This window comes from Amblyomma americanum, chromosome 5 (genome assembly GCF_052857255.1).
Source record: "Amblyomma americanum isolate KBUSLIRL-KWMA chromosome 5, ASM5285725v1, whole genome shotgun sequence".
In the NCBI taxonomy this organism is placed as follows: Eukaryota; Metazoa; Arthropoda; class Arachnida; order Ixodida; family Ixodidae; genus Amblyomma; species Amblyomma americanum.
In genome coordinates this window covers 153580013-153648577 of record NC_135501.1, presented here as the reverse complement: position 1 = coordinate 153648577, position 68565 = coordinate 153580013, and the positions used below count along the sequence as shown (strand labels likewise).

General features: G+C 44.9%; 2 protein-coding genes across 2 annotated transcripts; both read right to left on the bottom strand.

Annotated features, from left to right (window-relative positions):
• Nucleotides 1-16924: 16924 nt before the first annotated feature.
• Nucleotides 16925-27203, bottom strand: LOC144135176 (uncharacterized). Its single transcript, XM_077667915.1, has 5 exons — nucleotides 27138-27203; nucleotides 24798-24841; nucleotides 20099-20821; nucleotides 18075-18100; nucleotides 16925-17084 (listed from the first exon to the last, which is right to left on the bottom strand). The coding sequence occupies exons 1-4, from the start codon at nucleotides 27172-27174 to the stop codon at nucleotides 18086-18088; spliced, it is 819 nt and encodes a 272-aa protein (XP_077524041.1). The 5' UTR covers nucleotides 27175-27203; the 3' UTR covers nucleotides 16925-17084; nucleotides 18075-18085.
• Nucleotides 27204-36263: 9060 nt separating this feature from the next.
• Nucleotides 36264-45222, bottom strand: LOC144135175 (uncharacterized). The gene is made up of 5 exons (XM_077667914.1): nucleotides 45120-45222; nucleotides 43157-43264; nucleotides 40140-40247; nucleotides 38775-38843; nucleotides 36264-36567 (listed from the first exon to the last, which is right to left on the bottom strand). The coding sequence occupies exons 1-5, from the start codon at nucleotides 45204-45206 to the stop codon at nucleotides 36496-36498; spliced, it is 444 nt and encodes a 147-aa protein (XP_077524040.1). The 5' UTR covers nucleotides 45207-45222; the 3' UTR covers nucleotides 36264-36495.
• Between the last annotated feature and the right edge of the window lie 23343 nt (nucleotides 45223-68565).

Sequence of the window (68565 nt, the reverse complement as noted above, 5' to 3'; positions counted from 1 at the left end):
GGGAAATAACTTAGTCTTCTAGAGCCGGGCTCTCAAACTCATTTCGAGCTGCGCACCAAATTGACGAACTTTTTATCCCACACGGGCGACTAGCCGAGGGGCCGAGAGCTGGAAGAAAGGCTAAAAAAATGAAATCTAAAATGAAAGAAATGCAGAAAAATAACACTCAAACGTTCATGAACAACCCAAAGGGAACAAATAATTTTTTTCCGGAAAAGACCATTCGCCTATCAAAGCTTCAATACTTTTTTTCACTTTTTTGGGGTTTTCAGGCTTACTAGGCCTTTTCAACAAAAGCTATATAACTATTTACATACAGGGAGACAACCTGACATAGAAGCACAATTTATGGCTCTAGAATTCTCATCTGTAAAACACGAGAGCCGCCGCGGTGGCTCAGTGGTTTTGGTGTTCGGTTGCCGGCCCGAAAGACGCGGGTTCGATCTCGGCCGCTGCGGTCGAATTTCAATGGAGGCGAAATCCGAGAGGCCCGTGTACTGTGCGATGTCAGTGCACGTTGAAGAACCCCAGGAGGTCGAAATTTCCGTAGCCCTTCACTACGGCGTCTCTCATAGCCTGAGTTGCTTTGGGACGTTAAACCCCTATAAACCAAACCAAAACGCGTAGAACTAGTGAGGCTAGCCCAGAATAACGACTGAAACCCTTAGCTTTTACCATGGGACTGGATATGCTCGCTCTTATTAGGTTTTTCTCGGTATATACCGTGATTACTATTGTAAGGCGGGTTCGCTTACTGGAAATGGAAATTGAGGCCTTCCTTTAGAATCGAATATCGTAAGGAGACAAAGCCAACTTACAGCGTATTTACTTCATTATTGTAAAGGCCGACCACAACTTCCGAAACAAAAGTGAAAGTGGAATGCCCTAAAGGACTGTCAGTGGAAGCTCTGGGCAGCAAACATTCACTTCTGGTGACTGACGCAGCACGTCACATATAGCAGCAGCGCTGGAGCATTAAAACAGTTCGTAACCTCAGAGGGCGCGCTTGCGTACCAAGCAAAATTTCGATGCTTTTCTCCTAGGAAAGCATCATAGAACATGAGGAACGTTAAGGCCTTCATTAGTTTCAGATTTTATGTAGATGCACCTAACATCTAAACCACTGCAGATGTCGCTCGTTGAAAGCAATAATCGACTTCCGGAGCACAAAAAGCTTGGCGCTGCCATTGGACGTGTAAAAAGGCTCTCGCTGCTTTCAACGCGACCGGCGTGTGACGCACTTTTATGTCGACGACATCAAACTCGCGTGCAGCCGCGCAATTTTTCCTGGACGCCACCCACAACACGACGGATTGTTTGAATGTTGCCAAGAATGGTTGTCTAAATTCATGAGACCTGACTCCATCGCCACCCGATTAAACGGCTAGAAGTTTCGTTTCTACGACAAGGCTTCCAAGGGCTCAGCCGACGCGATGACAGTGCGTCTGGACTCCTTGCTCATCTTCGTATAAGCACGAAGGTCTCCGCGCTCAAGGGCAAAGTGAAACTTCCGGGTTGGAGCAGCAAAGTGAAACTTCCGGGTTGGAGCAGTGGTAGCTACTGCCCTACTGTGTTCAAGGTCGAAAGCGGCCGCACCTTGCTATGAAAACAAGCTGCAGCAGCCTTCTTTTAGAAGGCACTTTTAATCATAAATACCAGCCTATGTTTCAGTGCACTGAACCCTTTTTCATCGCGTAACTCACGTTATATGTGTACACTTATTTTCTTCTGTTTCCCTCTCGGTGCAGTCACTCTCGGGATCTCTTTTCGCTCTTTTACCCCTCACTGGCGTCCCCAAACTGAGCACTTGCGTTAAAATCGAGCTCGCGTTACATTCGGGTAAATACAGTATTCATATATGCTTAAAGAAGCGTAGTGAGAAAATCGCCTTTATAAAAATATCTTCTTTCAATCCTTTTCTTGAAGCTTTCAATGGACAAAGCGGAAAACCTGTGCACTATGACACTTTTACGCGAAGTACGCATGGTTTATGGGGTGGCATGTAAAAAATCACCTTCAATTTTTTTTGTTTCATTACGCATGAGTCCGGTGCTCTCTATCATATCTGCGACAATTCATTAGGCATTAATGGCCTTTGTGGTAGTTCGGTCAGCAGTGACAATCCGGAGTTCCTAAGCGCCCACAAGCATAAGCCAAAGTAACTGCGAGCTATGTCTTTTTACCATAGGCTGTAGACTGTGCTTAATATATAATTTGTAGCAGTCCGCATCTTATAATTGTGCGTATTTGTAATTTATTATTGTTATAGAAAAGAAATTACAAGTTACAATACTTTTTTCAGCATAAATAAACTGGCTGTGATTCTTAAGACTTGGGTTTCGATAACATGCAGTGTCACTACAGTTCAAAACCAAGCAGACCACCTCTATGCACGACACCAATAACGAAATCATCGACGTCTGTATTTCAGGTAACCAACTGAGTGACAACATGCTTGTAGTCGGTTTTGCAGGAAAATAATGCTCGAGGAGTGACTTAAGGGGAGTAGGGCCTGCTTTTCATATGGTCAACGATGTGCGCAAATACTAGACAAACCACGAAGAAGGGAGAAACACATCAAGAAAAAAGCAGAAGACTGCCTTCGCGATGCTTCCCTTTCCCGTTACACAGCCGAATTTATGTTCCTGTGCTCTCATCGATGTGAAGCTCTCTCAACTTGTCAATTTTTAGTAGCCGTGTGTGTGTGTGTGTGTGTGTGTGTGTGTGTGTGTGTGTGTGTGTGTGTGTGTGTGTGTGTGTGTGTGTGTGTGTGTGTGTGTGTGTGTGTGTGTGTGTGTGTGTGTGTGTGTGTGTGTGTGTGTGTGTGTGTGTGTGTGTGTGTGTGTGTGTGTGTGTGTGTGTGTGTGTGTGTGTGTGTGTGTGTGTGTGTGTGTGTGTGTGTGTGTGTGTGTGTGTGTGTGTGTGTGTGTGTGAGAATGGATGTGAAACTAGCTTTTTTAACTTCTTTCACATCCATGCTCCTTTCCCCTTAGTGGACGCCGACACAGAGATAGCGAAAGTGCCTCCTCTCCCTCTGCATTTAGGACCGTAAATGCGCACATCTGTGTATTCATTAGACTTAACCCTGATGAAGGACGGTCCACCGTCTGAAACCGTTGGTGAATAAACCTAGATAATCGAACCAGTTGTGGCCTATTCACTATATATATATATATATATATATATATATATATATATATATATATATATATATATATATATATATATATATATATATATATATATATATATATATATATGCCGCGATGGTCGAGGGTGGCGCTTTTGAACACTCTCAAGGTTCGCGTGCACCAAATAAACATAAATACCTACGAGAGCAGCAGCTTGGACAGCCGTCGCCGTAGCTCAGTTGGTAATAGCACCGGACGCGATATTCGGAGGTCGTGGGTTCGGTTCCCACCGGTGGCATGGTTGTTTTTTCTGCTGCTTTATAAGTAATTTTCTTTAAGTGTTTTATTAGTCTAAGTAATATTATCCCACTGATAAGCACAACACATTAAAAAAAAATAACATTCCTCTATGCATCTTGGTTTCGGTGACTGTTGGCTCCCTTCATAAGTTTGTCAAAAACGAGTTCCTCATTTCCGTTACCTTGTCTGCTTATTGCTTAACGAGGGTCTCGGTTCTGGCAGTCTTGATGCCATAGATAGCATAAGAGGGCTCTCGCACAGTTTCCGCCCTCGCCGTTAGAGGACGTTCCACGTTGCACTCGCGGTAATACAGGACGTGCTACGTCCGCCGCCATGGACGAGGGTGGCGCTGGTGAACACTCTCAAGGTTCGCGTACACCCAGCAAACATAAATACCCACGAGAGCAGCAGATTGAACAGCCGTCGCCGTAGCTCAGTTGGTAAAAGCACCGGACGCGATATTCGGAGGTCGTGGGTTCGGATCCCACCGGTGGCATGGTTGTTTTTTCTGCTGCTTTATAAGAAATCTTCTTTAAGCAATAGATTATTTTAAGTATTATTATCTGACTGTTTATTATCTGACTGATTGTTAATTGGAGAGACATGGGAGAGGCCTTTGCCCTGCAGTGGGTGTAGTAAGGCTGATGGTGATGATGAGGATGATGATCTGACTGATTATCAATACACATTAAAAAAATAAACATTCCCCTATGCACTTTCGTTTCGGTGACTGTTGGCTCCCTTCATAAGTTTGTCAAAAACGAGTTCCTCATTTCCCTTACCTTGTTTGCTATATATATATATATATATATATATATATATATATATATATATATATCGTTTGAAAACAGTATATATATATATATATATATATATATATATATATATATATATATATATATATATATATATATATATATATATATATATATATATATATATATATATATATATCGTTTGAAAACAGTAGCGCCTGTACATGCGTTTCTATCATCCGCATGGTTTTCGTCTAACGTTCACGCTCATCGTTCACCATAAGAAAATCATACACCAACTAGCCCTAACCGAAGTTTTATTGGAGGCCCTGCTTCACCGAGGGGGAAATCTGTCGTCGTACACAGCAATTCTAGACGAAAGCATTTTTGAGCGGAAAACCGTTTATGAGCGCAATTTTGTCATATACTGTAACATTTCACTATAACATTCAACATATCTGTAGATAACGCGACAGCAATTTTGTATTTTTTTTCTATTCACGTTATTGCAATGGTCTTGTGCGTTCCCTATTAGTTTTCTATGGCAGTCATAACTGAACGATGCCATCGCTATAAGCATTTTAAAATGAATATTAATTTTGGCATATATGAGAATAATGGACAGCTACCTTCAATATTTCTATAACAATGTCTTACAATACAATTTTTCAGTTTTCACATTTTTCGCGCGAGAAAGCTGGACTTGTATTTGTTTTGCAGCCCAATAGAGGGTTTGAAAAATATTTCACTCATAACGATTTCACAGCAGCCAAAGCTAACTATCTGATTACTCGAATTGTCTCGCAAAATGCACGCCTTAACTGTGATACAGGAAACGAATATAATCCTACTAATTTACAAAATAACGTGCGTAACACGCTCAAAACACAGTGTACTCTCATTTTTTCGAGGGCTGGTTATTTTTTGTGTTATACTTTATTGGGGAAAGGTATAACACATGGGGTTGGCTATTTTAGCCTCACTCCTCGCACTTTTGTAGATAAGAAATCAATCAATGTATCAATCAATCAATGTTTATTAGTGTGCTCAGAAACAACGTGCCGGTCTGAGCTTTTAATTACAATTGCTGGGCTTCGTTTATTTCGCGCCGCAGCAACGCTTAGAGGACAGAAAAGCATACATCGAGGTAAAAGCGGTTTCAGAAGTTTATTTCAGATTGAGAGCAGCGAAATACTTATAATGCACTCTGATTAGCACAGCTGAAGCGGGAACCCAAAAGACTACAAGCCAGCGGGACCGTAAATATGCGCTGGTGCGAGGATTTTAGCCATGTATGGTGTTTTCACTAGACCACAGTCATTGAAGCCAACGCCCTCAGTACACTTCGTGACTTAATATGGGCCCTGAAGTCTTTTTTAGACGAAGTTGTTCTGGATTACGATGTTTCCTAGGCCCAGCGAGCCACCTGGCAGAGTTCCATTGAAGGGTACCATGGCAGCTGACCCTGTCGGCCAACCCATCACCGGGACCGCCACTGCACCAGGATACATCAAGAAACCGCTGGCAGTTGCTGGTGCTTGGGAGGGTGATGCTGTTCCTCTGGTTACTGCTGGTCTTTTGGAGGGTGCTGCTGATCCGCTGACTGTTGCTGGTTTTTTGGAGGGTGGTGCTGAGTGGGCACTTGAAAAGAGTATGAAGAAGATGGCAGTAACTGCAAAAAAATTAACAATTTACTTAAGTAGTTAGAGATATTAACCATCGTCAAAGTTCGAGGCAGCTTGTTGTCTAAAAGAAAATAACTAATTATATAGAAACCACGATAGCTTTAGATTATTGATACCAGTAAGAATGAGATACCTTGGGAAAACTCTAGACGTGAGTCACGACGGCCTGGCAGAATATGCCACTGCATGAACTGAGCCTTCCGTTGCCGAAGATGACGCAAAGTCCCTTGACATGGTTTAATGATATAATGACAGGGAAAAATATAACGCGCAAAGGTTAATGCGAGCTGAGATGACGCCTGGAAAGAAAAGTTGTTTTGTTATCAGCTCAAACTCTTTTTTTTTTTTAATTCCACTCTTGACGCTCTCTGAACTGCCAGTAGCAAAGAGCTATAGGAGCGAAACAGGCACTGAAACGAAGGAAAAAAAAAGAGATACGCGAACACGTTCTGTTCGTGTATCTCTTTTTCTTGGTCCTTCGTTTTATTGCGATGTTTCCTTCCCATAAGATGCAATACCAACTCGCCCAGTATACTATGTTGCTACAAGCAATGAGTTATCATGATAAAATTTTTCATTACAGCGTAAATTATAACGAGAAGGCAAAAAAGCAATGCTTCCTAGACGCTTCAGAACGTCCGTCGTGCAAGCGATGTCGTTCACGCTCGATCGAGACTTGGTTTGAAATTTAAAACCATTCTGCTTCAAGAATCAATATTTTGTACAGCAAGCAAGGCCGTTGTATTTTTAATGCGTTATAAATTGCTTTCATTGACAGAATTTTTTTCCACAGACTGTATTAAAACTAAAATCATTGAATGGTCCCAGCCCTTACAGCTACTTTAGGCTTCCCAGTCTACCGAGATGACATTGCTAAAAGGTAAGGAAGCAGCCATTTTTGCAGCAATAATGAACTTTTCCTTGCACGGATATCTGACTTTTGGCGACATAATGCAGTCTTCATAACGCTAGATTTAAAAGACAAAGCACATGACAACAGCTCTTCTGTCTCGTTACAGCGCGAACAATGGTGAATCAGTAGCTTCGAAAGGTTACTTTACCATGGAGCGCAAGCAACAACGTGAAAGACGTGGTACCATGCTTTGCATTCTTGGTACTTCTCTTCCAACACCCTCCTTCTCGGCGTATTTCATGTCTCTACCCTGAACGTCAAAGTTACCGCTCTTCCCCTAACGTCACCTCCCTCGGCGCGGCTTCCCTTCCAGTGGAATACAACGCCGCTACTGTGTTTAATTGTTTTCGTGAAAACCGTACACGCGCCCAATGGTGGCCAATTTCAAGGCCTACTTGAGGATGATAACTAGATCCCTTTTGTGTTTTAAAAATTTTGTGCTGTAGAAGTTGGTTTTTGTGTTGTACAAAACTTTTCTCGGGATCTTTTTGGCTTTGCTGCTGATTGTCCATCAGCTAAAGGCGTACTTATTATTGAGGCGACTGGGTTTAAAAAATGTGCTGCCTCTCGATTCACATCTTGTCATGAAGGCGCGAACGGACTGCATACCTAGCGTTTTAAGTAAATGGCGGAGTGCCTTACCCAAGAAAATCCGTGCGTGAAAACTTACCTGACGTTAGCTCATTTACCTTTTCGAAATGCCAGTGGCGACGGCACCTGTATTTCAGTTTTTCACCTTCTATGCTTCATAAAAGAGTGGTTTTTAAAGGCAGCTAGCGCATTTGTAATCAAAACACCGTAATCTATGGATATAATTCAACGTCTATTCGTCGTCAGTGTCTATGTTAAGGGCGCAGGCATTAACTCTTGGTTGCGTGTTCCTGCTTTCTAATTATGCACAAAACATTAGTAGAACATAAACCGCCGCGCGCAACTATGCAACGCATGGTAAATATTTTAAATTGTAACTGAATTTTATTTCTCAAGCATTTTCTGTTTCGCTGTCAGCCGCAAAACCATGGCTACAACGCCAACTTTGGATAACGTGAAGCACAAAATCTGCAATAAAACCACTGCTTGCACTTAATTATTCGTTCCGATTCTTACGGCAGGCAAGAGCTGAAGAGAGTTAAACTACTAAGTAGCCGTTATATCGCAATTCCCAATGCCTTATGTAACCTGAAGCCCAAACTTGCGTTATAGCCGCCGTTCATCTCTCAAAACCGAAACAAAACATGACCAAAGAAATTCATTCACAATCTTTTTTCCAAGCGCAGTAGAATTGCTTCGTGCTCATCCACATATCCAAAGGCCTTGCGCATCGTTCAAGGAGGAAAGGTGCAACCAAAAATTTGTTGTATGTACTCCGGTGACTGTTGTGTACACATTATTTTGTGCCGGTGTGCACTACCATAAGATAATGAAAGATTGTATTACGAAGGGCTTGAACGTCTCATCGACAAGAATAATTTAAGCGCTGAAATTTTTTCCCTGCTCTCAGAAAAATTTAAAATCACAGAGGCATTTAAAATTTTTTCCTATCATCAAGACGCAGAGAATGATATTCAACATTTTCTGCCGCATTTCTATTCATTCAACTGTGTGATCAAACCAAGGATCAAAGCTGTACTATCGTTATTTTAGCTTCTGTTTCTATCTTTGATGTTAGTGCCTCGGCTGCTTCGAGGCTTGCCCGTTTGATTGTACCATCGGGCAGTTTACAAAGACATTTCCATTATTCGCTCGTAACCTTGTGCAGTATTGGAACAATATTCCTGTTTCAAGCACCCGCTTAAATTTCTGCGCCTCACGTTTACTCATGCCGGCTAGTTAAAATTAACACCATCGCATCATTTTATACCCTAAACTGTGTCACTTCATCGCAATACCACACGTGGGGACTGCGGCCCTGTCCTGTTTTTTTGCAATTTCAAGTCTACTTTTCTTATGCATATCTCTTTACAAATTATAAGTTCTTAATTATTGTTAGGCACTTTTCTTGCTATCTTTCAGACCCCTTGATATGTTTCACATCGCCAGTGAGAATTCTTCTGAGATGAAGGCGGACACTACCAATTCCTTTGAAGCGATTTATCGAACTGATCTCCGTGCGATAGGTACTCTAAGTAACAACAAAATATAAATCACAATTAAAATTATCACAAGAAATACTCACTGAATGTCAGCACACGCATGGCTCTCATGCTTAGAAACTTTTACTCGCTCTTCTTGTAATTGAATTTTTCAGTTCACACCCGCTCTGCTCCCTAAGCCTTCGCTTATAATGACGTGTACGCTGAAGTTTCCTTTTTTTGTCGGCATGGAAATTCCCAGCACAAAAATAAAGCTATTTTCCGGTACCTTTGTTTTGTCTCACCCGCAAAGGGGACGCTCAAGTTTGTTTTGTTCAACTGTTCGGCACTCGTCGCTATAAATAGCCGAAAAAAAAAACTAACGGCACTTTTATCGAGAATAAAACATCTCCCTAGCAGCATAGCTTTTATTCCTTTTAAATGGGTTAACATAACTGCTTCACAGCAATACTAAGCGAGAATACAAAATCCTAGAGGTAATATCTTTGAATATCACGAGGACAAAAGAGAGCGGGTGTCGGTAGGGCCCAAGCTGCAAAAAATAGTCTTCAGCTTTTCAATGCAAAGAAAAGCACTTCACCAAAATGTCCAGCTTGGTTCAATTGAATGTCCAGCCGTTTTCGCAAATCGAAAACAGGGAGCAAGTGTTCACTCTATTGCTCTGGGTCGTTTTTCATTCTTTCTTTTTATTCTGCAAGTGATTTATTTAGGCCTTTTTCCTCAATCGGCTTACAACATCCTATATTTGAAAACCTATAATCTCAGCTCTTCTGACTCACACAAACAGGTGTGCTGGTAGCTTATTCTTTTGGTCTGATCAGCTTGAAAAAAACTGGTGTGGTCTATTTGTTTTTTTGTTTTTTGTCTAATGCCTGTAGACGTAGCGTGAGGCTCGAGTGAGAAATGGAGACCCGACTCAGGAACTATTTAGGGCAGGATCAATGCATGAAATCGGTGTGAGGGGGAGCTGTGAGCAGTATAAACCTTAGAGAATGAGCACGGACACTCAATGCCTCAACAATGTAGTATCTATGCTTGCAATTAAAACACGTATGGTGAGCCGCCGTGGTGGCTGAGTGGTTATGGCGCTCGGCTGCTGGCCCGAAAGACGCGGGTTCGATCCCGGCCGCGGCGGTCGAATTTCGATGGAGGGGAAATTCTAGAGGCCCGTGTACTGTGCGATGTCAGTGCACGTTAAAGAACCCCAGGTGGTCTAAATTCCCGGAGCCCTTCACTACGGCGTCTATCATAGTTTGAGTCACTTTGGGACGTTAGACCCCCATAAACCATAAACCGAACCAAAAGACGTATGGTTGGTTGGGCGTTAGGGGCATCAGCGATGTACTACCAATGCTTGCAATTAAAACACGTATGTTTGTTTGGGTGTTACGCTGGCTTATTCTATAGCTCCTGCTCAACATAGAGTAACGTCTTTCAAACACACGGCATTCACTTTGAAACACAAAAGATACATTGCTGAGAAATGCTTTCATGGCATCATTTTACCACTGAGATGGCATGAATAGCATTCGTTCCAACGCTAATGGCATGGCTTTAGGCATATCGAGGATCTAAAAGACAAAGGCAATCAAGCAGGATATAAAACAGAAATGCAAAGCCCATGAGTAGTGCACCAAAGCCTGCTTTCCGTTCTCTATGACGTAACCGCTTTACATGAAGAGTTACGGACAGAAATATTGTGAAACACAGCTGAAATTTACATTAAAGAAAGTGAAATGGAATTCGCCACCTATCATGTGTGCTCGCATTGAACGTGCAGTATAGCGCAGCTATGCGTCATGCTTGCAGTTTCACAAACATTTCTTCATCTCCCGAAATCCAGCTTTTTCGGCAGGCACTTTCAGTCACACAACGTTTGTATCTTCAGCGAGGTAACTATCGCGACTAGAAATAATAAACCAATTATGCTGTGAAATAATGGCACAGAAGACAAACATTTACCAGGCCCCTTCATTAGAGCAGTCCTAATTAACTAGCTAGGGCACGAGTGCTTTGGCCAGGCGTGACTGTGTTGAATTCTATTATGGGCAGTTAATGCCTATACCAGCCGAGAGTAAATTTGCCTCAAGGAGCATTGAAACGTATCTCATGAGTAATGTCGCTCTCTCCTCTCTCAGTGTAGCGCTATCTTCTGGATATTTATACGGTGCTCTAAATTGGAGCACAGAACCCGATGTACTGCGTGCAAAGCCCTTAGTTGTTTATAAGTAGCGATGCTCTTCCTTGCTCAGTTCTCATCTGCTGGTAGTACGAGGCGCACAAGGTGTCCTTGTATTCTTACGGGCCCGTCATCCGATCACAGGAACAAGTGGCCGTGCGTGTCTTGGGCCCAGTTCGACCCCTCGGTTGATAAACAAATTTTTGAAAAATTGAATTATGGCACCTAGAATACAGAAAGTAGCTGTTGTGAGGAGGTTTGGCTTCTGAAACAGGCTTCATTAATGGTTCCAATACGATCAGTCGGCAGCTCCAACAGAAACTGGTGCCAGCGGATTTAACCAGGTTTCCTTTGAGACACGTTTCAAGCCATCTCAGGTAATGAAATATTACCTAGACCTGGAGGATCTACTGGCCCCTGGTATCCTTATGAGCAAGAAAATTTCCTGTTGATAGCAAACTAGAAGATACTACCCTGAATGATCATTACATTATTTTAAAGCACACGCTGCACTTTCATCAGTGTCAGAAAAGCCGCACAGATATGCCCCAAAAAAGCACTTTGATAAGGATGTCTTCTTTTAACTCACGCAGAAAAATGCTCCTCAGTCGGAATCGAGAATTATATGCTTCTAATATACTAATGAACACGAGGATAAATGCTCTCGAGTAAAACTCATGGACGATATCGCTTACAATTAAGAATTTAGCATGCAAAAGTAACTCCATGCTCAAAAACGACATTTCTCTCCACTTAAGTAGACACGTTTAAAGGGGACCAAAGGTAAGCGGAGCAAAATATCATGCTTAAATAAAATGTTCTTTTGAAACAACAGCTCTACAGAAATGAAAGCGACAGTCACACATGCCGCAGGTTGGCTCTTGCGGTTTTATTTCAGTCCAGCCATCGGTTTGCTGCGGAACGCGCAGCTGTAAGAAAACAGCCTCTCAGAATCTGCGCTTCTTGGACCTGAGTGAGCTATTCCGGCTTCGAAATAAAGCTGAGAAAAGCGGTTTTAAGACACGTTCATTGTCTGACTTAAGGAAGGGAAAGACAACTAGAAACAGGACAGGAGTGAATGAAGAGCAGGCATATGTGGTAACAGTGAAAGCTAAGTTAACTGCAGTCCTACAACGAAAGAAAAAGAACCAGCACATGTGAAGTGTGCGACTCCTACAAAAATTAAAATTTATTCCGCCAAGTTTGACGCACACGTTTGTTTTTGAAGCCCACAAACTGCAGCAGTAACAATGTATGAAGAAAAAGAAATGCACACTTATTTGCAGCGTTAGAGACGAAGATCCAAACGACTGGAAGGTTTGTTCAGTTCTGGCACGCAGAAGCAAGGAAGCAAGCGAAACTGACGAAGGAACGCAGATCAAGGCGGCCGCGTTTTCTTGGAGAGCGGCAATTCGAGCAGCGGCCGTTCACCTAGCCACTATCAGCGTTCACGCATCATTTATTCAAAACGCGATTGTCAGCGCACTGATACCCTGTAACAAGAGCGCGGTCACGTGTTGTTTTTTTTCAGAACTTCTGAGCTGTCTTCAAATACCGGGAAGAGTGCTAGGTTCCTTGCCGTATTGTGCAAAGCAAGCACGGCGAAAGCTCTCAAAGCAGAACAACTAATCGGAAAATATTCGAAAAGGATGATTTAACTGTGGTTCTTTCTACGACCGACCTTTGCCAATACATTCACAATATTGGGTCGATAACCTGTGCTGATTGGATAGCTGGCACTGTTTAAGTAGCCGCACTCTAAAAACGCTTTAAAAATTATTCGAAATTTGTTTCCGAGCTTCCACGCATAAGAACTTCATTACAGTTAAAGTATGCCGCTAAATTTATATAGATAACTTTAGGGAATTAGTCCTTCGACACCAATCCAATGCTGTGAGAATCGTTGTGCTTAGTTTTGTCCGAGCCTTGTGCGTGTTCATTAAAAACTCTTGTTCCCTAACATGCTTTATCAAGCACGTGTCATCATCATACGGGTTCACTGCAAACCCCTTCCCTAAAGTCTTCTGCCCAAATATTGTTTCCATGGCTCATGTTGGCAATAAAGTTTCAGAAAATGAAAAGCCGATGTCCTGGGCAGACCCACCGCGGTGGCTCAGTGATTAGGGCGCTCGGCTACTGATACAGAGTTCCCGAGTTCGAACCCGACCGCGGCGGCTGCGTTTTTATGGAGGCAAAACGTTAAGGCGCTCTTCTGCTGTGCGATATACGTGCACGTTAAAGATCCCCAGGTGGTCTATATTATTCGGGAGCCCTCCACTACGGCACCTCTTTCTTCCATTCTTCTTTCGCTCCCTCCTGTATCCCCTCCCTTACGGCGCGGTTCAGGTGTCCGTCGATTTATGAGGCCGATACTGCGCAGTTTCCTTTCCGCAAAAACCAATTATTATTATTATTATTATTATTATTATTATTATTATTATTATTATTATTATTATTATTATTATTATTATTATTATTATTATTATTATTATTATTATTATTATTATTATTATTATTATTATTATTATTCTGGGCGGGAGCGCGCACAGCCTTTGTGCTATTCCTGGCGTGATTTCTAGTGCATTATATCTATTGCTCTAGCGTTATGCTGTCTACATGCTAATCACTGTGCCTTGGTTTAGCCTGCACTTCTCCTCTCAACCTCTCGGCCGCGGCAGCTCTCCTTTCGCCAGGCTGCGGCGCTCTCCGATTGGCGGCTTTCCGCTGCTCTGATTGTCATGGCTAGATTCAACCTGCTTGCGCTTGCGACCGATCTCTTCCACCGCATCCACCCCTCGCTTCGGTAATAACGCGGCTGCCCCCCGCATGCATCTTCCTACTGTGCCCTCTCTGTACAGCGAGGCTTTTGTTAAGAGACACGTAGCGGCTGTACCAAATGTGATTAGCACAATGGTGGCCCCAACAATGTGTTATGGACAACATAGAGGCGCAGTTATAGCCGTGCTTGCGGGCGGGGTTGGTAGGGTAGTAGCCCGTTACATCCGCCTTTCTTACAAAAAAACAAACAGAACACACCAGTTAATAAACAAAGGGTATGCAAGCTGGCCCCACGAGATTATATCTATCTTCTGAAATCATTGTGTGTAGGCCAGGAGCACCGATGGCCCTCGAAGTATGACGGATTGACGCACCGACACTTGAATGTTTGGTAGGGTCAGGCGGTTCGGCTGATAGTTTCTTCGGCGGGGCATGCCAGGGAACATGCAGAGGCTGCTCGTCTGCGCCGCGAGGTGATTCTCCGATTCCGTCAGTGTACCAACCCTATACGTACGGATGGTATGATTGAACCACCTAGTTGTCTTGCGGAAGTGTTTCCTATGGCACCAAAAACCTCCGCCATCTTTTGTGCGAAAAGTGCACCACCTTGACGCTGCGACGTCTTGGATTACGCCTTGAATGTCCACCCTTGATTATAGAGGATGCCAACGATCTGTCTTCATTCCTAACTGGAGCCAGGCTCCTTAATGAAGACCAGGCTTAAAAATGTTTGCAGAACGATCAAGACACGTCCAGGTCAGCGATACAGGACACATCGAGAAATCTGGCCACTTTGTGCATTATACATCCCACAGTTGGGAAGGCTGAGACCGAACTCATCTTTTTCAGTGTCTACCCTGCGCTGCGGCAGCTTTACCACTTGTACGCCATTTTAGGCAGGCCCGCTGGGTCTGGAAAATCTGACATTCAAAATTGTCGGCAAGTTCGTTAGCAGGAGGCTATTTTCTCTGAGTATTCTTCCTGCCTGTTTTAAATGTGTACTGGTTGTGGCTTCGTAGTCATCAAAAAGAAGTCCGACTACTCATATCGTATAGTGAGGCGGTGCTGAATGTGGTGCGGTGCACAAAGTGGCCAGGAACTGCAAAAAGTACATATATATATATATATATATATATATATATATATATATATATATATATATATATATATATATATATATATATTCTAAGAAACCAAAGCCATGGCAAATGTTCGTCTCTCATCCGAGTCACACATCAAGTAAGGTTCTTTTAATAACAGCGGTACCATTAGGGGAAACGATGCGAACTAATACAAAGTGCTCAAATGCATTTTTTACCATTTGCACATGAAGGAGGAGTCCATCAGAGTGGATAAAGTTAGAACGAACGGCGATGTACTGGAGGCACATTTCACTCCCGTGACGATATGCTGTGTATCGACACATACTCGTTGGCGGGGTCTTACAAAATAACGATATTTGACAGCATCATTTATTGTACTATACATATAAATATACGACAAAGAAAACGTAAAAATATTAAAATATATTATATTTAGTAATGTGAATTGAATAAAATCTTCTATGTATACGATAATGATGTTAATGGTAAAAAAAAATAGGTTAACATCGATTTTCTTTTATTTTTAAACATAAATGAAGAAGACCCATCCATGGAGAATAAAGCACACCACGCGTCGGGGCCGCTTGACTTTTTTTTCTTTTTTTTAACAAATATAGCGCGTGATTCTACCTGCTTGTAGCTACTGCTCCTTTTCTAAGATAGCCTTCTCTTCCTCCGGGCGACTCTCCTTCCAATGCGTTGCAGCGCTGTGACTAGATGCGTCTTGGTTCGGGAAAATTGCAAATGCCCATAGCCGCACTTGGAGAACCGGCACAAACTCTTGAGCGTCGGTACTTAGATATTAGCAACGCAAAACTCGCGCTCGTACACTTTGCCAATGCTGTAAATAAATTATAACTGAATTTCTTCTCATGCTCTTTCGCCACAGGTTTTAACAGCCAAATAGCATCTATGATGTCAATTATGGCTTTGCTTATAATACCACGTGTGTTGAAGTTTGTTTTTTAACGCGTACTAATTCTTAACGTGCCTTTCAAAATTGAAGACTGGTTGAAAATAGGGCCAGAATAATAGAGGCTTTTCTCTCTTAATTTTCGTTCTCGATCAGCGGCGTTTGGAATATCTGATTTCATTTCGTTGTTTTGTTATCCATGCTACTGTTTTATAAATATTCAAGGGCGTGGAAAATTCACGGCAGTAAAATGCGCATTTCTCTTATATGCGTCGACAGAGCACAAGAAAACTGGAAACATTAGCCACGAATCTACGAATTCAGGCAGTCGTATTTTTCACCTCTACAGGGACCAAACAGATCAGGTGTTGATAATCGTCATGCTGCAAGATATAGGCCAGCACTCTTTCATACGCGAAAAACCACACCATTCAGAGGCCAATCGAAATGAATTGCATGCGTCGCCAAGTTTTTGCGCCCCAGCCGCGGCACATGTGCTCGTGATACTTTTCTGCCTACTTGTTTTGTCAATATTTTCCTCTTGTATTTGTCTCTTTATTTAAATTTTTGAACCATTTTGATTTCGGCCTACTTTATTTACAAATTTTTTCCAGCTGTTCTGACTCATACCAACTGGTGTGTCAGTGCATGGCTCATAAAATGTGATGGGTGAGAGAAAATGCGTGTGTATATTTCTCGGAAACCTTGAGAATTGGGGAACAATTTATGTAAAAAATTCTCCAGACATTCAACGCTGTGGTAGTGCCTCCAACGTGTTTTCATTGCCGAGGCCGAAGTGAGGGGTGTCGGGCGAACTGGTGACACCCAAGATTGAAATTGGAGAAGGGTCTTGTTCAGATCAGGCACTGAACCTTGTCACATCTGTGGCACGGATAGATCCGTCCTGAGCGTGGTGCCAGGGGCGGTAGAAAGTGACTGTTCACTCGGGGTCATAATTTCCTAAGCTCTTCACCAGTCAAAAGCTGTGCTGTTTTATTCTTTCATTATCCTGTTAGTGACCCAATTTTTCCGGCTTTTAGCCTCTGGAGCCAGGGTGGCGCTCAAACTTACAACTTGAAGATACAGAAAACGGGCGTATTTATTGCAGCACAAGTACCCAAATCCACTAATACTTTGCGTACAGTTGCTTGTCCGGCATGGCGTGATAAAGCCAGGATTCTGCCTCCGACATCGACGCTGTCACACTGCCTCCTTCAACACGCCGCCCCTTACTCTGAAACATGAAGACAAGCAAGAAATGGAAGCATATTTAGCACAAATTTTTCACAAGTGTGCACGCAATAGCCCTTAAGCTGAAGCAACTGCATTGGCTTTTCCTATGTTATAATCCGCCTTATAGGGCAGCAAGACTAGCTGGAGCGCATGTGAATGATTGTCCTGTCATTTTAGGCGAAATCCAACTCGTAGCACCTCTTTCACAAGCCGTCTTCCTCTGCTGGCTTTTTTGTTCCACATGATGTTGCGGTGCTGTCCGCTTTCGAGTGTCTTTGTATGGTTTCACCTCTCAAACTTCTCTCCGTTACTTTCACTGGCCAGTGTCTCTCGTTCACACCGTATTTATTCTTCAAACCTCTCGTATACAATAACTCCTTCCCACTGGCAGCTTCTCCTTCTGTGTCGGCCGGCCTCTATACTCGCCGCGCTTTCTATATGCACAGCTATCACATTGATGCAGTGACTTCAATTTGTGTGGCTTTATGGGGTGGCTTTACCTAGTGTCACTTCGCTTTGAGTAACTGTGTACTGGATGTTTACAAAAATACTCCTGCGCGTGGCTGATTGCGACTTCTAATGCCAGTGCTCTAGAGAGCCCTACCGCCTATACTCACTGACTGTCCTCTTCTGATCACACATTTAACTGGGCGCTTTATGTCCAGCGTTCCACCCTCGCTGTTTCTCATTTCATATTGCTGCTTGGTAACCAAATAAGCGCAGATGTCTGGAAACCTCACACGCGGGAAGTAATTCAAGTCTAATTTAAAAAGGGGCAGTCTGGCGGTAGCGCATACTGCAGCACAGGTAACTAAACTCGCACGAAAAGAGTCGCCGTTAATATTTTTACAACTTTGTAATTTGATAATTTCACACAATAGGCGTACTAAGTGCTACAGCTTTGCGCACCTCGTTCATTTAGTTTCGTTCAAGAACACTATTTTTCTGGCTCAAATTCCGCTGTGCGCACATTATGAAGAGAGATACTCACCGAGGCAAGGCTTAGATCTCTTCAGGCTGAAAGAAGGTGGCATTGAATTTTTATGAGAAGGCAAGGTTGAGAAATGCACTGATGCTCTGTAAATACACCTTCTTGAATAATATGCTTCCAGCGGACTGTAAAGCTGTGCCTCTGCTTCAAAGTGAAGAAACTTATATTACTTCTAAATTAGCCACATTGGCGGCCACTCGCCTACAGTAAATAGGCTGTTGCCCAAAAATCCGCGTCATTACAAAACTCTCGATTGGTCTAAACGTCGTGACGTCATCAAACGCGGGAAAATACGAAATGGTAACCAGTAATAACCAGTGTTACTACACACAACTGCACTTACTTCGAAAGAATATAACAGACTTGACAGAGATTTCGAATAGGACTGGAATGTAATTGCAATACTTTGGCATTGTTCACACGTAAAAAATATCGATTTCCGACACAGTGAATTCAAAATGTCCGAATATTTATCTCACGTTTAATTCACAGATAAGCATCTACTTTAATTTCCGTCATTCCTTAAATCATTTCATTGCTTTAATAAATTCCCTATATAATCCTATTATGTACACAGATGTGTTTCACAACTGTTTTTTCACTTGTTGTGAAGAGGTTTGCCTTATGCCCTCTTATTAGAGTATTGGACAGCACGCTGAAGCTGTTTGGCACCCTGAAACCAGGTATAAAATCTCCTCATATACCGCACCGACACTATCCTTTCTTCCAATATTCTAAAACTGTCTGACTGGATTTAAATTCTTGAGCTGTGTACGAAAAACCTGGGACGAGAGGAGCAAAGAGCGCCACGAAGAGCGCAGTTATTTTCTCCGCGCTTACTTATCGCAAAAAGGTATTAATACATTGGCAAGAAAGCATAAAATTGTAGTTTTCTATTTAAGGATTAACACCTAGGTTACGCTTCATATCTAATTTTTCATGTTTACGGGATATTTACTGTGAGAAAGGAAAATGTACCCTCAGGGGCCACTCTGCCAGGTCCATTTAAGACTAACGGCACGGAACTTTTGCAGTGGATTGATTGTGAACTGCGAATCCACAAAGTGGGTACATAGGAGATGTCAAAATTTGACAAATATAATTATTGCAAGAACAAAAAACTGATAATGGTTTGGAAACAATCTTTATTGTAAGCCCGGTTTTCACCTAGCCAGTTGACACGTATCAAAATGCTCAATAAAACATTTTACTGGGCGAGTTGGTTCATTTTGCTCGAGGGGGTGCTTGTAGCGCGACAAAAAACACAAGGGACAGAGACGAACGGGACAAGCGCCTCCCCTCGATCAAAATGCTCTTTAGAGTTCATCTACGTAACTTTTAGAACACTTTGATTCACTTTAAAACATTACGTGATACTTAAATTTTGACATGAGTAATGCGTTCCACCTGAAATCACTAACAAGCACCACTACAAACCGAACTTATTGCGGAAACGTCTTAGTCATATCCTGAATAATAAATGCAATCAAGCTGCGATCACCAATTAAGTTTCTAAATATTGCAAGCTAAACTGCTATCTCGTTTTATCGTATAGCTGAAAGAAGGAGCTCCACAATATTTTACGTTAGCAGGTAAAACTCTTTATGTGAACGCCTGATTTTATTTCCTGTTTTTCTCAATCTAGTCCAGTCGAGACAGAAAAACTTACGACCATCGCCCCGTCTCTGGTGAGAATAGCCTTCATGCGTACCTTTGGGTCATTTTCAAATTGTTGGTGGGAACTTTTTCAAGTGGTAATAATTACGATTTCTAAACGGGCGAGTTGGTAATGCATTCCTGGGGGTAACAGCGCAAAAGAAGGGGACAGAATTGAGGGGAAAAAAGGCCACGGGAACACAGGGAAATAAATTAGTCGGCACCCTTTCACTTGTAGATAACTTGAATGGGCTCTCTTTGTCTCAGTTATTCACCGGGAAAGCCGACAAGCCGAAACGTTTGATATGATCCCTATGTTCTCTTGGTTCTGTTCATTGTGCACACGTCCCTCATTACCGGTCACTCACCGTTGCCAGCTGGAGATCGATGACCGGCAAGGGGAAAGAGACCTTTCTTGGGGACTCAGCTGGTATGAGTGGAGCGTACAGTGGCTGGCTTGGAGTTGTCCACGTCGGCGCCAAACGTTTAGGCGGGGAACCAGGTGGTGGGTAGCGAGGAGGGGCCAAGCCCTCCGGTGGTAGCAGCGGAGCATAAAGGGGCTGGCTTGGCTTAACAGATGGCGGGAAGCGAGGAGGGGCTAAGCCCTCTATTGGTATTAGCGGTGCGTATCGCTGTGTCCGTATCGGCCCAAGCCGCTTTCTGTTTGGATTGTAAGGTGGTGGACGGCCAGGCGGTTGGCGAGGAGGGTTCAAGCCCTCCGGTTGTACTAGCGGAGCGTATAACGGCTGGCTTGGCTTCTTGCCAGGGGGCGGAACGGGAAGAGGGGCCAGTGCTTCTGGTAGTAGCAGCGGTGCGTATAGTAGCTGTTTTGGCTGTGTCCGTATCGGCGCAAGCCACTTTTTGTTTGGATTGTAAGGTGGTGGACGGCCAGGTGGTTGGCGAGGAGGGGTCAAGCCCTCCGGTGGTACTAGCGGGGCGTATAGCGGCTGCCTTGGCTTAATAGGTGGTGGAAAGTCAGGAGGGGCCGCGCCTTCAGGTGGTAGGAGCGGAGCGTATAGTGGGCCTATCCATGAAGGCCCCAAATGTTGTGGCGGGGAACCAGGTGGTGGATAGCGAGGAGGGGCCAACCCCTGATGTTGGTCAGTGGCCGGGAAAAGAGAATATGGAGTCGGTGTGAGACACTAATGTTAAATGAGCGAAAAAGGCGAAGCAAAGATTGATGGTCACATTGACGGCACAGCTAAAATTGAACTGCATAGCTGCAGAACTGCCAAGCTTTCCAATTGCAGCGGTAATAGATGGTGTGCAACGAATACTGCCAGTATCCAATTCACCGCGCCACTTTTCCTTACAACATGCACCAACCAGCTCAAATCTGCATTTTACTTATCCAGTTTCGCTGCGATCCGAAACTAATTTTATATCGCTCAAGCATCGACACACATTCGCTCATAATGAACACCGTGAATATATCTAAAGCTATAAAAAGACACTGTGGGCAAAAAGAACTTAGTTTGCACTTTTTGAGAACGACGTTCTAGTCACAAATATATCTCCTTCCTCAAAACGTGAGCTTTCACAAGCTAGAAACGATTAAAAATCTAGAAGGCATACTTAGGCTCCGCCTTGAGGGAATGACACGATAGCATTAATGAGTTAATGCCCATATATGCGGACTTAGATCACTGGGAGTCCTCATACCACTCCTGCCACAGTGGTGGACCGATTAAGAGATGTGCCACTGTCCTGCTGTGACAGTTGCTGCCACCGGTAGTTCTTGTGAAACGCACATTGCTCTTCGTGAGCAAATTATCGCGACCAATCATTAACTTACCGGCCACGTTCGACGGTGGTCAGTTTGCTCACAATCCGGTGGGCAGGTTGTGATGCCGTCACATGGTCACGTGTAGAGGTTGTTCTCTTGGGATTTTGCGCTCACGCCCTCGAATACGGCGACAACCACGCCGGGTTTTTATGCTCAACAGGGCCTTAACGCTACAGTGTTAAAACTAGGTACAACTGACGCCACCACCGGTACATTTCCTATGTGTAATGCGCGTGTCTACAACTTTTATACGCGGATCGCAGAGGCCATGTTACACCACGCTTCACTTCAAAACGTTAACCACCCCTCAATTTTCGGCAAATACTTTATGAGCAAGAGTCGAGTGGAAATAAGATTTCGAAGCACAATTTTTTCGCATCAATGCGTCGGTCTGTCTCTGCGAGAAAAACTAAAAAAAATTGATCTTTACTGATGATATAGCAAACAAACAGTGACGCACCATGAAGGGCGCGCCAGTTGTGGCCCTGGGAAATGAAGGTGAAAAACACGAAGCGCGGCCAAGCTGCTTGTGGCCGCTGCCGTGTTCAGACTGCGTTTATTTTTTTTGAAGCGAAAAGCTTCACTACGCTAGTCAACAGCGCGCTTCGCGCGACCCGGCGTATGTCGGAGCACGAGGGACGTGACACACGGCGCAGGTGGCCGCCGCCAACTCTTTCTCTCTCTCTCGCTCCCTATTGGCTACTGCGCATACGCCAATAGTAGCACTGAGCCACAGGTATTCCCCACTCTATTTCTTCTTTCCCTCCCTCCTTTATCTCTTCCTTTACGGTGCGGCTCGGGTGTCGACCGAGATATGTGAGGCGGTCACTGTGCCATTTCCTTTCCGCAAAAACCAAACAAAAGAAGTGAGCTGGCGGCGTTCATGAAGTTCTTTGGCTTTGACAACTTTGCAAGGGACGTTCATTTTCACGCAAAAAAAGGCGCAAACTAGCTCCGTGGCTCAGTGGAGACCTCAATCTCGCTTCCATATACGCGGCTTAGTGTTCAACTGCAAAAGCCTGCTTTGATTGCGTTTCGCACACTGGATAGGAAGCGCGCCCTCCCTACCACCCTGGGAGGTGGCATGCAGCGTTAATGCATACTGGCCACATCTCGCTCTCTCACCACCGCCACATGTACCAAAACACGAATGAGGCCTCCGCATATCCAGGGAGCCAGTTATACGCCTTTCCTTTCCTCAAAGCCATCGCCGTCTAGAACGTTGTCAACGCCAACGCCAAGGAACACAGTGAACGCCGACAGCTTTCGCTTTGTATATCCTGGATTAGCTGAGCTAATCTACATTTGTCTTTTTTAAGTGCAAAAGCAGTACTTAACGAAAGCTAACCTGCTCAGCGAGTTTCTCTGAAGCTTAACCTTGAAGAGCCTTGCAAAATCTAGCCCATGAAAACATAAAATCTTGCCGCAACTGGGTTTTGAACCTGCGGAGGCGCGAACAAATCAGCTTGGCGGGCCACTGCACAATCGAGGGCACTGTATGCTATCACCACAGCCCATCACACTTCGTCATAAACTGCAGCACATTCTCTCGCTGTGCAAAGCACATCGTCGTCTTCATCAACTTTCCTCTGTGGCACTAACATATCAGCTTAGCTTAACCTCGATCACAGCTTAACCTGAGTATAATATCGCCGCCAGCCGTGCCGATGACCCGGCAAAGCAAAACCGTGAGTCAGCAACTCTAAACACATGCCATCGCACTCGTACTCTGTTAGCTGGGTTAAAAAACCTATCACGTTTAACGCGATAGCTTTGAAGACCCCGTCCAACCGGAAATCCGATGTCGGAGTTGTCGGTTTCGACGTTGTGAGCGAAAAATCACGAGCATGGATTTGACAGGTTTGCCCCAGAGAGTTGCCTGGGAGGCAGGTAGGAAACCTTGGTCACGTGATCTTGAGGCGTCATCGCAGTTTGCCCAGCAGATAGTGGGCAAACTGACCACCGTGGCAGGTTAAATTAATGATTGCTTGCTCGAGAAGAGCAATCTAGGCCGCACAAAGCCCACCTCTGGGAGCACCTCTCACTTGTATGTCAGTGCCGCATCGCTTAACGGCTGCACCACTGCGCCAGCAGAGGCATGAGATCTCCTAGGTATCTATGAATGTAAAGTAAAGAATGACTTGCTGCATATATGGGAATTGACCCACTACGCTAACGCGTCATGCTCTAAGGCTGAGCTTTATTTCCGGAGCAGTTTTTCTAGTGTGTGTGTGTGGGGGGGGGGGGGGGGGGGGGGGCTGATTTTAATGTCTGTCCTTTTGTGTGCTATAGTTGGATACAACTTAAGTCTGCAGTGAAGCTCCGCCCACATTCAGGACCGGCGCACAGAATTCCTCCACGACAAAAATGTAGGCCGTTGTTAAAACTTCTCTTGTCACCTAAACAAGAAGCTAACCATGTGAAAAAAAGTTATAAGCTCTAGAATTTTGATAGCTGGCTTGTTTAATAAAGTCAAATATTGAAAAGTTGATTTCGTTCACTTTTGTGACTGGCTAGTGGAGTAATACAGTATGCCGCGGACCGTGGCCCAGTGTTAACAACTGCTGTTTTTTGCAAGTTGTATCCTACTATAATTGCTTTTGTCCTGTTGTTTTTGCTGAATATAAGTTGCTTCAGACCGTACTAACAACACAAGTGATTTTTTGCTTGAAATTCATCCGCATTCAGAAGTGTTTTTTAATCAGTTATTCAATCAATGTATATATTTATGTGTATTGGTATTGCGCATGTTTTACGCCGTTCCTGCATTTCACGTCCATCAAAATTTGGCCGCCGCTGCCGCGAATTCTGCCTGAGATGTTTTTACCAAGAGCACAACACCAAAGCCAATGAGCCACCACGACAGTTATCCGCAAAAGTGCCGTAGTGCGATCAGATACTTGAAAAACTGCTTCATTGCGAATAGATAGGCGAACCGTGCGCTAGAGCAGTTTTGTCTTCGTATATACAAGACAGAGCGCACGTGACTCTTAGTGCTGGTTAGTAAAAATACTTTAGTGCAAGTCCTGTACATGAAGGTGAATAAGTTACTCCTTATTAAGGCCACCAATTAACATTAAATGACATATGAAGCTTTGTCATCACTTCAGCAGAATGCGCTGACGCGATTAACACTGCACCAACAGGTGTACCTTTCCAAACTACCTAAATCTCTCTGGTGTTCCATTGAAGTGTGATCTCAAGGGTACGCGTGTCTCGAATTCGCGGCAGTGTCTCTCTTAGCAAGTTTACACGTTCTTAAATAGAACAAGAAGGCTTACCCTTTGTCCAAGCGTTTCACCCAGTAGAACCGTCAGGATGATGGCTGTAAACGTGTATAAAGTTTAATTGCAAAGTTTCCTCTTATTGCGGATAAATATTGTGTGAATATATATGATAAGCTGATCACCAATTACTCGTTGATGACATGTCGTGCTCTTAAATTGTTTTCTAACTGCCCGTCAATGTGAATATGGGTGTTTTTCAGATATTGTACAAAGCGCAGTTTGACGCCCAGGAAATCTGCCGTAACGGTTCTAGCTAGCGCGGCTGCCACAACACTCTCGCTGAACAGTAAAAATTCGAGCGGAAATTTTGATTCTTGGGTACGTATGATTGATTTTCTGCGACTGTCTGAAATAGTTTATGTGGGTGCAGGATGCATTGTATAGGTTAGATATTGCAGCAAAAGGGAACAGTCCCCCATGATAATAACCATGTTCCTGCAGTATCTCTCGGAACTCTATATTTTTCTCTAAATTAGCACTTTAAGATATTCCGACTAGGTTTCGCGGTATTTACTACTGGAGGTCAACTGATGACTGCAGTTGCCAGTTCCCAGGAAAGCTTGGCATGGCCAAAATTTCGGTTCACCTACAGACGGTACGCGAATGATTTCTGATGCAGTTGCTACGAGGAGTTCGATTCATGTCGATAATGTGGTAATGCTACAGGATGTATGCACCAGTGCCGTACCTCCAGTCTGCTTCTCAGTGCTGTATAGGGTATGCATGCCGATGTTAAAAATATCCTCGTCACAGTGTCGGTAATAGCGTTTTGCAAGTCATAAGTAGCGTCGGAAAATTTGTAAATCCGATGCAGATTTCCGTAGAGTGCTTTTTTCGCCCACAATTATCAATACCGATGTGAAATGTACACAGATCTTTCGTGGCCATTAATGTGTTACTGCCGAAAATGTACCGCAGAGTGCTTTCTTCGCCCACAATGGTCAATACCGATGTGAAATGTACTCTAATCTCCCGTGGCAGTTAATGTGTTACTACCGAAAATGTATCGTATTCTATCTCTGGCATGCGGTCTTCTTCTTCTTCTTCTTCTCCTCAAGTCTGTTATATCACTAACAATGTTACATCGTTTTCTTCTTGTTCTGGGAGCTGTGACTGCAAATATGATTAGAACGTAGGCAGTTATCTATTCCCTGCTGCTTTATCATTTATGATTTTAGAGTTTTATAAAGAATTCGTATTTTCATTACCCCTTTTTACCGTTTTAAGAACGCATTTTTTTTTGGAAATGAATGCTTCCTGACGCTTGCAAGCGAACCGCGTTAAAATATAAAACGCAAATTGCTGCCTCACCCTGAACCATGCAAAATCCAAGTTCTAACGTTTCAAAGTTATCAGCTGGCAAGAAAGAAAATAATTTCACTTCACAGAACAACGTTTTTCACTCCCCTTCCGCAATTTTTCACCCACGTCTGCCACAGCTTCCGGAATATTTCTGCTTCTCTGATCAGTAAGTTAAGTGACGACAAAGCAGTAGAAACCTATATGCACGGGTTTCACTTTTATTTCAGTTCTCGGTACTGTACAACAACTATCGAGAAGGCACATTGAGATTTCACAGCAACTGTTTGGTACACCTGTTGTTATCAGAACATATTAGTGAAACGGTAACTTACGTAGGGGCTGCGTGAGCCTCCTCACGCCATCGAAAGAACTGTAAGCTTAACATTGTTCTTACACGTGAATCGCGTCAAAAAATTTTAGTGCAGACATTACTTTAAACTTAACAAAGTTAAATTATCGCTGGTAATTCTCAGGTTTGTTTTATTAGCGCCAGTGCCTGTAATGGAATCACGACAGCGTATACAGTGTGATGCAAAGCTATTTTGATCACTGTAAGACACGTCCACCGTTTGTCAACACAAACAGACGTTGTTTCATGGAGCATATCGCATCAGAAGCTACCAGCTGAAAATACAGCGGCTCCTAGAGGTTTCTCATTCTGCCATCCACACCCAACGCTTAGCTAATTCGTCTCCTGCTTAGGCACCACTGTTCAATGTTGCCTTGTAAGATAACTTATTGGTCTTAATGAAAGTGATAGATAGATAAAGAGGAGGAGGGAAAGGCAGGGATGTTAACCAGAAAGGGGTTCCGGTTGGCTACCCACCGGAATGAAAGTGTAACTTCTAGCTTAAAGGCAGCAATCCTGGTTTTTAGTCTCTGCTATGACCCTGGTGTTCGGAATCGATTTTCCAGAAAATTAGAAAGTTTTTCACTGAGCAATCATGTTCTGCTCCGTGCCCCAAAGGGAGGTGTCTGCGTATGTAAACATCATTTAAAGGTTATTGCAAGTAGAATCATTATTCGACTCACCAGATACCACCAGCCCGACCGCACTAAGGGTCCCCATGTTGTCCGTACTTGGCAAGCTTCACTATTGCGCTCAGTTATTAAATATTTTCCATGGTACTAAAGAACAAAAAAAACTACCACCCATACATCTGAAAGACCCCTCTGCGAGTCTTACGGAGAAATGCTATATCTCTCGTGCGGTCATTGTTATGTTGCGCATCTGTATTCTTCAGTCAAGAGAGGCAATCCACGCAAGCTAAAGACAATAGCTTGCCCTTCATACGGAAATACGTTCAACGACCGGATCGAATAGGGCCGCCTTAACACCAGTATGAAGGTATTCACTTCAGTTTTTTGGTGCCGACAGTATGGACAAGGACTTCTATGTCATCCAGGCACATTCATCGAGGTTTTTTTCTTAAAAGCGAAAGTACAAAAATTTGAAAACGCGTCTCAAGACAGTTGTTCGACAGCAAAAAATATGGCAGCTTAGCATATGCTGTAGTGACACCACTCTGGAATTTTCTTCTTTCGGAAGAGTCAGACTCCTACTGAGGCCCTTTTTTCGACTCTAGATCTATCAGGTGTCGCAGAGACAAAACGTTCCGAAAACACGGATGAGTTATGAGAGAATGCCTAAAACCATCTAGGTGTCGTCTCTCATCGATGTGGGGGCTAAAAAAAGCGTTGTGACAATTATCGGAGGAAATAAATATGCCTTTCGTTCGTTAAAACCGGCGTCTTCGATTGAATAGAAGAAAACGACCGTTTCCTATATTTAATATTTGAGGTTTTTCTTAGTGAGATGCGACTGTATTGCTTCTGAAAATGCAGTTCTGCTGACCTAAAGACTCAGATGTCAGAGATGCATGATTCCAACAATAGTCCTCTCTCTCAGATGAAAGTGAAAAACTGTTCTCTCAGTTTCTATATACATTGCATTTTCTGTCTCTTCGAATGCTGAACAGCTGCATAGTGTCATGTCATGCTAAAACCACTAGAGAGTCCAAACCTCTTTGGACCGGTTGAAGAAATGTGAGCGTAAACTCTCGTACTGCCCTTCACGTCCCTGCACAGGCAAGCAGAAAGCAAAGATTACATGTGGAATTATTTTTTATCTATGCAAATCAACATCAAATAATTGGAACAGCAGGACCAACATCACTATACTGAAAGTTATGATAGCATGGCATCTTCCATCTTCTTTTATATCAGTTTGTATGAAAACCAATGTATGAAAACACATCTAAGGTATTCTAAACTCTGAAGGAACATAAAACGTTCTCGTAGCTTTAAAGTTCCCTAATTCGATAACCACTGAGTAACACACTTAAGCCACTATGCTCAAATTCTCAGCTGCATGCTTGAGACAGCGCTTACGCCGACTGACCTTTCATTTTCGACTATGCTGGACAATCTAGTGGAGCCTTCACATCTTCTCAGTGGCAACTAATATAATGAAAAACTTCGAACAAATCACTAGCTGCAATTGCTGAAGAAATGCATTCAAAATGCTCTCGCTTACGAGTGGTGGCGAATTAGCGCTCATTCCTATTGCCTTTCTTACATGGGCTCGCATTGAAACCCATATAATATTTCGAGCCATCTTTTTTGCAAGTTTTTCATTGCCACGGATTGCTTATATGTCGGCACGTGTTGATTGTTTACCCTTTTAAAGACAAGGATGCCTCCTGTTTTTCACCTACCTTCGATCCGGATTTTTTCATCTAGAGCTCTCAAATTCGGGCACAAATGTAACGCCAACCAAAACTGACAGGCCAATTCCAAGATGCATTCCTTCGTTCAAAAATGCACGCTTCTCTCGTGTGCCCTTAAATTCAGTTGCGACTTCAGAGGAATCTTGAGCAGATGACAGCACTCAACATCCCATCCCATCTCAACATGCCATCGTTTATTGGAAAATTTGCGTTCAGTTTTTCACCTTTCTGCTTGCATGCTTACCTGAAAATTAAGCCGCACACATCAACTAGTCCGAATTAGTTGATAAGATTGAGCTTTTGTGTGGCCCCATGCGTGCCGGTGTTTCTCATGGACGCGGCGTTCCGTGACCTCGTGCAGTGTTTTCCCAGCAAGGATCTCTTTGACAAAGCGTCGTCTGTCTTCTGGGAGCAAAAGTCGGTGTCGTTAAAGACACCTGGAATATATCTTCACCTTGTTTGAATGATCCTGCTGAAAATATTCACGGATCATGTAGTACAAGCTTAGGAGAATTTTTCTAGCGCCAAAAAATGCCAGACGACTAACATAGCAGGGCACCGTTAATGAGATGGGCACGAGGTGAACGCTAAACCACTAAAATAATTTTTGTTAGGAAATAGAAGCCCTGTTTCTCCTCGAGAACCCCTCTGGGGAAACCTTAAACCACAAGCCAACCCTAAATGTTATGCTTTCCACCACTAGACAAGAATAGTATGCACCATTCGACTATATATACAATTCGGGCAAGAGGCAAAGAAGTTAGCCTTCAATAAGTGCTGAATTTTAGTGCGGAAGAACCCATACCCTCAGCAAAACGGACATGCATCTAGTCGCCGTACGTACGATCTTGGGTCATTGCCAAGCAACCAGAGCTTACCCGGGTAAGCTCGGGTAGTAATTCGGGTAAGCTCGAGTAACTCAAGACGAGCGTTGGGCCAGCTGCGTGGGCGATTGCTCAGGAAAGGAAACGTGGAACGTAAAGTCCGAACCGGTGGCTGTGATAGAAACAGCCACCTGCATCTTAACTTCTGTGCCATTGCGCTGTTAGTATTGTGAGGACTCGTCGCCGTCTATAAATGTTAAGTAGAGAATGACCAATCCTGCATATTGAAGGAAGTATATGGACATTAATCCGCTAAAGGTGTCACTTCACACCCTTAATTAGGGCGTAGCTGAAGTACCTCCTCCAATTGAAGCATGGACGCCTGCTTTCGCACGTCTACTCAGTTTAACTGCGTTAAACCTCTACCACTTTTCGAGTTAATTACTTCTTTAACCAATATTCCGGTTAGTCCATGTAACGTTACATCAATTTCCTAACCATCGTTAGGGATAAATGAATTGAAAAATACAACAAAAAGTTTGGTCGTTAAGAAAGATTTTTTTTGTTGTGTTTTGTACCTGGCCTTATGGCAAAAACGGATGTTTTACAGTGCACGTCGTCGTAAGAGCGTCAGTTCTCTCTCAATACCAGGCGAATTCGGAATAGTCCGGAAAAATTGGCAAGAACGACAAGACGACGCAATAGCGGTTCGTATTTTTCAAAGCGCCGCTTCTCTCGCATTTTGACGCCATAGCGTGAAACGGCCCGTTACCCACAAAATCCCCCATTTGTGTTGTCGGCGTTTTGAGCAACAAATTAGATGGCGTAGGGCGGCTCCAGTGACCACCCGCCGGAGATGCATCTTAGATGGGCCATATAAGCCACGTCATCACAGTGTGTCCACTGCGACAGGTGTCTGTTAAATTAATGAATGATCTCGAGAGGTTGCTCATGAAGAGCAACTTGCATCTAACGATCCCCACCGGTGGCAGCGTCTGCCATCGCTGGGCAGTGGTGCATCTCTTAGCCGCTGCACCACTGCAGAAGGAGTGGTGTGAGGACTTCCAGGGACCTATGAATGTAATGTTGGGAATGACAAATTCCATGAACCCTATCAGGTCTTAACCTTAAGGCGCAGTTTAAGTGTCCCCTCGACTTCTTTTTTTTTCAATAGGAAAGCATGTCACTTCTGAATGAGCGTTCTTGAAGAGAACGTACTAAGAAAGCCCAAAACTAATTTAAGGAATGCCGAAAATAAAATTGTATTTCTGCGAGTGAAATGCTACGAATAACTTAGGGGTTACTTTTGCCAGTCAAGAAAATGGCGTCATGCTGAAAGTCGTTCGGGTTCGTGCCTTGCAGGTAGGTGTTTCCTCCCTTAATACTGTCTAATATTTAAGAGTAAAAGTGAGCTCGACGGTAGGCATTCTAACCTACAATCATAGACTAACGCCATTCCTTCGATAGCCACCGCGGTGGCTTAGTGGTTATGGCGCTCGGCTGCCGGCCTGAAAGATGCGGGTTCGATCCCGGCCGCGGCGGTCGAATTTCGATAGAGGCGAAGTTCTAGAGGCCCGTGTGCGGTGTGATGTCAGTGAACGTTAAAGAACCTCAGGTGGTCGAAATTTCCGGAGCCCTTCACTACGGTGTCCCGTATAGCCTGTGTCGCTTTGGGACGTTAAACCCCCATAAACCATTCCTTCAATAGAGTCTGAAGCTTTCGATTTTTAAGTTTTGAAAATTTGGCAGTCTTTTTTCAGGATTTTATTCAAAACACAATTTTTGGTGTTTTATACGTGATCGGTATTTTCTGCGCATCACCTGCAGTTTTATTGCGGATCAGTTGCGGATATAACGAGGCACTCCTGTGCACTCAAAACTCATTATTTATGTTGGCTTTTTTTCAAGCCTGAGCATTCTAACTACCTGTAGGGAATGCAGGACCGGTCACTAATTACCAGAAGGGCGCCTACAGAGGGTCTAAATTGCGGAAAGTGATGCTATCGCAACTGAAAATAAGTAACGCAAGTTGAAGTATTGAACCGTTAAACAAAAACACCAGTAAATGTTCATTTGTAAAAGATGTGTTGCCGTATGTTGTTCTTCGGATGCTGCTCTAGACTCAGCAAGAGGTCGGGGCATCACGTGGTCTGCCCATTCACGAGGGCCATTGAACTGCCGCTTAACCGTCGCAACAGTAAGAACATGACTCTTCTTCGTCCGGCTTATGCATGTTTTTTGTCCGTGCAGTGAAAAAGCTGCCTGACCGATTAATGCGTCAAAGCGAGTGACGGCAGTCAATGGCGCCACGCTAGCACACATTTGCCGACGAGGTGAAGCATCGCAGCCTGCATAGCGCTGTGAAGTAGAGGAGCAATCCCTCAAAACGCACACCAGCGCCACTTAATCCATAAGTGCTCGGTTTCATCACGACCCTGCATTTCGAACTTACGTCTTTCTTTTGACTGAGTGTAACACTTGCAAGAAAGTCACCTAGATATTGCGTTCATCTTGAGTGTACTGACCATTTTAAGTTAAAATTGAATTTCCAAAATTGAATCCGGACTACTTTTTCTAGATATTTTCGCTGTAAACCGAAAACTCCAACCACTACTTTCGTAAGAGCCGGAACAAAAATAGCGGAAAAGGTCAAATACGCAAGTTTTCTCTTTTGTTGCTACCCAGCGGCGCAGCTTACTTGATGCAGAGCAGGCGGGAGCAGTATAAAATGCGCCACTATAAGCAATGACATATGTTTTCTCAGTTGGCAAATCTCGCATAATGTGATGAAAAAGGGAAATATATCTTTACTTCCGTCGACTGTGCTAAGAAGCCTCCCGCCCCTTCCCCTTAAAAAATTAATAGTGATTCCGCTGTATTCGGTAGGAAACCTGATTTTTTGTCAGAGATGACTGCGTTTATGCTCACTCTACTTGTGTTATTTTTTATAATTCTAATGCAAATGGCTTAGTTTGCATCAAGCAGACAAAGAGATGCAGTACTTTACTTTTCCTTTAGCGCTCACTGACCCATGCAAACCTTGCCTAAACGATAGACAGATTATCCTGTAACAAAAAAAAAGCGAGCTCGAAACATGAAGCATAATGCCAACAGCAAGCATCTGCGAAGTAAGACATAGTTCGAAGGAGTAAGATGGAGAGCTGGGCTAGTTGATAACTATTGATTTCATGTTGAAGAACGCCAAAGGAAGAAAAGCAGAGGGAACAGCTCGGCAATAAGTACCTTCTTCTGTTCCTGTCTTTAGTCCATTTGCGCGGTTGCACCCAAACTAACATTGTTCGAACATTACTTTACTGAAAGCTTCTTCAGCATGTTGTCATAAGAGATAAATTTATTTGTGCTGCGAAGCAGCAGTTATATTTCTACTCCACGAATCGTTATATACACAGAAGCCAGAATTTTTTCAGTTACATTGTTTCCAGAGTAAGCCGCGTTGTTTTCTCTGTTGGTGAGCTCTCTCGATTCTAAAGCCCCCTCTCTTACATCCTTCTCTTATTTTCACTTTCTTTTCTGAGAAGGCCGTTTCCGTTCATGATCACGGGCTTCGTTACGTTTTCCTCTGAGAAGTCACACACATAACGAAAAAGGTTCACATCCTACAACAGAAAACGAAGCCGAAAAAAGAAATATAAGATACAGCGACTGGGGATATGAGCTGACCCCACAATGTCCTTCATACGACGCTTTCTTGAAATGTGGTCGCTACTCGCAATGCTCCATGTAGCAAACATCGCGAGCCGTTCGTAGAGCGATTGCTAGCTTAAGTGAGAAAAACCAAGGAACTATTCACATGAAGAACGCATCACATGTCGCAATTAAACAACTCTGAACTACATCATGTAATGAAGGGTATCGTTTGTTTGCTTTTGGTTGTTATTGTTGCAGCGCTCTAGTATATATTCGCGCGAAAGCAAGAGCGGCTTGCAGGAACTGTCAAGCAGGCAGCGCACGTGAGTCACGTTCTGCAACTTTCTTCGCTGCCAACTGGCAACGCCAGGCGTGTAGCGCGTCGCCATCTGTTCGAGCCTGAGAGCTGCCGCCTGCGCCATCTGAGCCCCAGCTGGCGCGGCGTTCGCAGCGTTTTTGAAATAGCCCTGTCACGCACAGTTTGTCACTAAGAGAGGCATCAACAGCACTGAAGCAGCCAGTCTTCCTATTCGGGATGACGTTTATGAATTCTTTGTAATGCCGCCACAGCCTGTGAAGACGTGTTTCTAGTGTACAACGTTCCACATGCAGAAAATATAAAACTATATTAAATTGCCAGAATGCGCAAGCTGTATACATACGTAGAGCGCTGGCTTCTTAGAGCAAGGTGCTCAAACCGCAGCGCACAAAAAAATTATTTCTTACGTTCGTAGCACGTAACACATGGCTTCTTACAGCTAGGTGCTCAAACCACGGCGCACAAAAAAAATCATTTCTTACGTTTGTAGCAGCACCACCGCGGTGACTCAGTGGTTAGGGCACTCGGCTACTGATCCGGAGTTCGCGGGTTCGAACCCGACCGCGGTGATTGCGGTTTCATGGAGGCAAACCGCAAAGGCGCCCGTGTGCTGGTGATGTCAGAGCAAGTTAAAGATACCCAGGTGGTCGAAATTATTACGAACCCCTCCACTACGGCACTTCTTTTTTCCTTTCTTCTCTCAGTCCCTCCTTTATCCCTTCCCTTACGGCGCGGTTCAGGTGTCCAACGATATATGAGACAGATACTGCACCATTTCCTTTCTCCAAAATTCAATTATAATTATATATACGTTTGTAGCAATATAACGCTGTGGAAATGAAGCGTGTTTGAATGTTTATTTGGCAGGAAGGTAGACTTCCACGGGAGTGCCAGAGCTAATATTCAGTTAGAACGAAGCCCCTTAGACCTTGACGTAACGAAGCTCCTATTTGCAGTACAGCTTGGGTTCATGCCGCTGGCCGATTATCTCAGTTTAGAGGAAAAATTGGCGTAGTTATCACTTTCGAAGCCATGTGCCACCAGTGGCGTTTTTCTATAATTGTCATCAACATATGCCTCGGAATGAAGGTTTCGCATGAGGAGTAGCATACAGGGCTGTGGCAATGCACACAGCGCTGTGTTAGAGACCAATTTTCCGGCAGAAGTATGGAAAATTGGATAGCAGCAGTTGCACAGAGGATTCACTAAAAAATTCAAGAACAAGTACTCACAGGCCTCTTACGCAGTTTTGCATTAACTTCCGCAAAATTCTAAGAAGTTACCCTTCCCGAGGGAAAGCGTGGACCCACATGCAGCCGGCAGTGCAGTACAAGCCACGCCTGAAAGAAGCTTACGCCAAGGTATATTTGCTTCAGGAAATTGCGGAATATAAGCGGCATTTTCTTTCCTTCGCTCTGCACAGCATTAGAGAAGCGTTCTCGTCGTCTTGGGCGAGCGGTCGTGGTTGTCTCTCGACAATCATGTTTCCCATGAGCTGCTAGAAGCAAAAGTTCTCTTTCGATTCAAGTCACTTACCCTATTTTGCGCACCATTATCATTGCTTTATATGTAGTTCACTACTGAGCCTGAGTATCTCGGTTTAAAACCCACCACGGCGGCCGAGTTTCGACGGACATGAAACGCAAATGGCGCCCGTATACTGTGCGATGTCAGTGCACGTTAAAGATCTCCCGTTGGCCGAAATTAATCAGGCACCTCTTTCTCTCCTTATTCTTTCACTCCCCCCCCCCTTTTTTTTTTGTTCTCTCAAGGCGTGGTTGAGGCGTCCACCAAAAGGTGAGACAGTTACCACGGCATTCACTTATCTCAAAAACCATTAATTTTTTACTTGCAGTTTACAAACCAATTGTTGAATAATGTTACATGAGGTTTAGCCTTACACTGTAGACGTTGCAGTTGTTGGTGACCACTTGTGGGTCTTGTAACGTTACAGTGCCGCGAAATCTTGCATCCTATAGACAATTTACACAAATATTTAAACTACCTATCATTCGAATCTACCGATCATTCGAGTCTAATTCCAGTCTAATAACTTCAGTGCCGTTACAGTAATAATGAGTAGACGTTATGCAAATATTCAAGGCTCGTAAAGGTCTGCACTCATGATTCAGAATGAGTGCCCATTTTACTTCAACAGATTTTCGTATTCAACGCAGTCAACTACAAAAGAGAAACAAAAGAGTGCCATATTTTATAATACTGGCTTCGGAAAATAGAGGAGCGGTCGCGCCCTCATAGAAATAATTGCGCTTTGCTATTTCCGTGCGGACGTAGGGTAGCTTCTTTCACTGTGTTAGTCCTACTGTCTTTTTATCGCTTCTGCTGACACAACAGTTTACAGAAAAAAACATTGATACCCTGTAGACATTTTGCCCTGTACGAACAATCGAAGGTACTTTTTCTCTGTCCCCTTCCCCATTAAGAGGAGATAACGTCACGTCTGAAGCAGTATAACCGGTTTTTTGATGACCGCTGTCAGTGCCACCTCGAGCTGAATATTAATGGCAGTTAGTCACACTGACAAGATTTCGCCTCAGTGTATGGCCTAGTCATGGACGCAAAATACATGACCAAACGGTTCTCGGTTCTTGGTTTTCTAAAATTGTGATTTCCGCAGAGCGTTTTGTGCTATTTTATTTCACAGAAATCCGCTTAGCTTTGCCGCTTCGCCGGCTCGCATACTAGCAATGAATGAACGCGACACATCTAGGAGCAAATTATTAAAATATGTGTAAATTGGCATTGAAGAATGAGCGCAGCGAGAGTCGAAGTATTGCAACCACAGGATCGGGTAAGCGAGGCTTTGTTTCCGTAACAGTGAGGCGCTGGTTAGCTTCGCTCGACTGCGTTCAGCCAAGCAGCAGTGGCGATTGCTGCTGCTGTCCCCACCTGAAGCCAACGGGGCACCCCTTGATCACGATCTGTCCAAAGAGAACAAACAGTAAGTCGTGCAATAAGACGTGTAGCTGTTCACTTGGTAGGCAAAGGAAAATGGATGCTCTGGTTCAAAATTTGGAATAAAGTAAGGCACAACAGTGCCTAACAGGGCATAGAGGGGGTGAACTGGAGCTAAAACAAAAGGCCAGCTTGGGATAAAATAAATGCCGCAAGCAAACAACGAATTCCTTTGAACATTGTATTCATCTGTGTAGCCTATGAACAGCAAACGGTATTTCAGCGTCCTTGGCCGTGAAGTGCTCTGCACGCGTTTATAAACATGTCGGTGCGAGCACATGACAAACCAGGACGTCTGGTCATTAAGCTTCAAAGCTGCTCTTATTAATTTGATTCTTAACAATCAACTTTTGATAATTGTTTCTCGGGCATAACGCAAACCAAAGATGTTATTTGGAAACGCCCAAAGAAAGCGGTTGGTTTCTAAATACACGGACCATATTTGATATAAAGTTTTATAATCTTTACAACTTGTAAAGCGCTTTGCAAATGTTTAAAAATGGCAATCACCTATTATTTCCAAAACTTCAGATGTCTTCACAACATTAAAAAATACTTGTGATTACTACTGCCTAAAGATCTGCGTAAAAATATAGTAGTACGTGCTACCAAGCCCAATATTTTGTCAATTTGCAATGTGTTCGCTAGTTGGCTTAACAAGCACCCCACTCGAACCATTAAGGATGCTAAATCCACATGAAGAAAATAAATCGCTGCTATACGCAGCACGCCGTCAGAAACAGCTGCATCTTCGCTTTGTTCGCCACCGTGCACAAAGCTCTTTGCCGTTTCAAGCAGTGACAGAGCTCGTAGTCTTTTTTTTCCGAATTCATCCATCTTTGCCATGAACCATCTTGTTCGGTTGCGATGAAGATATCTTGAGTTCATTTGTACCAAAAAAGATTGCGAACGATCAGACAGCTGACGCCACGATTCTCTGAAAGCAGTTGAAGTTGCCCTCGTTGATTACTTTAATGCTTTTGCACTGATTATTGCTTTCACTACAAACCGTGGCTTCTCACACGAGACAAAAATTTTCTAGATGGGGAAGGTGAACATAAGAGGGTCGAAAGTGTCATTAACTGACATTAACTAGTAACTCGCAGTAACTGGAAAATGGCGGTAGTGAAAGAGGTGGGGTGCGGATTGGAGGTGGCGCATCAGGAGGCCAGCTGGTTTTCCAGTTCTTCTTTGAATGCGATTTCATCAACGTTTTTTCAACCCTCTACTGCGTTGAGTTCCAGTCTGTAGAGGCCTTTTCAGGAGTGCAGGTAGATGGGTTGATAGAGAGAGGCATTTCTTTAGAGTAAGTTTCTTGGTGGGCAATGCTTCTGGATAGTGAAGGTGGGCGAGGGTGAGGTGGGATTGTGTATTGAGGGTGGCGGCGAGTGAGGTCTTTCAGTAGGAAACCTGGCTTCGCCATTGCGCCTTTTAAATACGACTTCATCCTCGGTTCTTGGGCTGCTGTTTGAGCTTCTTGTAGGTGTAGGCCTTGCAGAGGCTGTATGTAGGTAGCTGGTAGTGGGTGACACTACTGATAGGTAGAGCTGGGCAGATGGGTGGTGGATGGTGCTTCTGCAGGGTGCCGGAGGGCAGGGGTGGATGGGACGGTGGATCAAGAGTGGAGGTCAGTGGAACGCCTCTTATCTAACCGGGTGCGACAGGTATCTGGCTGGTGGTTGGTATTTCTGAAGAGTGAAGGTGGAGGGTGGAGGCACCTCACTTGAGCCGGAAGCTTCACTTCAAAAAACATCAGATTTCCGTGCAAGAGGAGGGTGGAGTGGAAGTGGTAAGTAGCACTGCTTTTTGAGCGAAATAGAAATATTTCAGCACATTGGGTGCACATGGCAATGCGCTAAGTGCTGCGTAGTTTCTTGAAGTGTTCCTTGATCATAAATTCATCAGCCGCAGTTCCTGGAGCCCGGGTACCGGTATGTTCAGCTTTGCTGGTCGTGGTATCTTTAACTTCAACCACGCACACGCACAGACATATTTAGGTTTTAGGTCATATTAGAATTCGAGATCATTCAGTGAAGATTAGGAGAAATACAAATATGGGCAAGATTGGAAATTTGAACCTGGAGAGTAATTCACACATCCATCACGTAATGGTAACTTGGCAACACTCAAATGGTTCTCGTTTGAATAATGTGGATCAAAAAATTATTCTTACCATTATTGGTCTTGGTTTACCAAGTCTCCACTTTCTCCCAGCCTTTATTCCAGGAATGCCTCCATTATGCTGAAGTCGTGAAATATTAGAGAATGACTCGGTCAAAAAAATAATTTTTAGAAACTGAATACAAGTTTTAAAGTCACAGTACATCAGCAACAGCTATCTTCCTCATATTTATATCACGAAAAACTGAATGAAAAAAAACAGAAATTTGACAACTTTTCTCCTAAGGTCACTCCACCATTTTTATTCTTGATTTAAAAAAACTCTCAACACTCGGGATAGTGTCCTTACAGAGAGGATGGCAAAGAAATAAACCTTAAAAGAAAACTTAACTAATCAGAAACGCTGAATATATCAGCATAAAACGGTACATTCACACAGATGATCATCCGTAGTTCGTTCTAATTCAAGCAGACCGCCATTTTCCACAACACACATTGGCCCTATATCCCACATTCCTGTTTGCTAGCCGAAAGTAAAAAAGGAAGGGTTATTATCTTTGGCGATTTCTTTGCGCCTCCGACAGACAGAACGCTATACATAACATCTGCATCTCACCGGCCAGGGGCAGGGGTTTCGCGCTAATATTATTTGTCCTGAGTTCATATTGACACCGTTCATCCATGAAGTTGGAAGCCAAGCCAGGAATATCAGTACATGAAGCGCTATAAAAATTCTAGAAAATAGAATAACCAAGAAATACAACTGCATTAAGAATGAATTAAAGTTAATCAATTAGCCTCAGTTATAGGTTATTAAAGACGTTCAGTAACGTTAGTTCGGTTAAGTAGCCGTAGTTGTTGTTTACCACACTATTGCCAATGGTTATTCTGCCACTTTTCATCCTCCTGGCTGTATAACCCACGTGAAAAAAACTGTTCTAGTAGGCTACAAATAGCTTGTTCTAAAATATTGATAAATCTCGGTTTCACGCTTTCATAACTGCTTCTTTACTGGCACTTATATAGCATTCATAAGTACTCACATATTCCTGAAAAACTATCTCACTAGGCCGCATTCGATGCTTTTTTAGCTTTTCTGCGTTTGGACAATACGAAAACAAGCAGAGATGTTTTATTATTGTCTTTTAATCTTCTTGCTTTAAACAGTGAATATTTCTAAGCTGAAGGGGCTAATAGGCATCTTTGTACAAAGAAACGTTCGTGCAAAAAGCCGCTTGTTTTGTCTACACAAAATAGTCACTGCTGGTTACTACACGAAATGACACTAAGGTCGAATTTTTTTACTTATCGACATTGGATTCAACCTGCGACACGTCCCCTTTGAAACCAACCATGTAGCTACCGTTCAAAACGAAACACGAGCTAGCAATCAAGTGCATCTACAGAAGTCTCTTACCATCGGTGTCTGCTGCTGGCCGAAACCCCAGCCTCCTATTCCCTTTACGGCAGCCATGTCATTTTCCATTCCAGTATTGTAGCCGGAATTATAGGCGTTGCCACCATTCTAGTAGAACAGAATCCGGAAATTTATTCGCACTTTCGCACACTCAAATGACGAAAAACAATGCATTGTCCTATCTTATCTATTACCTGTACTAAAGCTATAACTTTTATTCACAAGAGGCAATGACAATCATGGTTTTTCACAGGTACAGATATCTTGTGGCATTATCCCTGGCAGCTATACATCAGTACGGCTCATGATATTTTTACTCTAATATCATGATCAATACTCAAGAATAACCTTGCTAACAGTAGCTGTAACCAAGAAGCAAGTCATCCGAGATGTTTCTTTCTGATGAGTGGGAGCAAAAAACTTTCCAACCATTGCCCAATATTCCTAGCAACCTGTCCGGGGAAGATACAGCAGAAGTATCTTACGTGAAAAAGCGAAGGCTTTCTTTAAACGGATTCTTTGTCCTACATTATGTTGCATGGTTTCCTCATGAACTCTGCGAAGCTCTGCTATCATTGTTCTTGTAAGAGCTTCATAATATATTTCTCAGCATTCCTATAGTTTCCAGAGTTTTTGTTTAGTTCATTTAAGTAATCAAAAAGTATGCCACAAGTAACGGGGAATGGAATTCAGTCAGAGTATTTTCGTTTTCTTTTTTTTTGTAACAAGTCGGTTGCAGCTTATGAACACTCACTATTCGTTCTCTGTTCGTATGTCCAGGAGTGCCACACAGCTTTTTTTCTTGGGGTCCTGTTTCTGCTCATTAACATTCAGGGCTTGCCCGCTGGTATTTCGTGTAACGCCGGCTTATTAAATGACTTTTTAGTTTACAGTAATACGAAATACTCGTAAGCTCATATCTTATTCTGACGCACCGTCAACGCTATAGCTGAGCGTAGAGATGCCCACCCCAAAACAATCCTTGGTGGGTGGGGCAAGTCATGAGTCCGCTTCTCCACGTCCCCTTCAAGCGGCCCCAAGCTCTACGGAGACTTTTCTCCTCCAAGAAAAGAAAACCTCCGGCGCGCCATTTTAGCGCTTCTCCCACCGGTCATTCAAGAAGTCCTGCCTCGAAGGTTACGCCTCCGTGTCGCCCTCAACCCAACGGTAACCCGGTCGTATCCAGTTTTGTATTATGCCCCTTTAAGTGAGCCCTGCCTCTTCTGTCCCGCTCCTGTCTACAGGACGGACACTAAATACTTGCTTTTGGCCGGCCGCTCTTTGCGTGCTATCCGGCAGAAACACCTGCTGTGGTGCGGACCACACCCAGGTCGTTCAACAGGTGCACAAGAATGGATTTTTGGCCAGCGTCACCGGACGTTACTCCACTTCCTTCGAGAGTATAGTTTATATCTACATTAGTAAATAACTTTATGCTAGCAGGTCAACTGTCACAATAAAAAAATAAAATAACTTATCGCCTTGGCATCTTCCGCAATTGTCCAGTTTCTGCCGTTTAACTCGGTTTATAAATCTCCCTACCAATTTCTTCGACTGTTTTGTTTTATGAGCAGTCATTGCTTATTAGCTAATTAAGTGCTGGCTGCATGCTGAGATACTTGCGTCGCAACTTCTCTCATTCGCGTCTCCCCCTAATGTACGCTTTCACCAGACTAATCTTAAGTAAGCCGCATAGCACTCTGTTCTCTGCAGTAATAACTGAATTAAGCCTCTTGACCTAACTCAAAATAACCTTTTTTCATTCCATGCTGAAGTGTCATGTAGGAACTAGGTGTATTACTAAAGATGCCACTGGTGCACAACGTAGCCTTCACATGCATGTGTCAAGGGTGCCTACGTCGATTCAGTAGCTTTGCCATCATGGGTTGTTACAGTTTCAAACGAATGCTGTTGACAACCTTCAATGTTGACACATAGTGGTGACTGCAGTCCGGCGAGGAGGAAGACAGCGAGAATGGCTTCCGAACGAAACTCTTTATTTAAGCTGACTTGCTCCCGCAAAAAAAGACTGAATCACTCTGCGGCGGCGTAGCAACAAGCCTGCTCGGTAGCCGTCGAAGAGAATGCTCGCCGCTCTCGGCCGTGCACAATTTAATGCTTACAACGAACTTCCGAGATACTGCGTACAAAATAACCGCGGCATTCCGGAACAATGCCGAATCACTTCAGCCTGGCTGCGATCCTTCGAGATTAATCTGGTCGCCTCTTGCATCACAAATAAAGTGATAAATCCGCGTGCCAACGGCGTTAAATACGATCAAATAAGCATTAAAAAGCTTCGCAGCAATATGTTGCTATCCCTCCGACGTTGTGGAGAGATGTAAATTCGCAAGAATATTGTTGCATACCTATTTTGTATTTATCTGAAGTTGTAAGACCCGCCGCGGTGGCTCAGTGGTTACGGCGCTCGGATACTATTCCGGAGTACCCGGGTTCGAAACCGGCCGCGGCGGCCGTGTTTCGTTAGAGGCGAAACGCTAAGCCGCCCGTGTACTGTGCGATGTCAGTGCACCTTAAAGATCCCCAGGTGGTCGAAATTATTCCGGAGCCCTCCACTACGGCACCTTTTTCTTCCTTTCTTCTTTCACTCCCTCCTTCATCCCTTCCCTTACGGCGCGGTTTACATTTCCATTGACATATGAGACAGATACTGCGCCATTTCCTTTCCCCCAAAACCAATTATTATTATCACTGAAGTTGTAACATGCATAATAGACGCAGCAAAACCGATGTGTTTCCTAGCATAGACGCTTGTTCTAAGGCAATGCTCCAGTGGCTACTTATAATACTTTTAATCCAGTAAAATGCGAACTGGAGAGTACGAGAAGCAAACGTTTCAATCCTGCTTCTTACAACTGTGTTCCGTGTTTCGAGACCAAGATCTTCTCACGAATGCAGAAAAGCCCTAATTCTAGGTCACAGTATATTATCATCGCACAAGTCGTTCTCGCTAAGCATCGTGTACAGGACATGGTGTATTATGAAACATCACTTACCATGGGCCGCGATTGACGCATGTAACCCGGTCTTTTCGATGCATGTAAGAGCGGAATGCCGCCGTCTACGGCGCTACGATACGGCGAAGAGTGTGTAAACCCACTACCCTAGAAAGGTAGAGCATGCAGGGGAACATTCAGTACATGTTTCATTCCAAGATGCTGGCATAGTTAGGTGCCAACTTCAAACGAAATATCCTAAAGGAGGGGAATCTCAACGTAAATCTCAATCTGTACGTCTTTTCTCTATCGCTGTGTACGCTCTCTACATGCTTGGCAAAGCATTATTCCATCTTTTTTTTTACTAGCTTGTAACAAGCCCTCTATGTTCCCGAGCTAAGAGCATCCAACAGCGACAAGCAACCTCGCAAAGACACTGGCTTCCTTGACCCTCGGCCAGCAGGTCGATCGCTGTTTGCTAGTGATTCATCCTTGTATTCTCTTCCAATTTTGTTTTCCTTCAGCACGTCAATCAAGCCAATAAAGCTTCTCCTTTTGCACTATGCCACTCTAAGCCACCATTTCTCAGGTATCAGACTAAAGTCATTATTAAAACAGATGCTTTGCATGAACTTCCTTGAAAGGCATCTCGTTACGACGCAGTATCAACTCTTTTTCAGAGTATGGAACCTGTTCTCACCTGAACACCATTTGTTGCGTGTCAACATCCGTGATTATAACATATCTGTCATTTTACTTCACTTGTATATCTATACCCACAAGTTCTTCCTTCATTTCAGTTTTCTTGGCTAAACCATTACTGTTTTTTTATTGTAATAACACATTACCAAAAGCAGCGCTAGCTGCAAGCTGAGATGCCGTCTGCGTCAATCATATGCAGCCCAAAGGGTTTCCTCCTAAGCCGCGTAGTGGAGCTATCTAGTACACATTGCAAACCAAACGCTTGAGAGGGAAGAGGATGGGAGACCCTAGCGCCTTGGAGAGATTATGGTAAAAGAGGGGGCAATACGACCCAAGCTGCTGGGCTCAAAAGCAACCCCCTCAGTCTGTATCTTTTTGAGAAAGCATGTACTTGCACCGACACTCTACTCGCCGTTGATGCCTAAAAGCACTGCTGTTTAAGCCTGAATCAGCCACAGTGATTTTCGGATCTGTTATGTCGAGAGGCCCAATTAGGCCTCTTTACCTAGCTGAAAACACTTCGTTTCATGCTGAATACTAATATTCTTGGACTAAGGGTACTATATAAGTGTCACTGCTGGACAAGGAAGCCATGACAAGTATATACTGGCAATGACTTCCTAGCACCGGTAGCGTTACCATCACTGATTCCTTGAATTTCGAACATGCGCTTTTGACAACCTTTAACGCCATTATGCGTCCGCAGTCCTGGCAACGTGTAAATACATAAAACTATTGTTGAATCATAGTTCTGTGCCTCTAAAAAACTCTCAGAGCGCAAATCGCCTCAGAACGCCCTTCGTACACTTTGAATCGCGCTATTTTTGGGCCAACCGAATTATTCATGGTTGCTATTTTTTACTGCAAACTTATATAGTTGTCCTTTTCACACTTTCTGCACTCAGGGCGCTTGAATGTATGATCTCTGAACAGCATTACCATGTCCTTAATTATGTAACCTCTTTAAATAATGGCTGCTGTGGCTTTGGTTATCAACTCGAGAGCTTTTGTGGTGTTTGCAAGGACACAAAATACCGCTCCACATACGCGCGCAGTGTTTTCTAAGATCGACGCTGCAGTGGTGTTCTGTTGGGATCTCGAACGGGCAAATTTTAGGATCATAGGTTAGAAACTCGAGAACTTAGAGCAGCACCCTTGCAAAATCACCAACTTAAAACTGCTTTCATTGTTGCGAGATTAGGTCCTTTCACTGCCTCACACATGTGAGCACCATTTCTAGGTGCGAATATGTTGTCTTCTAAAAAGTCATTTACACTAAACATCGTGCACAGTAAATGAGCTATTATCAAACTTCTCTTACCATGGGACGCGCTTGACCCCAATGACCCGGACTTTTCATTGCATATAATAGCGGGCTGCCGCTGCCTTCTGCGCTGCGTGACGCCATAGTGACTCCGCTTTCACTGCCCTAGAAAGGTAAAGCATGCACTGGAATATTTAGCACATGTTTATTGCAAGACGCCCTTGTACTTTAATGCTCGAGTTAACGAAAAAAAAAGAATCCGAATACAATGAAGACAACTCGTACGTCTCTAAGTTTTTCCGTTGGCGCGCAGTATGCTCTCTGCCTGCACGAGCAAGTATTAATCATTTCTTGAGTCTCCACTGAAACCTGCCCAACGGTCTTGGAACAAGCTTTCCATGGCTGCGAGCAAAGAACTACCCGCAGAAGCAAGCGTAAGTTGTAACCACACCTCGAACTAAAGTGCGACTTGCTGGCTTCGCACTAAGCTAACCACTGGATTGCACTTTCTCCTTCTGTTTCGTTCTTGTGTTCTTTTTTGGATCCTTCTTCAGCACTTTAAGCATGCTATTCGGTCTTCTGCTTTAGCACTATCCTCATGCCAACATGATGCCACTGTGCACGCATGTGCGTGGCATGTTTACTAAAACGTTTTCATACCAGGCGCTGAAGATTGAGTTTCGTGCAATGTGCCGATCAAGTGGCGAATGAAACCTTCTAATATCTTCTGCGTGGCAGAATTGTTAGCGTAGTTCACAAGCATTGTCCGCTTATAACGCTTACTGGAAAGTCTTCTAAATCGCGTCCACTGGGCCAGCGCTTTCTGTGTGCGTAGTGGAAACGTTCGCTTTTCCATCGTGCATGGCTTTCTCTTTCTTAAAACAGTTACAGATTTTTTTACATCATTGAAACAATTCAAGTCGAATGGACACTGAATTTTATCAGAAGGGGCACTTAAGTGTGAGCACAAAAGTCAACAATGTGAAAGTGCTGTTATCCCACCAGTCGTACAAGGCCAGTAATTTTTTCCTCGCATGATGGTTCTAAGCTTTGCAAAATCAGAGTGAAAATGCAGAACAAAGAAACATCAATGCTAGCCGTTTCCTTTCCTCATGGTAGCTTCAACCGAAGTGTTCATATTATACAGTTTTACCTCTCTCCAGACGCCAGACTGCGTGTCCAGTGCATGGTGCATTTTACAGGCATAGCAAACCTGCACGCAGCGGTGACTGTGCCACAATGTTTTTGCCTACCCTGGCTTTGAATTTAGATGAGCGTCCAAGGTGCATACGAATTTTAAGATAAGTCGGAACGCGGAAAGCGATTCCGACCCAACCCATACGCTGCCCTGCTTGTGACGCTAGATGGTCACTCGCCGATATCCGGCCGCCTCCCCTGGCCACCTGCACTAATACATTTTTTACGCTTCATGCTGTCAGCAGGGGCTGCACACACAGCTGGAAGGTAGCAGCCGCTTCAAAGAAGACAGCGCTTTTGATCGAAATACTGAGCACCCATTCAGACTCTTCTCATTATATTTTTTTTTTTCGCCAAGACTGCCTGCACTGTTGTTTTTACTCGGGGGACCATTCCTTCGCCATTTATATTTGTGGTATTGCCTGCCTTTCAAGACATAGATATAGATTTTGGGCGCCGTTGCTTTAGGTCATCTTTCTCCTTTAGGCCCTTTGGGTCCCCTTTATATAAATTCGACAGATTGCTTGGAGCATGTAGGTGCTTGCGGACGTCTGTGAGGTTATCCAGAGTTGTGGCTGGCAGCAGGCCTTCAGCCAGTCTCATAAATACACGGGAGAGGGTGAGAGGTTCCCCTTGTATGGGTGACATTATTTGGGGTCGTTTGAATGTGCCAAGATTGAAGCAAGAGCCTTTATTGGTAATTTGTTCCCTATCAAGGACGGTGTTTCATCGAGGTTGATTCTATGGCCTGCGTCTTCGGAATGTTCTAAACACGTGTTGCGCTTTCTTTTGAAGCTATGAACGTAATTTTTGTGTTGTCGAACTCCTTTTTTAGAGTTCTTGTTTCAACAATGTAGCTTGCTTTGTAGTCGGCGCAAGGGAATTTATAAACAGTTCCTTGGCCTTTTTCTCTCCGTTTCCGACCTTTCAGAATTGCTAAGGAAAGCGTCACCGTGTTTGTAGGCTTGTGTGCTACTCGAGGGCCATCTTTTTTTCAATATACGGGCAATAGTTTCACTGGCGCCTCTGACATTGGACAGAGTGAGGAATTTTTTTCAAGGGTTAATGGCTCCTGGCTGCTTGCTCAGCACATGTTGCTGTATTTTTGGTGGCGAATGCTTTTGCGAATCAATTTTTTAAGGCTGTCGTTCACGGTAATTTCCTTTAATATCAAGTGTTTTTGTTTTGTACTGTCGGGTTCAGTGCTGCAAAGTGTTAAAACTTTTGTATGTCTTTTGGAGTGTCGTGGGCTTGAAGTGAAGTGCAGATATCGGACAGTGTAGGTTGGTTTGAGCTCGATGGAAAACTGAAGAGAGCTGTCTTTCCGGGCTACAAGAACAACCATTAACGGCAGTGAGCTTCTGTTGTGTCGGCTGGCGATCATGTCGATAAGAGCACTCTGCGAAGTGCACATTCGTCAACTAAGTATTAAAAGCAGAGTACCGCTTGCTAGCGGCTCTCTTTCTTGTCCGAGCCTCAAACCACAAGCATGGGTTAATAAACGTCGTTCACCCGGAACTTGTCTAGTCCTTTCGGCGCGCCTTGGCGTAAAACGTAACACGTGGCGACGAAGATGGGATTTTGAAGAGTTACGCAGCGTCAAGGAAGGCAAGTTTTCTCGGCATTCAGCCTCTGTTCAGTATCGACGATTGAAGAGTGCTGTTTTTTTCTTTTCTTCACTGACTGATATCATGAACAAAAAAGCCAGTGCAGGTTCGACGCAGTTTGCTGCTAAACTGGGCCAGATGGAACCATTCGACGTTTCCACGAATGAGTGAGCGTCGTACGAAGAACGGCTGACGTCGTTTCTAATCGTCAACCGTGTTCCCGAAGGTGACAGAGTACATGCATTCCTGAGCATAATAGGCTCCAGTACCTACAGTATTCTGAAATCGCTGGTTGCCCCGGAGTTGCCTTCAGCCAAGAGCTTCGAGGTACTAAAGGAGTCCCTGGGGGACCATCTGTCGCTGAAACCGTCGGTCATTGGCGAGCGAGCAAAGTTCCACAGGAGGCAGCAAGTCGAAGACGAGTCCATTTCTGATTGCGTTGCCGATCTACGGAAGCTAGCACGAACCTATGATTTTGGAAGCGCGTTAGACGAATCCCTCCGGGATCGCTTCGTGTGCGGCTTGTTAAGAGAGGATATACAGCGAGTGCTGTTCACTGAGAAGAGCAAACTTACATTTAAGAGAGCGGTAGAGCGCGCTGTGGCTATGGAGGCGGCAACAAAAAGCACCGCGGAAGCCCATACAGGTGTGTCTGCAGCCAACCCCATGCATAAGGTACAAGCGACTTCGAGTGTCCAGTCGCAGGCATGTTTTCGCTGCGGGTCGCCGAAACATTCCGGCAAAGCGTGTCCCCACGTAAATGACAAATGCTATAAGTGCAACAAAAGAGGGCACCTGCAACGAGTTTGCCGTAGCGCCTCCGGCACGTCGCGTGGGAAACGCCCCATCAAGGACACTGTAAAAACGTTACCGGTGGTATCCCACTCAGAAGTGGTAGCCGTAAAGGGCGTATTTGCTCCCAGTATTGAGCCTATCATGGTACGGATGAAAGTAAATGATGTGACAGTCCTTATGGAGCTAGATACAGGTGCCGCCGTCAGTCATGCCTTTCAAACAATACCGCCAATTTTTTTCACCCGCCAGGCTCAACCCGACAGAAGTCAAGCTCCACACCTATACAGGAGCCCTGGTGATCCCAAAACGCGTCCTACAAGTCAAGGTGCAGCACGGTGGCAACACGGCGAGCCTTCCTCTATACGTCGTTGGCCAGGAGGGGCGCCATTGCTGGGCAGGGAATGGCTTCAGGCAATTAGGCTGGAATGGAGCAAAATCTGGAACGTCCACTATCTGCCAAGGTCGGAGCTGCCTTTTTCTTGTCGTTTAGAGGAAAGGCTGCACGCTTTAATCGCAAAGTACGACTCTCTATTTAAAGATGAGTTAGGCATGATTATAGAAGAAAGGGCCGAGCTGTATTTCAAGCCTAATCAGGCACCGAAGTTCCTCTGAGCAAGAAGGGTGTCGTTCGCACTGCAAAAGGATGTTGAGGTGGAACTTTCCAAGATGGAAAAAATGGGCATCATAACGCCCGTTGCCACATCATATTACCCAACGCCAGTGGTACCCGTTATCAAGAAAGACGGTGGCATACGCCTCTGTGGCGATTATAAGGTGACGGTGAATCCGTGCCTTAATGTCACACGTTACCCATTGCCGAAGGTCGATGACTTATTCGCGGCTCTGTCTGGAGGCACACATTTTTCAAAGATCGACCTGAACCGCGCTTATCAGCAAGTGGTCATGTCTGATGCCTCAAAGCAATACCTAACCTTCAACACGCACAAGGGATTGTTTGTCGTCAACCGATTACCTTTTTGAATCGCTTCCGCGCCGGGGATTTTCTAAAAGATAATGGACCCGGTGTTGAAGGAGCTCAAGGGTGTTTGCTGCTACCTAGTTGATATTTTGGTAACTGGAAAAACACTAGAAGACCACTTAGTTAATCTCGAAGCGCTGCTGGAGCGTCTTCAAAGCCGAGGTGTCAGGGTAAAGAGAGAGAACTGCTCGTTTTTTCAAAGCAAACTTCACTACCTTGGCCACAAAATCAGCGCTGAAGGCATTTCCCCATTGTCAGATATAATTGACGCACTTCTCCAGGCACAAGAGCCGAAATCAAAGAAGCGGATTCAGTCTTTGTTGGGCGTTGTCCACTATTACAGCAAGTTCTAGCCCCAGTTAGCAACAATAGCACAACAATTTTTCAGACTTCTCAAAAAAAAAAAAGGTAGCGTGGCACTGGGACGAGCATGCTAGAGAAGCCTTCAACCAAGTGAAAGCGGCATTGGCACAACCACCTACGCTCGCACACTATGACCCTGAAAGACATCTTCGGCTGTCATGCGACGCGTCGCAATATGGTGTAGGAGCGGTCCTATTTCATGTCTACGATGACGGAAGGGCACGGCCCATTGCCTACACTTCAAGAACGCTATCTGAAGCAGAAAAGAAATACAGTCAACTGGAGAAAGAAGCGTTAGCCATCATTTTCGGTCTAAAGAAGTTCCACTTCTATCTTTATGGGCGCTCATTCACGTTGGTCAATGACCATAAGCCTCTTCAAAGAATATTCGGCCCGACAACCGGTATTCCCACTATCGCGGCTGCTCGTTTGCAACGCTGGGCCGTTATGTTGGCTGCCTACTCGTACAATCTTATCTTCAAGAAATGGAGCGAGAACGCGGAAGCCAATTTCTGCTCGCGTCTACCGCTGCCAGATCTTGAAGTGGAAACCACAGAAACAGAAGAAACATTTTATTCGTTGCGATTGGACTCGTTGCCTACTTCTTGTCGAGATATCGCGGCTGCCACAAGTAAAGACTGAATTCTTTGTCAAGTGAAGGAATTCACAAATGTGGGAGGGCCCACGTCGATCACGGATGAGCAGTTGAAGCCTTTTTTTCGCAGGTGCAGCGAACTGACGGTGCATCAGGGATGCGTCATGCTGGGCGCAAGAGTAGTCGTCCCTGCAAAGCTGCAAGGGTTCGTTCTGGGCAAATTTTATGACGGCCGTCGCGGCATCGTGTACAGCTAAGAACTAGCACGCAGCTACGTGTGGTGGCCAAGTCTTGAGGAGGACCTCGAACTTCGTATCAGAAGCAGCGCTAGTTGTCAAGAGCAACGTAACGCTCCAATCAACGCACCTCTTCACCCATGGTCATGGCCGACTTCACCGTGACAGCGTGTTAACGTAGACTTTGCGGGACCTTTTCAGAATACCATGTTTTTAGTGGTGGTCGACGCATATTCTAAATGATCAGCGGCTTTCGAAATGAGATCGGCAACTAAACAAAGCACGATTCGTTGTTTGACCGAGCTCTTCGCAAGTTTTGGTTTCCCTGAAACAATTGTTTCCGATAATGGACCTCAGTTTCTTTCGCAGGAGTTCAAGCACTTTGTACAGGCAATGGGAGCGCGGCACGTCCTCACGGTTCCCTACCACCTCAGCTCCAATGGGTTGGCAGAGCGTTTCATCCAGACCTTGAAGAATGCGCTGCGCAAAGACGGGACAGGAGGAACACTGCAGGTAAAGCTGCATAAATTTTTCCTGTCGTATCGCAACACGCCACATGCGACGACTCGTGAATCACCAGCGGCATTGCCCCTCGGACGACGCTTACGATGTCGGCTAGATGCCGTAAAGCCTTCCGTAGGGGAAAGAGTAACACACAGACAGTGCACTCAGGCCCTAAGTTGTCCGTGTCGCGAACGTCACTTCTTGGTAGGCGACAGCGTGTTAGCACGTAATTATTCTGGAAAACCAAAGTGGGCGCCAGCTGTGATTGTTGCTCAAACAGGACCTGTCTCTTTGCAAGTACGTGCACCCACCCCGAAGGGCACCTTCACCTGGCGTCGGCACCAGGATCAGCTGCTACAGATACCTGCAGAGGACGTTCGTTACCCCTAGGCATGGAACAGCTGGTGAAGTTACGACCAGCGAGTTCCTGGTTTATCCTGAGACTGCCGGCGCACCAATTTCTTGCAGTCCACAACCGTCCAGAGTTACTCAGGTTGTGCAACAGGCAACACCAGCACCCGCCGCTGCAAGACGCTACCCCATGCGAAATCGCCGCCCACCAGATAGATTCCAAGCTGGACTCTGACTGTGTGCTTCATTAAAAGGGAGGGTGGTGTTGTGTCGGCTGGCGGTCATGTCGATAAGAGCACTCTGCGAAGGCGATGGAGAAGAAGACGAAGACCTAGTGGGTGGATACGTGTCTGCTTCTAGGTCTGTGTTTTCGCTTTTCGCTGTCTTCTCGTGTGTGGCGTGGGTCGGACAGTGCCCTCCGTGCGACCGAATGCTGACGACGCCCCTACGGAGAAATTCCCGGCACGGCGGGCGCATTCTCAAGTGAGAAAACCCAACCGGAACCCTCAGGGGCAAGCTAGGCTTAGCTCGGCGCTGCCGAGCGAGGCCGCGCTACGCGTCTGCATGGATTCTGCGTTGTCGACGACGGCTACGCGGATGCCCGCTGTGTTGCCACCTGACGCAGCCTCCACGTCCACGCAATCGTCAGCGCCTCTAGGCCTCCAGCCTGCGCCGTCTTCCGATGCTACGACTTTGGCCTGTGACATGGACTGCTCTACCGCCTCCGTGCCCGTGGCACTCCCTCAAGAAACTGTGCCCGTCGGGCCAGTTCAGTATTCCCACCAAGGGCCGTCACCAGCGTCTGAGCCTCCTCCACAGATGCCTCCCGTGAGTCAAGGCTCTCTTTCGCCTGCTGCGAACTCGTTCCGCGTTACCATCAAGCCTACATTGCGCTTTGATATGACTGCCATCCCTGCCCGGAATGTTCAAGCCACAATTGACCATGCCCTTGGCTCTTCGAACTACTGCGGGTTTGTCGTCCATCGCCCATCGAACACCATCACGGTAAACTTGTCATCCTTGATGGACGCCCAGAAACTTTGCGCAGTTACGCGGATCCCCCTGGATGACAGCAAGCATGTCCCGGTGCAAATATATTTTGCATCTGGTCCTGACACACTCCGCTGCATGGTTTATCATGTCGACAGCACGAGCCCTCCCGAGGAGGTGCGCGCAAATATTCGCTGCTCAACTCATGTTGTACTGCAAGCACGGCCTATGGGTCGCCGGGGCTCATACCTGCTCATCCTGCAAGGCCCGTTGACTCTCCCGAAGTACCTTACCTACTACGGTGCGATCGTCAAACCACAGCCCTTCCGACCTCGTCGTATTTTTTGCTATCACTGCCACAAAGAAGGACATATGCAAAATACCTGCCCTAATCCAGCAGCTGTGGCCGACATGAATGAACCAACAGCTCATTGTGCCCTGTGCAAATCGCCGGACCATGACATTCGCTCCCCCGCTTGTCCAAAGAAGAAGCAAGCGAAGAAGTTTCACAAGTCGCCTGCAAAAATGGATGTCCCTACAAGTAATCGCTTTGCAGCTCTCGCATGTGACGACAACGACTTCCCTGAACTTCCTTTATCTGAGCCTGCTGCTCACCATACGTCTCCTCGCCAGCGTACATATGCACAAGCGGCTCACCTTCCCGGATCAAATGGTACGCCCAAACGTCCAGTGCATCCATCACATGTGGATACTACAGATGAAGACACAGCTTTAGACAATGCAATCGCGGAGGCTCGCCGCCGACTAGACGAACTCACCCAGCGCCGGGAACAGCGTCGTTCTCAATCCTCTCGAAGAATTCTCATAACTCGGGAGCAATCATCAGAGGAATCACCTAGGGTAAGCACTGGCCCACAATCAGGTGCCGACCACCTGTTAGCCGTGACTACCCCGACAGTGGACAAGATATTAGCGCTGATGAAGCAGGTGACATCCCTCATCGTGGAAGCTCTTCGGCCTCGTCATGGATAGCGCATCATCATCGGTGGTGGTGCAGTGGAACTGTCGAGGTTTCGCTAATAAGGCCTCTGAAGTGAACATCCGCCTTCGCGACGGAAAGCTGAGGGCATGGGCGTTCCTACTGCAAGAGCATAATGCACTCCCACGCCTTTCAGGTTTCTGCGCATACCATTCACCATCTATCCCTGATCGCCGTTGCACCGCCTCCTCCCTCAGCCCAGGTAAATCTGCAATTTATATTCACAGTTCAGTTCCGCACACACCGCTCGACCTTTCACGGTGGTGCAACACACGTCAAGAGGTTGTCGCCCTTCTCGTAAAACCTGCACGCACACCCCTTATTCTAGTTTCTTTTTATAGTCGTCCTGGCTCCGCATCTCCCAATCTGGGATGGGTTCGTTTTCTACGTTCTACCAACTCGGGTATCCCTATTCTAGTTGGCGGTGACTTCAACGGCGCACACACTGCGTGGGGTTACCCATCGGGTTCCTCAAGGGGTTCACACATCCAAGGGAGCTTTTCAGATCATTCCTTTCAACTTTTAAACCACCCGAATACTTCTACCCGCCCACGAGGTGGCCCGTATTCACCTGATTTGACTTGGTGGTTAGGCCCCGGTAACCCTCGTTGGGCTGTTGATTCTGATACTTGGGGTAGCGATCACAGCCCTATTTTTATCTCCCTCACGCCTACGCGTCTACGGAAAATACGCCGCACTGTACGAATAACATCATGGGATTCTGTACGCGCAGACAATCATTTATCTACATTCAACCCCTCTTCAGCATTGTCTACTCTATCTGATGTTCTCGCTACTCACACAATTACCACTACTGTAAATGAAGATGACCCAAACCCGGACATACATCTCTTGAATCTGTGGGCTCTTCGTCGCCAGGCGGATCTTTACGCTACTCGTCACCCCGATGACCCTTCGGCTCTTCCTACTCTTCACCGCGCTACCGCACGGGCGCGGCGCTATGCAAAGCGGCTAGGCAGGCAACGCTGGGCTGCATGGTGTGCCCGCCTGTCCTCTACGCAGGGCAATCGACATCTTTGGAGAGTGTTTCACGCCATGGAGCGCCCTTCTCAGGTTGCAGATTACACAGAGAGCATTCGCCTCGCGCTAAATGTGGATGAGGACACATTTGCACAACAAGCGGCCCGTCAATTTTTTCCAAACCATGACTGCACCGCTACGTCTCCACCTGACTTATCGGTAACAGAGCCCCCCGATGGGATTACTTCTGACCTCACCATGGCAGAGCTGCTGGCCTCCATTGACCGTTTAAAAATTACTACTACTCCCGGGCACGACGGCATACCTAACTCCTTATTCCGTAACTTGGAAGGGAGGGCTTTGGAAACCCTACTTGATACTTTTAACGAAGTGTGGCTTTCTGGCATCATGCCGGGAGACTGGAAGCATTCTATTGTGGTTCCAATCCCCAAGTCAGGTCAGCCTCCAGTATCTCTCTCGGCCCTTCGTCCAATTTCCCTTACCCCTACCATCTGCAAGCTTTATGAAAACATTCTAGCCGCACGCTTATCATGGTGGCTGGAATCCCATGATTGTTACCCAGATTCCCAAATTGGTTTCCGCCCACATATTGGAACGGAGGACGGCCTTGCTACTTTGGCTGCTGACGTGCTTGACCACTCTCCACAGAGTCACCTTGTACGAACCGTAATCGCTACAGACATAACAAAGGCATATGATAACATCCTTCACTCTGCCATTCTTGCCTCCCTTCAAACTCTTGGTCTCCCTCACCGGTTCCTCCTCTCCATTCACGCCTTTTTAGCAAATCGAACCTTCAGCGTGCGTGTCCACGGAAAGCCCTTTGGTAATTTCACTTCCAATAGAGGAGTGCCGCAGGGCTCCGTTCTCGCCCCCACATTATTTAATGTGGCTTTAATTCCTCTGGTTCGAGCCCTAGAGACCATCCCTTCTATCCGCGTGCTTGCATATGCCGATGATATCACCTTGTGGTGCTGTCATCCAGATGCGTCTATTCATCAGTCGGTCCTTCAACACGCGCTGGATGTATTGACATCTCGCCTCCCACCTTTGGGTCTAACACTCTCTCCTACTAAATCATGTTTCATTCGAATTGGAAATAAAGCCGCCTTACGGAAAGCTCCCCCTTTAAATTTTACGGTACATAATTCTCTGATTCCTCAGGTAGAAACTGTTCGTATTCTTGGTCTTCTCCTCCATACATCTGGGACTGGCACCCCGTGGCTGACAGCCACCCGTAAATCGGCTCACGCTACTCTAGGTCTGATTCGTCGCATAGCTATGCGCTCTGGTGGCGCACGTGCTCATACGGCCCGCCAGCTTGTGCGCTCTATCCTTCAGCCACGGATAGTATATCAGGCTCAATTTCAACGTCTCACCCGCAGACAGTGGGACTCCCTTGAAGCTATCAATCGTGAGGCTATGCGCGTCATAACATATCTGCCTCGTTTAACACCCATACCTGTGCTACAGGAGTTCGCCCAACTTAATACACTCAGTGAGATCATCGACCAACGGGTGGCAAATAGAGCTCGAAAACAGTCTCTCAAACTTCATCGTTTAAAGACACTTCCACCGTGGTCCTATTGCCAGCTCACTGACAATCGCCCCACTGTTTCCCCGTCGGTATCAGCAGCGTATCTGCCTGAAGGGTGCATATTATACACGGATGCATCTCATTCTGCAGAGAGGGGAGTTACTGCTGTGTATAGTCCATCTCATCCGCATCTCAACTCTCGCGCGACGTATACTGCGGATACGTGCACTCCCCTGGCATTGGAACTTCAAGCCATTTACAATGCCATTGCTTCCCTTCCGCTCGTTCCAACATTCAATACAGTTCACATTTACACCGACTCCCGCGCCGCCCTTAAACAGCTCAAGGCTGTTCGACGAACGTTCCAGATTTCACAATCTATTCATGTGCTCTGCGCAAAGTATCCATGTCCTGTGCGCATACACTGGATTCGCGGCCATGCCCAGGATCCACATAACATTCAAGCGGATGCTATGACTCATCTTCATACATTAGACGATCCGCCACCTTCCCCTCTTCCCCCAGATCCGTTCCTGTCCCACGTTTCCGATTCCGAAGTTCTGCGCCAGCGAACACGCGCTCTAATTCCTCCGTGTTCGCACCCTCTCCCCCGTAGTCTTACTCGGCAGGAGGAGGTATCCGTGCGCCGGATTCGGGCAGGGGCGGCTCTGACACCATCTGTCCGTCATCGGTGGCGTGCCAAAGATCTGCCACTACCTGACAGATGCCCTCACTGTGGCGCTGCACCGGACATATGTGATGTGCGGCACTTGCTGTGGACGTGCCCAGCGACGGATGCTATCAGAAAACGGCTCCTCAGGGAGGTGGGCCTGCGGTGGAACCGCGAAAGTGACTTCGTGAAGTGGACAATGGACAACCGTTTCATTAACAACCTCTGCGACTACCTCAGCGCAACGGTTCTTCACTCCTTCTTTTAACTTTCAATCCCGTGCATTCCTTCCCCCCTTTCCTTTTTCAACTTATGCCTCATGGCACACTTCTCGAATAAAAAAAAAAAAAGCACTCTGCGAAGTGCGCATGCGTCAACTAAGTATTAAAAGCAGAGTGCCGCTTGCTAGCGGCTCTTTCTTGCCCGAGCCTCAACCCATAAGCATGTGTTAATAAACGTCGTTCACCCGGAACTTGTCTGATCCTTTCGGCACGCCTTGGCGCAAAACTTAACAGCTTCCTTTTTATCTTCTGGCGTGAACTGAATATCCGGTTCTATGAAATTGAAGTCACAGAAGAAATTTCTGATTATAGATTTTGTTATGAGTATTTGGCTGTGGCGAGAATGAGTTGACAGCCAGTTCGGAGATGTGTTCCATAGATAGATTTGCAATGAGGAAAGAGAAGGGCAGGCTGCCACTGGTGTTCCTTTCACCTGCCTCTTGAATTCTACTTTAGAAGAGAAATATGTGCTTGGTAAGCATCGTTCCAGGAGGGGGCCCACTTCATCTACACTGTGTGGTGTTTGCGCGCTCAGAGCGTCTTTGCGTTGGAAAACATATCGTGCATCAGTCATTGAGAGCTTTGCGAGGGTTTTGTGAATAAGGATACCCCATCAAAGGAGACAACTCGCATTCGCCGGCCTCTGGGGTCACCTGAGGACACGGACATGGGTCGCTGTTTCTTCCGTGATTAAAGATATGAGTTGTGAAGGTATTCCGCCATTGATCTAAGAGTGGAAAACTGAAAGTTCACACATGAAAATTCTGGAGCAGATCCGTTGGTGTCTACTAACTGAAGGAAGAGGTTCCGGAGGTTTGTGTGTTTTTTGGAAGACTTCGTACAAAGTTTTCTTCACCGTCGAATAGACACTTGTGTGATGCCGGATCCAAAACGTTGGGATTTAAATTATAAAGTTTTTTTATTATTGTCTATGGGGTGTTTAACGTCTCAAAGCGACTCAGGCTATGAGGGGCGCCGTAGTGAAGGGCTCTCGTAAATTTCGACCACTTGGAGTTCTTTAATGTGCACTGACATCGCACAGAAGACGGGCCTCTAGAACTTCGACTCCATCAAAATACGGCCGCCGCGGCAGGGATCGAACTCACGTCTTTCGGGTCAGCAGCCGAGGGCGATGACCACTGAATCACCGCGGCGGCCAAATTAAGACAGTTTTGGTGTGAGATATGTCGCAATTCGCTATAAGTTATCAAGCTTATCCAGGTGGCCAATTGTGCCGAAAATTTTAGTCTTTAGTCCAAAGTTAAACCGCGAAACACATGCATAGCAAGCGTTTATTTTGATTAAATTGCAACGGTGTCCGCCGTCTGCAGATGCAGCATATGTGTACCAGTTGTTGTTCACACGCCGATGGGATTCCTTAAAAAAAACATTTAACGAGCTCGCATCGTAGAAGGAGATTTGAGGGGCCATTATCATGCACTTTTATTCCAACATGACAGAGTACAGAAAAAAAAGATCGCTGCCTCTGCCGTAATCGAGAGCAGTATAAGGAGGAAATTGTTACCTGCATAGCGCATCGTGCCGCCGCCTTCAACCGTTTTTTTTCTAACAGAGCAAGCGCTCAGTGTCTCCCGCGGGTTTTCTTCTTGTCACTTAGAAGTGATCGCCTGCAATTGTGGGGCCTTAGGTAGGCAGTCGCGGTTCGTTGCGGCCTTGTCACTTTTGTGAACGGTCGCATAATCATGTCGTTTTCGGCAGAGGCGACCAGTGTTCTCCTGTGGCGCAAAGCGATCGTTTTCCGCAAGACGCTTCGTACTTCTCCTTTCATCAGGCTCCTATGCTCGGCTTAAGCATTTGTGGCGGTGACGCCAATGGAATCCAGAACGATGCGGGAGCGTACGCGGCCACGACGGGGCGCACGACTGACCAGAATGACGGAGAAGCAGCGTGTCCGAGTGCTCCCCGAGCGTGTATACACCCGCCTTCCAAAGGGGGAAACTCCTTGAGCTGACGCCGCAGCACCATGACAGACCTGATTCTAAACACCAAGGCCGCTTCATTTTGGGTATGGCTAAGGCGCTTCGAACTGCTGCCGCCTCGATCACTGGCGTCGGGCGGTCATCTACGTGCTTGAGTGTGTGGGACCGTGGCGTCATCCTTGAGGACGGCGTGGAAGCCGTTGTTCTAGCCTCTGTGTGCTTTTCCTGTACGAGGCCTTTTAGAGCGGAGAACTTGTCTCGTTGAATCCAGTTAGGGGCCCGGGTGATTCCATTTCGGCTCTTGGATGACGGGATATGGGTGTGCAGATGTGGGCTCTCGGTATTGGCTAGACGTCACCTCAAGGTCGCCGTCAACGGGAGCTAAAACAATTTCATGCTTGAGATTCCTTTACTGTGAAAGTCGCTTTGATACTGCGCGCGAAAATTATGACATATTTTCACCGCATATTTCAGCGTATCATTTATTTATTTATTTATTTATTTATTTATTTATTTATTTATTTATTTATTTATTTATTAAAACTGTTCGCCCCTTTTTGGACCGATGGAGGGTGGGAATTCAATGACTTTTTTGTAGCAACACGAACACAGTGCAGCAAGTACAACTGAAGTGCACAATTCAAGCAAGCGCCAGTTTTCCATACATACAATTTTCTTCACGGATACACTTACAGTCACCTCGCCGTACAAGAGCACAATTGTAGGTTAATAACATCAAAAATTGGGGTTACAGAGCTATCAAAGGTACTGCACTTTAGGTTGCAGCGCTCTTCATAAATAAAAATAACAGTAAAAGGGAGGAAGAGATACCTGTCTGACTCCTATACTGTTAGTGTATCAGCGGCGAAGTGATGGATGATAGATTGCTCAAAATGCTCAAGGGAACTAGTTTCTATTATGTCGTACGGTATGGTGTTCCTATGTTCAATTGTTCTTGGAAAAAACAACAACTTAAACTTATCTGTACTTACACATAGAGGAAGGAACTGTCTAGGATAACTACCGCGTACAGGACGCGATGATCGTTTTTGTACTTAGCGTTCTGTGTTGAAATTGAATTGGCGTTTACTTATTAGACACATAAATTTTAGGCTGACTATGTGTCGTCGTTGGGAAAGTTGCGGCAAATTTAAATTACCAAGCATTTCGGTGACCGAGTCTTTTGACCTGTATTTTGAGAGTATGGACTTTGCAGCTCATCGCTGAACATTCTCAATTTTATCCATTTGGTTTTTTCTAAAAGGATTCCATAAAACACTTGCATATTCTAAATTCGGGCGCACTAAAGTTACGTATGCAGTGAGTCGGACATCTGCTGGTGCTAGTCGACATTTGCGTTTCAAATACCAAAGATTTTTTTTTTTCATCTGATGTACATATGTCATTCACATGTAATTTCCAATTCAAATCCTCACATATGGTCACGCCTAAATATGTGAAATGCCTGACACGTGCTATATGCATGCGGTCTATCTGGTAATCGAAAGGGAAAATATTTTATTGTTCCTAGATATCCTTGCAAAAACTGCTTTATCGTGATTTATTTTCGTTTTCCATCTGAAACACCACTCTTGTATCCTGTTTATACCCAGGTAAACAATCCCTAATGATCTTGACTCGAAACTGTTGAATAAATGAAGCAATCATCTTCAGATAGACGAACGTAAGTTTTGGTGTTCAGACTTTCGACAATGTCGTTAATATAACTTAAGAATAAAACCGGACCCTGAACAGATCCTGGGGAACTCCCGAAGTGACTGAAGACATTTCAGATTTTGCGCCACGTACTTCTACGAGCTGTGCTCTGTCTGCGAAGTAATATTTTATCCACATAACAATTTTTTAACACCTAGATAAGATAGTTTTGTGAACAGCTCAGAATGCGTGACTCGGTCAAACGCTTTCGGCAAGTCTACGCATATAGCGCCAATCTGGCTTCTATTCTCAACCGCGCATGCGAAATCATGAATGCTTTCAGTGAGCTGCGTAACTGTTGACAGGCATCCTCTGAAGCCGTGCTGATTTGGAGTGAAGATATCAGTTCTCGAAGTAGTGAAACATGCTTTTTGATAAGATATGCTCGAGGATTTTACAACATGTGCAAGTTATTGATATCGGCCTATAGTTTCCAACATTGTATTTGCACCCATATTTGTTGAGCGGGACCACTCTTTCCCGTAACCAGTCGGCAGGAAAACTGTGCTGTTCTAGAGAGCATCCATAAGCGAACACTCGCGGCGTAGTATGATGGCGATTGAAGATGGCTGGTGAATTGTGTCAGCGGCAATCAATCTAGTGCGATGCTGCCTTACCGTCTGCAACAGTTGCGGTTGGAAATTCCCCTCCTTGACTGCATTTGGAGAAGCCGTTTCTTTTATTCCTGGGTGGCCAGTTTTCGTGGATAGCGGTGGACCCTCAGGAAAGAAAAATAAATAAGCCAGAATGATGATAAAGCGATAAATTCTGGCAACAAATAAAGCAGTTACAAGAGAACCATTGCTGGGCTTTGAGCTGGGTATGTGGCCAAAGCACCTATATAGGACTATCTCAAGCATCAGCGAGTTTCGAAAACTTATTCAGGGAAGGCAGTTTTTCACCGCAATATAATATCTTTTTAATAGAGCAACGCTATTTGAGACTCTCAGTTCTCACGGGTAGTTCAGAATTTCTCACTCCTGCACTGTCGGCTCACACCTTGAATTTTCCTTGGCAAAACAATCTCAAATACTCACTGATCAAGGCTTCCTTTTTCTTAGGTATGCGTGAATACTACTGAAGATTTTTCTTCTTAAATAAGCCAAATCTACCTCGTCAAACATGTAAGAAAAGACGGAAATGTGTTTATCCACCGCAACACATTGGAAGGAGTTATGTTATATGCATTAAATTGCTAATTACATTGCTCATTGATTATTTATATTTCTTTAAAGAAATGATCTATGAGGAAGCTTACAATCACACCTGAACTTAACTTAAATTCAGTGTCTGCATTCGGCTCATTTCAGAAAAAAAAAATCTCATGACTTATCTCCAGAGGAGAGCGGACGTACCTCTTACACGTTGGTTAGGACAATGCACAGCAGAGCGTTTTATCTACCTCAACGTTAGCGCTTCCTAGGTCCTGCATGGCGGCTTTTTCACGTGAGGAGTCCTCTGTTGGATTTCGTTCAGTCGACAGCCTAGACGTTTTTCAATCACATTTCTGGTTAAATGCTCCAATCTCCGACTAAAACCGTGCTCTTCGGCGTTTGCGAACTCCTTTTTAGTGATGATAACTACATTGTTCACGACATTAGATAAAGCTAAGCGTGCAGTGAGCCCGAATGTCTTGCGGCGCCACGTAATAAAGCTTAAGTGTAATGTTCGAAAGTTGGTTTCATTTTGCTAAAACACTATTCTTTGGCTAAGCGCGAAGTACACATTTCTAAATGAAGTAAGGCCTAATAACCTGAAGATCTTTTAAATTTTTCAAAATATATTTGTCATCAAGCTCATGCAGTACCAGCAGTTTTGTGGAGAAAATGCCGTGTCTCGATATGACAGTGTGCCACAGATAGCTAGATAACAGGCCGCCTCATGTGATAAATCATACAGAAGAATTGCATGTAGAAAACCAAATTATTAGTGAAAGATATTTGAGAGCTTCAGAAAGCATGCTCCATCGGACAACCGCTCGTAAGCTTGACAATCATCGTGCCTTTTTATCTGCCATGTTCACTATCTTCGCTGCTTTATTCATGTGTTTGCAACGCTCGCTGTATATTTCATCGTAACCTATGAAACCTTCGGTAGTCAGTAGCGCTCTTGTTGATGATGGTGGTGAATTCAAGCTTAACGGAACATACCCACGGCGGGGGATTTGGCAGGGTGCATTCATGGCACTCATGGGCATGGCACTAGCACTCACGGGCAAGGACTGGAGTAACTGGATAATTTGCCGGCATCATGCCATCCTCTTATCTCTTCTCGCCAATTTTATAACACATAAACCACCGAGACAAATTTCCCGCTGTCTTTCACTTTTTTATACAAGTAACAGTGTTATCTTTAAAATGATAGCCATAAGGTTCGACAAATCTGCTAACTATAAAATTCCAGCAACATGAAATCATTGAAACTAATTTAAGTTGTTGCAGACATTGCCCTTGTCTTCTTTTCCTGTCAAATGGAAGATAAACACTTCAGGTATGAAGTGCAGCAAAAATACATTTCAAACAACACTGCTTTCCAAGCGAACACTGATTTGAAAATGGAAACTGTGATTGCGTTTACGAAAATAATTTTTAGACATAAGCTCAGGACCGCCCAAAGAAATTCAGAACCTAACATAAAGAAATACACGACCGGTTAAATGAATTATAATGAAGCTTTGCTGACATGATTGAAGCCAGAGACTTTACATAGATTTGGGGCAAATTATTTTTAGTGCCAAGCCACCTGTGAGTTCCATGCCATGTTCTACCGAATCTGGTCAGCTTGCCCATCTTACCATCTGTTGTTGTTCCTGCAGGCCGAAACCAATAGACTTGACTGTTTGCATAGGTGCCGTGCCTCCCAAGGCGCCAACACCACTATCCAAAGAAGGTTTCATAATATTCTGTCCCTCCTGGAAAGAGAATACTGAATTACTGTACCTCAAGGCTTGGTAATTGTTCTTTTTATTATCAACGGTGCGAAAAGTGCTGATCATATTAGCATCATTACGGAAACATAACTTTGCCTATGCGCTTGCATAGATGAAGATCACACAAGCAGCTTTCTATGCCATCGTTAGTAATAGAGCAAAGCGCATTACATCCGCTGATTTTTACAAGTTGGATGTGCTTCAAAACGTTCATTCTTTGTACCGCGAGAGTTCAAAAATTTATTCCTGGCTCTATAGCCTTAAAATATCATCACCAAAATGTTCTCGCGTTGACATTCAGTGCAAAGCCTGCAAAAGAATGAAAGTAGGTCCCTTGAGGAAGCAGTGTGATAGGACGAGCCGTGCTGTTGTATGGAACTCTTGCAAGCGGACGTTCATATTGTGCTGATTCTCTTTTCAGACTGTATTGAGGACTAACAGTCATACAGGAATAAAGGGAGCACTGGGTGGTCCCGCTGTTTATTAATAGGCATCTAGCAAGGACGAATGTATTTAGCGTGTACCATCATGTAATCATTGTAGAAATGCGACTGTAGCAAGGCATAGCGTTTTGCGCGTATAGCTTTTTTGCCCTGATGTGAATAGCCCGGTTCTTACCGGTGACTTCCTGCGCACCCTTCATCTATTCAGCAGCCGGAGTTCATCAACTCTTCAATTAATGTTTTCTTACGTTAGAACAGAGGAAGAACTGAGATCCTTATAGGAGTTGTTGAATGCACAAATTGTAAATTATAAGAAAGTTTGAAACATGATAGCATCTGCGTGATTTCAGTGACCCTTTAACCACATGTTTAACCGTCCTTCAAGGTTAAGACCAGAACCACAATTCTCTTCAGGAAGGACTTTTTTTATCAGTGAAAAAGGTTCCCATTGCATGATGCATGTCTGGTATTTGAAATAGAACAGCGTTGGCACTTTTTCATCTCCAGTCATTTCAACTCAAGCCCACGAAAGCAATAGCTTTGATGCTGTACACTGGCGCAAAAGGAGATTCAGAAAATTAACAAAAGTGTCATTGTAGAAAGCGAAAAACGGGGAACGTTTCCAAGGTTTCTTTCCACTTAACGCATTTCCTCAGGATTTTTTATGTGACGGCATGCAGCTTGAGACAAATGAGACGAACTGAAGTAACCTACGTGTGGTCCTCCCGGTCAAGAATGCAACAATCCTGGTACATTTACTGGAGACCGCTCACTTTTCATATTTCATGCGATACAGATTTATAGGCTATATTTATTAGGTCTTCCTGCAGTACGAATATAATGCTTTTACTGATGCTGCCAATTGTCAGTACATATATTTCCTGCATTTTCATGTGTTCTCGAATATCTGCATTTTTTTTTAATTTTTAGCGGCCTATTATTTATTGATTTTCACGAAGAGGACCCATATTGGCATGTGATACAAGACGTAAAAAGAAAACCTTTATAAGGAACGTGGCGTATTTACCTGTGCAGCTGCTCCTCCTATAGCGATCATCCTGATAACTGCAATAAAATTTTTGCTTATGTTTTATTGTATATTTGTAAAAAAGACGAAGCTCCGCGACGTAAAATGTAACAGAACAACGAATTTTTATGAATGGCTTAGCTATATCACTCTTGCCGCAGCACAATGCCACAACTAGAACGTGAACATTTCTATGCATGCGGAAAGCATACCACCCTGAAACCTAAACTTGTTCGTATGCGTAAACATTTCGCCTCGTCTATCAAGCGTCGTATGCGCAGCCATGAGCCACTCAGCTTTTTTCAGCGATAGTTTTTGTATCAATTTCTTTTGCCACCATGTTTTCTGATTGGTCATATCGTGCGGCTACTGAGCGCAACATGGTCGAATATAATCGCGTCCGGGGCGGCCGCATTTTTATGGGGCGAAATTCTAAAGACCACCGTGTAATCTGGGATGTCAGTGGACGTTTCAGAACACTGGGTGATTGAAATTACTCCAGTGCCCTGCACCTCGCTTCTGTTTCCCTCTGCCTCCTTTAATTCCTGATGCATCATTTCTCTCACGGCATCGTTCACATGCTCTTCGAAAATGTGACAATTCCAGTGCCTTCCTATTCTCTGCGAAACATTTGTATTAAAGTGGAAGACGAAATGTTCTGGTACCTGTCTCTTTTTTTTTGGCTTGAGAGTCCTGCAGACTTAGTAATCATGAAAATGAGCTCTAAATACCAGTACGCAGAGTGAATAATCAATTAAAAGTGATATTGTGCAGGGAGTTAAGGTCTCGATGACGACTTTCACGCCACGGCCCGCCAACCATCCTGGACTGCCACCTTCTTGAAGACGTCGGTATGGAGGGCATGCGAATTCCTTTTGCATGTTTGCGAAACCGCAAGTGTACGTGCCGCAAAACGCCAGGAAGACTGCTCTGTACAATTGCAGCATTGACTGAAACGACGATTCCCATGATTTTCTGCTCAGAAATCTCAGTGTGTTAGCTGTAGAGGTCACCTTTTTCTTTTAAAAGGTGCGATGCGTGCTTCATGATACGTATATCTACGATAAGTTAGGCCCTTCGAACATGCCTGGATCTCCCTCGCAGAGCATAAACAATTTTAACCATTGCTAATATAACAAGGATTCCTCAGCATCACCTTGTGTCAGTGCAGGCACCGACGCCACACGCTGCTTTTTTAAAGCATATAGCAGCCCGCCAGTCGACCAAACCATTGCAGTTCACCCATGCGACGTGACCTTCTGCGCTGTGGTGTCTGTGGGAGCCAATTGTGCGTCTTACAATTCAGGGGATAGCAAAAAAGTCTGGCTTATGATTGTCGTCATTTCAGCAGTTGACACTGTCCGGACTCATGTATATAGGAATGGCTCGGTCTCGTCGACTAGTTCTGCATGCGCTGTGGTCATTAGAGGCCAGTATTAAGCAACTTATTTCGCATCGGACGACCTTCACCGGCACAGATAAAGCCCCGCTTTGTGAAACTGTTCAGTACGTTGGTGCATTAACACCCCCCAAATGGGCTGTGTTCGGCAATTATATAGCAGCGCTAAAATGTTTCAATTCTGACTTATGTCATGGTGACCACGAGCAACTTGTAGTGCTCAGAGATAAGACATCTACAACACCGAACAGTGGAAGTGGGTCATGACATCTTCTCGTAGTGAGAACCAGGTCACAGTGGAATTGTCGGAAACGACTTAGCTGGCGATGCAGCTCTATCAGCCCACGGCAGTACCAACGCTCTCCGGACACCAGTGACAAGAGCCGACGCACCAATACATCTGCAAGTGCTTGTCCGAGACATGACTAGTGTCAATGTCTATCCCTGCAAACTCGACATGCCCTTTACACCACTTAGAATCCTTACTTCAACGTAATCTCCTCCCGCTGCGATGTGGCGCTGTTATGTCGCCTGTGGCTGGCGGGCGCGGGAGGGTTACAGATGCCTATACTCACACTTATATGCAATAGCGGGCTCTCCTAGTTGTGAGAACTGCAGGTGCCAGGATACAATTCAGCACCTACTTTGTGACTGCCCTCAGTTTGAGCAAGGGCGTGTCCTCCCTGCTGCAAAGCTCCGCCGCTTGGATCCTTGTCTCATTACAGAGCCAAGATTCTGGGTCCTTGCACAAACCTTCATCTCATAGATAAGCTGTGAAGGCGCTTTTGAAGTCTTTAAACTAAGGCTTGAATTCAAGGTTATAAACTTTCAGTGCATGCCCTGTGTATCCTATTAGTATGGCCAACGGACACGTCAAAATTGATCTCCCATTTCTCCCTCCTCTTTCTTTCTCTCCTTCTGTTCCCCATCCCATGTGTAAGGCAGCATACTAGGTGTCGCCTAGTTAACGTCTGTGCTGTTCTGTACTGCAATCTCTCGCTGACGACGCCGCACTCCCCGACAAGCGCTGCTGTGAACAGCCACTGGGCTAGGTGACGTCAAAATAAATGGAGTAAGTGCGCATCGACGTTACTTGATGCAGTTAGAAATTTTGAGTGGCTCCTCGGAAAATATTGAACATTGTAATAATGTTTTTGCCACTCAGCACCTGTGAATGGAACTTGCTAGAAGGCATCTTTTTACGGTTACGAAACAAATCGTACCATTTTTTGGAGTTCGAAGTTGTCTGTCTACACCCCTTCAATCTTTACGAACATTCGTTGATCAACTAAGTGCAATTTTTCCTGTTTCGAGTCGCACACCAGCGACTTAGCGATCAGACCGCATTCTTGAGCGAGAGTGCCAGAAGCTAACCCAACTTTATAATCTTCACAAAAAGAGTTTATCGAGCTCATAATTCTACTTAAAGGCGCAATGTGCCCATATCGCACCATCGACACACATATGTCTAAAAGCTGTTTGGCGTCTATTATAATACTGAACTACTTACGGAGAGAGGCTGTTGTCAACAGAGTGCACCACATGGACCGGAGCTTGGCTGGCCTTCTGGGAAGATTGTAGCAAGAGTCCTCTCAAGCTCTCAGGTAGTGCTCGGTGTGCATATGGAAAGAGCGTGACCTTACGCTGCTCGTAAAAGATACCGCAAGCTTTTATGTAACGAGTTTGCAGGCGGAAGGCTACAACTTAGTTCGGTTTACGTAATCAGGTAAACAACTACACGCAAGTTCGTACAAGAAAGGCGCAGTGAGAGTTTTCTTGTCTGCTTTCTTTTCATAACTAGCTGCAGAAGAAGTTTCTACAGTTTTTTCTGTTTGTAATTCTTGAGTAGCTCTTCCTTTCCAGATTGGCGGTTTCCTTTGTCGGTGCGAATGTGACAATAAAGAGCAAATTGAGCCATGTCTTCTTAGTAGAAATTGGTATG

What these genes read in the sequence shown, in the direction of transcription:
- LOC144135176 (XM_077667915.1), bottom strand. Translation starts at nt 27,174, where the DNA reads ATGGGGACCCTTAGTGCGGTCGGGCTGGTGGTATCTG. An exon ending in GGTCGGGCTGGTGGTATCTG is followed by an intron (nt 24,842 to 27,137) that starts GTGAGTCGAATA and finishes ACACGTTTACAG; the next exon opens with CCATCATCCTGACGGTTCTA. An exon ending in GTGAAACGCTTGGACAAAGG is followed by an intron (nt 20,822 to 24,797) that starts GTAAGCCTTCTT and finishes GACCAACATCAG; the next exon opens with GGGTTGGCCCCTCCTCGCTA.
- LOC144135175 (XM_077667914.1), bottom strand. Translation starts at nt 45,206, where the DNA reads ATGGCGTCACGCAGCGCAGAAGGCAGCGGCAGCCCGCTATTATATGCA. An exon ending in TGCGTCAATCGCGGCCCATG is followed by an intron (nt 40,248 to 43,156) that starts GTAAGTGATGTT and finishes CTGTTCTACTAG; the next exon opens with AATGGTGGCAACGCCTATAA. An exon ending in GCCAGCAGCAGACACCGATG is followed by an intron (nt 38,844 to 40,139) that starts GTAAGAGACTTC and finishes TCACGACTTCAG; the next exon opens with CATAATGGAGGCATTCCTGG.